Genomic DNA, 71,909 nt, shown 5'->3' on the forward strand with positions numbered 1-71,909 from the left:
GCATCTTGTTGTGGGGAAGAAAGTAACCGATTATAGTGATTCACCCTTCATGTTTTGTTACACAAGATAACTTTGCAACATTGTATTGTTACAATGAGCATTCTGTTATTTAGCAGGCCTGACGCCTTAGTAAATGTGGTCGCGCTTTGTGAAGTTCTTGCGGTAAGCGCCTGAGGGTTAGTTTGAGAGCTGTGTAACTGCAACTTGTTGAACTTTTCCAACACTAGCCAAACTAGCAAAAGTTACTGATGCACAACGTTAGCAAGCTACTTCTCTTGGCCACAATAAACACAAGTCATACGTTTGGAAAATCGTGAAACAAGCCTTCAAGTAAGAAGTAAAGATCACCGTTAAAGCCAGCCATCGCATTGGATAAATGAAAGCATGGACATACCAGTACTTTACGATTGCTGTAACTTGCAAGGGGTTGACTTGGTCGGGGTACAGGCGTCTGCATTCCGCATAAACAGCTTGCAGGCCGGTGGGAAAGAGCGACGCAAGGCCGAGGTGGGGTGCGGCGCCGCTAGCAGGCCGCATATCATCCATCCCCTCACCACAACTCCAAACTTAGTAGGATAGTCCGGGGAAACCCAGAAGATCTAAAATGTCCCTATGTCGAGTCAAAGGAGACTTTCTGCGGTTGTTTTGTTGACGTCTTCAAGTTTTGGGCTATATTTGTAAGGGAACGACCCCTTTGTCCGTTGTAGTGAACCCCCCTCCACAGTTTGTTATCTCCCTTCTACAACAGAAGAGCCCCTACTTTTAGAGTGACAAGTAGTTCAGCCAATAGAGACCGCCAGATGAGCAAAACGTGTTCTTTCTTCAACACGATTGGGCTACCTATCTGTCCATCACAAAAAAGACAGCAACTACTGTATTAAAAAAAAAATCATGGAAGAACAACAGCCAGATAATCTTACAATTTCAACTTTACTATCTTGAAAGGGTGGATAGGCTATATGTTCTCTAAAATTACTACTGGAGGCCCAACATATCTTGACATACTTCTGGTCTATTAAAAAAGAAGAAATAGGGGAGCAAAAATCATATCTCAGTTCTCCTGACTGAACACATGGTAGCCTAAGAATAAAGAGGTGTGAGTTTGACTACAAACTACAACAAACACCCACTCTCCCCCATAAAATGATTAGGCCTACCAGATTAATTCACTTCATTGAGGGAGGCATGTTTATATCATGCATACATTTTATCTTGTGCACTGAACAGTCTGACAACCTGATTAGGCCTCAATATATCAGGCTCTGACATGCCCATGATGCAACACAAGGTGATTGTAAATTACATGTAGATGCAGAAGAATGTGTCCATGTCATGGTCTCGGATTATGGGTATGTGAGATATTTGGTCGCCACCTACTGTATATAAAGTGTAGATGCACTCTGGGACACAATTCTGAAGGCAGATAGGCCTACAGGTATTTTTGAAACAAATATCAATTGTCTGCTATGTACATCTGTCCTCTTGGGAAGCACAAAAACCACCCCTCCTGCACCAATCTGTTTCATAACAGACTGTCAGAATGCCAGTGTTAGTGTTCACCTTTGGGATCGACAGACCTGTCACGAATGTACACACTGATTGTGGATTGTAAAAACCTCATCCCAGTCTTTATGTAGTAGCCATAGATCACTGATAAGGGGAAGAACCCACCCACCTATCTAGCTTGCCCACTCTTGTTTGACACAGCGTACACATCACAGCTGCTTGGATACTGTATTTTGGACTGAGCTGACACACAGACAGAGGCTGTATCAGCAAAGTCCTTCTATCCTATTTATTTTTAATTATTCCTGTTTTGTAAGTCTATGGTGATTTAGTCTCTGGTAGTTTTTCAAAGTGTTGAATGACAGTGTTTTTTCTCTCTCAGGAAGCTTTGACAAACTTTTTTTAGTCTGGAGCTTACACCATGAAACCCTGCACTCGCAACAGGTGAGTTCATCTGATATCCTCATTGAGCAAACTTGAGCAAACTGTACCATAAAACTTTTAATGACATTTACTGTCATTTTAATGACATTGTCAGAATAAGTTCTTCTGAATTTCAAGATTTTGTCGCCGCTTACAACCTTTTATGATTTCAAGCTATAATCTTAGTGCCAGAACTGGCAAAAAGGCACAGACCAGTATTGCCTGGGTGTGGCTGTCAGTTTGTTTGTTCAGTAGTTACCACATTTTGGCAACTCTTTTTTAGGTCATCAGAAAAGGATACCATCCATCACAAAAGACCTGATAAGACAAGTTCTTCTGATAAGAAGAACAGTATCGTCTTAATCATTTTATCCTTTTTTCCCATGTTTATTTTAGATGATGCAACCGGCTGGTGTAGTCACTGTGGAGTGTTCAGAGCGGCTCCACTGCACTCCATTCCATGTGTGTGTGGATGGATACACAGTCAAGGATGTTAAGCAGCCCTCTCATTTTCTCAGTTAGAGTAGTAGACCATGAATTACTTCGTCCCGTATTCATGCAACCCTGTGTTCTCATCAGGGGTTGGTCAGTACACTCACTGGCCTAGTAGTCACGTCCTCCCTGCCATCCAGCCCCCTCCTCCTCCTCCTCCTCCTCGTCCGCCTCTGACGCTCACGGTGCCAGCTGTCGGTGGTTTTCAGGACCCGTCCGGCCTGCCGGAGCTGCACTTCTTCTATGGACCGGCGCCAGTGCCCGTTTCTCCTCCCTGGTATTACCACCACCACCACCACCACCACCCCTCCAGACCCCAGCAGCCCTGTATGAACCACCCACCGCCACCAGCAGGGGGCAGGGGGCAGAGACAAGGCCCCAGGGGGACGACGATGACAGTCAGCCACAGAGCTGGCCCCCGTACCAAGCCACCCGTCGCCCCCGCGACCGTGACCTGGCCCGAGGGCTTCACCCTGAAAGGGGAGCTGCGCTGGGGGGCGCTGGAGAGGGTCTACGGCCCCCGCAGGGAACTTCCTGACTTCGTCAGGGCGGACCTGCGGCGCGTGTACGGCACCTACCCCCGCACCGACGTGAGCGTCAGTTTCCAGGGTGGGGAGTTCGTGGTGCACGGGAACCCACGGGTGGGCGAGCAGGAGTACCGGGTGGAGAAGAAGGTGGTGCGTCAGCTGGAGAGCCCAGAGGCTGACAGCGTGAGCGTGGTGGTGGAGCGAAGAAGAAAGAAGAGGGGGACCAAGAGGTTGAACCAGAGAGAGTAGAGAGAGAGATGTTCCATTGGCCCATTGTTTCCGGGTTCTATTATTGGGGGGGAAATCCCCCTTTAGGCAGACCTAGGCAGACCTGAGGACTGTTCTATTCAATGCTAGGGGCATTATGACACGCCCCTTTAGGCAGACCGGAACCTGGTCATGTTAGGTGCCCATAGAAACCTATTATGCTGGCATATCTCAATATTTAAAGAATCTCTGGTTGAAGTGACGTGATGATGAGATTCAGATGCTGAAACACCAACTTTTCACTATGGAGTGCTGGTCATTACAGTAACCTCTCATCCTCTGTTATAACCTTATCGTCACCAAAATACTCCCTGCATTGTCATAGCAATGTGGTTATGATGTAGTTAAGTGTTTCCAGCAAAGAGTGAATAGAGGCACATCCATGGCCCCATTCTGCAGTAAGAGGCTATGAAGTGCTGCTTCACTCTTTTCTCCTAAGCAGGGACACTTTGGCTCAAGAAAATAAGTTACTTAGAGAGATATGGTCAAACTTAACTCCAGTTGTTGATGTTGCCAAGGATTCTAAAGCCACACTACTTGATAAAGTTGAAAAGCATTTAATAAGACATCAAGTTAAGTTTGACCATATTTCTGTGACGTGATTAGATATGTGGACATTCAGAGGCAGGGGGTGTTCCAAGAACCTGGCTCAGCAGCAGTAAACCAGGTTACGTTAACCAGGAAGTAGTGGTAAATCATTTAATATGGAGTCCTCATTTTTCATAACTAAACGACAACTGTGGGCTATCTATTAGCACCGGGGTCGGGAACCTTTTTCATTCGAGGGTCCACTTCAAATTACTCCGAGGGCCGTTAAAGTCCTCCGAGGGCCGTATTATAAACACAAACCAGGATTTCCCCCGGCACTTAAACTTATGTAAACGGCCCTCGAGACAGAGACATGGGTTCCCCACCCCTGTATTAGCAGGTCTACCACTTCCTGTAGATTAACTTGGCCAGGGTTTATGATCTTAAAGTTCATAAGGGTTGGAGCAGGCGTCACCCAACAGTTTTTCTCTTCCTTTTAAGGGTGCTGACCAAAATATTGTAAAAATGAAAAATGAAAAAAGGTCGCACCATGCATAGGATTCTTTATTACTGTAATAAAGAAACATATGCATGGTGCGACCTTTTTTAATTTTTCAGGTTTATGATCGTGGAATACCTGGAGTCTTGATTTAGGAGTGACTGAATAGATGTGACTGAAGCTCTGTATATACCGTACATGCAGAGGCGATTCTAGGGTAAGTTGGGGCCCCAAGCGAAAATTCAAAAGAATGAAAATTCGTTGAAAAAAAATATGCCACTACTGTAGTTTAAGTCTTAGCTGTTATTCACCATCCATAGGCTTGGGGGCCCAAAGCAGCTGCCTGACCTAGCCTGGTGACAAGATGTGTCTCTGCGTGCATGAACTAAATGATGAAAGGTTGTACATTTCCAGAGAAACAGATTGTCAATACAAATTACGATTTCCATCTTCTTGAGTAATAATACATATGTCATGGTTGACCAAAGTAGAATAAAAAACGATAGACGCTTACACATTATTTTGGATTTATTTGTGTGTGTGCATGTGTGTGTGTGTGTCTGTGTGTGTGTGTGTGTGTGTGTGTGTGTGTGTGTGTGTGTGTGTGTGTGTGTGTGTGTGTGTGTGTGTGTGTTTGTGTGTGTGTGTGTGTGAGAGAGAGAGAGAGAAAGAAAGAGAGACAGACAGACAGATAGACAGAGGGGAGAGTCTGAAAATGGAGTAAAAGCGAAAGAGAAAGAAAGAAAAGAGGAGCCATGCCTTGTGATTAATCAGCAGACTTGGCTTTCTACATAAATATGACACATCTGACCTTAAACCTACAAACGCAAGCGAGACAGACTATTTGTCTCTCCTTACGTTGACGAGGCCTTGGTTAGAACTGGTCTCCGATTCCTCTGGAATTACTCATTTCCCTTGACTATGCCTTATGGAAAATGACTGTACCACAAGGAACAGTATTTACTGTACAGATAGCCCTACCTTTGTACTTACAGAAGAAAACCAGCTCTTACCAGAAGTGTTTCACCATGAGGAAAAAATGTAAGAAAACTGGAAATGCAGAGCGCAGACCTCCGCCAAGGAAGCTGTTTGATAGAACATGTGACTATGTTTCACCTCAAGTCTTTCTGCCTTGATTTTGTGGGGTTAGAAAGTTGAATGTCAAAATTCACCCTCTCCCGCAATGGGGAAGAATCTTTAATAAAAGTTCTAGTTCTGGATAGTGATCCCGATCACCATCCAAATTGAATCACTTGTTCCTTTGGTCATTTCCAACAACTTCACAAAGTTTCAACCAAATTCAAATTCATAACTTTTTGAGTTACCCTGCTGACACACAGACAAACAGAAAAACTAATGTGACTGAAAACATAACCTCCTTGGCAGAGGTCATTATTTATGGGCCTTAGATCAGGGGGCTCCTTACCACACTCCATGGCTGAAGTGCCCTTGACTCGAGCAAGGCACCTAACCCCACACTGATCCAGCGACTGTAACCAGTACAGTGGTGTAGTCTATGTAGAACGCAGGTATACGCAGTATACCCACTTCTAAATTTCTGGGATTTCAGTATACCCACTTCTAAATTTCTGGGATTTCAGTATACCCACTTAAATTTGATTGATCCATTATGTAGAATAGGACAAATATATACAATATACCCACTTCAGAAAATGCTCAAATATACAGTATACCCACTTCAAAATAGTAGACTACACCACTGAACCAGTACCCTGTAAATAACTGTAAGCTGCTTTGGATACAAGCATCAGCTAAGTGTAATGGATTGTATTGATAAATGGCACATACTAGATGTGGCCATTCCTTCTTTTCCTTTCTACATGCATCAGTAAGTCACACATAGTGGTATACTTACTTCGTCTTTTATCAATTTTTATATCTATTTGATGAGATAAGTTGTACTTTTTTACATAAAGGCTACATTTTCACATGTGTTTCACTGTTATGGCTCACACAGGTGACATATCTCATAAGGTCAAGGAGTTGTGTCGTACAGTAGACAGACAGGCTGACTATAGGAGAATGGGAGTTCTATGTACAGTACTGTGAAAGTGGCACATGTCTTATTATTTTTTATATCTATTCGATGAGATGAGTTTGACTTTTTTTTACACAAAGGCTACGTTTTCACATGTGTTTCCATGAGGTCAAGGAGTTGCTTGGAGTACACTGTTTGGCACACACAGTACAGTACACGGGCTGACTAGTATATGAGTATGGGAGTTTCATGTAGGCCTACAGTACTGTAAAACTGGCACATGTCTTATACTTACTTTATTAATTTAATCAATTTAATGAGATAAGTTGTACTTTTTTACATAAAGGCTACATTTTCACATGTGTTTCCATGAGGTCAAGGAGTTGCTTGGAGTAGACTGTGTCGTTCAGTACAGTAGACGGAGAATGGGAGTTTCATGTAGGCCTACAGTACTGTACAATTGGCACATGTCTTATACTTACTTTATTAATTTAATATATTTAATGAGATACACTTAACTTTTTTACATATAGGCTACGTTTTCACATGTGTTTCACTGGTATGGCTCACACAGGTGACACATCTCATAAGGTCAAGGAGTTGTTTGGAGTTGTGAGTCGTACAGTAGACAGACAGGCTGACTAGTATATGGGAGTATGGGAGTTCTATGTACAGTACTGTGAAAGTGGCACGTCTTATATTATGTTTATTATTTTTTATATCTAATCGATGAGATTAGTTTTTTTACACAAAGGTTACATTTTCACATGTGTTTCCATGAGGTCAAGGAGTTGCGTGGAGTACTGTACTGTACTGTATCTAGTAGTAGTACAGTACAGTAGACGGGCTGACTAGTATAGGAGTATGGGAGATTCATGTAGGCCTACAGTACTGTAAAACTGGCACATGTCTTATACTTACTTTATTAATTTATATCTATTTGATGAGATAAGTTGTACTTTTTTACATAAAGGCTACATTTTCACATGTGTTTCACTGTTATGGCTCACACAGGTGACATATCTCATAAGGTCAAGGAGTTGTTTGGAGTTGTGAGTCGTACAGTAGACAGACAGGCTGAGCTGACTATAGGAGAATGGGAGTTCTATGTACAGTACTGTGAAAGTGGCACATGTCTTATTATTTTTTATATCTATTCGATGAGATGAGTTTGACTTTTTTTTACACAAAGGCTACGTTTTCACATGTGTTTCCATGAGGTCAAGGAGTTGCTTGGAGTACTGTACTGTACTGTATCTAGTAGTAGTACAGGGGTGAATTTCTCAAAACCAAAGTTGCTTACTACATCAGTTACTCCGTTGCTTTCAATGCATTTTCCCATTGGCAACTACCGAAGTTGCTAACAGGCTAACAACTTCCCTTTTGAGAAACTCACCCCAGTACAGTAGACGGGCTGACTAGTATATGAGTATGGGAGTTTCATGTAGGCCTACAGTACTGTAAAATTGGCACATGTCTTATACTTACTTTATTAATTTAATCAGATAAGTTTAACTTTTTTACATATAGGCTACGTTTTCACATGTGTTTCACTGGTATGGCTCACACAGGTGACACATCTCATAAGGTCAAGGAGTTGTGAGTCGTACAGTAGACAGACGGGCTGACTATGGGAGTATGGGAGTTTCATGTAGGCCTACAGTACTGTAAAATTGGCACATGTCTTATACTTACTAATTTAATCTATTTAATTAGAAAAGTTTTACTTTTTCACTGGTATGGCTCACACAGGTGACACATCTCATAAGGTCAAGGAGTTGTGAGTCGTACAGTACAGTAGACAGACAGGCTGACTAGTATGGGAGTATGGGAGTTTTGTGTACAGTACAGTAGACAGACAGGCTGACTAGTATGGGAGTATGGGAGTTTTGTGTACAGTACAGTAGACAGACAGGCTGACTAGTATGGGAGTATGGGAGTCGTACAGTAGACAGACAGGCTGACTAGTATGGGAGTTGTGAGTCGTACAGTAGACAGACAGGCTGACTAGTATATGGGAGTATGGGAGTTTCATCATCAGGCCTCGCAGGAATTTGTCCTGACTCACACTGAGCGCGACAGATAAGGCATATTTGTGGTCGGGGTGTGGGTGGGGATATAATGTTTGCCTTCTCCAACAACCCCCACAGTTTCGCAGTAGGTCGGAAAAAGTGTAAGCCCTGTCTGTGCCGGGAAGATAATTTGGAAATCCATTGAGATTATGTATGTATATGTACAGTCTGGCAATGGAGACTTCTAATCCATTGTGTTTGGGGCTATAGTATTGCTAAACACCTGATGTGCTGTATTCTTAAAATCTTGATAAAAGTCAATTATTCTGGGGGCTAGGACTTTACTTCATGTCGACATGACATACTATGACAGATGACCCTGATGAAGGCGTAAGCCGAAACTTTGGTCTTATTAAATGTAACTGCATGAAGTTCTGAGTGTGCGACGACCATTCTTTTTCAAGTTGAGTCTAATTGTCTGCCGTACGCACGTCAAATGGTGTGCGTTTACTGAAACCCAAAGAAAGACTTCGACATGACATGCTATCCCAAAAAAATATTCTACCTACTATCATTGCTTGAACTTTTGAAAAATATGCCTGAGTTGAGTTAATGTATGTTGTGTATATGACCTTGACTGAAATATACTTTGATTTTGGGTGAGCCAAATTAATGTCACATGATTGTTGTAATACATGCTACAACAAATAAACATATAACGACTTAAATCACCAACATAATCTTCACTGGTGATCTGTATTTCCAATGGAAAATTGTCCTGTGCCAGTGTATCCATGAAAGTATAAATAACGCTTTCGCAGTCTGCTGACCCCCAAAACCACAGTGTACGGTGGCTTGATAGTGTACACACTGACTAACCGGAAATACATTCTTTTCATTCAACCATAGGCCTAGTTCATCTGACATTTCTGTCTGTTGACAATTACATTCATGGCAGATTTTATACTTTTTTTCCCCAAAAGAACACGCATAACAACAGATGTAGTGCATAGAGATTTATTGAACGCCACATGAAATGAAACAAGAAGCAAAAACAATCCATTGTATTTAGTTGTGCTAGACGCCATTTTAGAATATAAGAAGACCACACCTGTAACTTCTTCACAATCACCTCACTTTAAACAACAGTGAATCCCTTCATTCAGTCTATTATAGTCTATTATGTGTCTTCACAAATATTCTGCTGACTGATGTTGGGGCTGATTTGGGCCCTTCCCTGCTGTGATAGAGCAGAGTGTCATTTATTGACCCCAAGGGAAATTAAGTCCAGAAGCATACAGACATAAAGCCATTAGGTGTCCAGTAGCATACATACACACATACACACATACACACATACATACATACATACATACATACATACACACATACATACATACATACATACATACATACATACATACATACATACATACATACATACATACATACATACATACATACATACATACATACATACAAACACAGACATTACACACATCATTGCACATATTCGTGAATTAACCATACAGCACACACTTACATACATTTAGCCAAAGTCAGATCTCACTCTCTCACACACACAGGCACAGGCACAGACACAGACACAGACACACGCACGCACGCACGCACGCACGCACGCACGCACGCACGCACGCACGCACGCACGCACGCACGCACGCACGCACGCACACACACACACACACACACACACACACACACACACACACACACACACACACACAGGCGTGGTTTGGCGTAATGCAAAGAATACGATCGTGAAGATTGTGGAGACTGTGAGTGTGTAACCAGAAGAACTGAGCCCATAGACGCATTTACATCTGCTACATCATCTATGGAATTCAGTTCTCACGGCTCAACACACGCAAGAGCAGTGAAAAAACAAACAAACAAACAAACAGGAAATCGGAGTGCTTCTGGGTCTTCACCGTCAGTGTAGGGGCTCTCAAACTTGATCCAGGATGAGAAAATGTTTAGCCAAAATAAAAAGTAAAAAAAATTGGAACCTTGAGTGCCTCAGATTTCCTCTACCTGAACAGTACGAGTAGTAGGCCTATCATATCGGAACCTCCACTTGGGTTTTTGAATGAATGTTTTCACTCATCGGTTACCTACTGCCCACTCCTGTGACGTGTCTTCTCCTACCTTGCGGTTGAAGTGAGTGTGCGTAAGAGAAACAGAGAGAGTCAAGAGCAAGTGTCAACACAATTAGTTGATGTCACACAACTGGGTTGTACCATCAAAGCAGTAAATTAGACAGGAGTTAAATGTAACAATACACAGGGAAACACTTTGAGCAATTTTGGCCATTCATTTTCTAATAGAATGGGTGACAAAAGTTGTCTGCTGCTAATCTAAGTTCTCCTAATACAAACATTATAAGATAAACAGTCTAAACAACATCTTAATAGTATAGGTAGACAGATGCTCAAAAAGTTGCCCTGTGTGTCATCATCTTAACTCTGATCCAATGTAACAGAAGGCAACACTTGTGTCTGAAACAGTCACGGATACAAAAACACACACAAATAAACAATGCAATTACAAACACAATACAATTACAAACACAATACAGCCACATACACAACACACACACACACACCTTATGTCTTCATAACATCAATTCCTTTGGTAATGTAGGCTACATAACTTAACTGTTGAGTTGCGTTAGGCTAGTCCACTGTCAGGGTGGAGGGTCAGATCTTCCGCACCAGAGGAGAGTGTGGTTACTGTAAAGTGTGGGGGTGCTGATTTCAACACATTGCTGGAGACCATCTGACTGGGTGGTGATCGTCTGAGTCACACAGCAGCTGCTATCTCCATCTCCGGGCCACAAGGTCACGACCGAGCGATGTTAATAATTATGACATTTCCCTTTTCTACATTGTATAAATGAATCTATTACTTACTACACGAGGCTTGTAGGAGATGGGAACGGGTTACATGCGAAGTTGTGTGTCACTGTTGCTAAGATGTATGTTACTGCTATGCTTTAGTCTGGCTGGTTTAGCATCTGGCACTGGTTCAGACCGGTCAGGAAGATGTGCTGACCTAACATCTTGGGCTTGAAAATTACTTTTTTTTTTCAATTGGGCAACAGTTCTTGGAAGCTGCACTCCCCTCACACCGAAATGTAGCAACATGGTTGACATATAGCATGAAACTTTACTAATCCTATGAACTGACACCCAAAGGCAGCTGTTTCAACGCACTTTGCGGAACCTTACAGATTGCTAGCCGATATCTCTGTTGTGCAGTTTAGAAGTTACAGAACAGTTGCCCACCGTTCACATGGTATTTCGCATTTAATCTGACAGTTTCTTCTGTCGAGATAAATTGTAGCACACTCGGGATACCAGCTTGATGGCCATGTGATGTGAGGGATATCAGGAAACTACCTTCCTGTTCAGCATGAGGAGCCAGTCCCCACTACGCTTTCTACATGTCCAGCTTTCCTTAACCCTTTCATAAAAAGTTTTTTTTAAACCACACGGGTAATGATCAGGTCTTAATCTGATTCTTACAACTCTGTGTCATGTAATAATGTTGTCATAATGTACTTGCTTGTAGTAATGCTGTTATGATGTAGTTGCTGTTACAATGTAGTTGAGGTTCTTCAGCAAATAAATAGTGATCCCTTCTGCGCCAAGAGCTAAACTTCTATTACACACACCTTCACACATTGACTTATGTTAACAATAATAATGTTTTAATGTTAATTCTCCATAATTCTAAGAAAAGGGAAATATAACGATTTGCAATTCATTTGAACTATACACTACACAGCTACTTTTACTTTGCCTCTCTCTCTCTCTCTCTCTCTCTCTCTCTCTCTCTCTCTCTCTCTCTCTCTCTCTCTCTCACACACACACACACACACACACACACACACACACACACACACACACACACACACACACACACACACACACACACACACACACACACACACACACACCTCCACAGAATAACAATAATTAAAAAAAAACTTCCTGGCTGTGTTTTGGCCAATGAAACACAGATGTTTCTGAGCTATTAAAATTAAAACTACAACAGACAGGCGCCTTCAGATCCAAGACTCACCTTGGGCCCAGTAGATGATTGCTCTGAGTTGCAGCAGATGACCATTCTCCATTCATTCCTGTGGACACAGACTATGTTGCCAATCACACATTCAAAGCTAAGCCATGTGATCCATTTCTGAAGTGCACAAACGGCCAGTCCTTGATACAATGGTTCTACATACTGTACATACACAGCTACGGTACTTTCAGTTGTGTTCTTCTTAAATAGCTATCTCTCACACCATCCCTCTCTCACTCCCTCACACAGTGTGACTCTCTTTCTCTCTCTCTCTCTCTCTCTCTGTATGTGGCTCAGGCTATTTCATACGGTAAGTCAGACAGTCACTTCCCAGTAAGGAGGAAACGGTAGGAGGGAACCTCACGCCCCCTCACTATGAATCAATATGCAAGAGTTTCTGAGGAAAACATCTGACTGGCTAGTCCGGCCCCAGATTCCCATAAAACAACAAAAGAGGAAAAGAAAAAAAAGAAAAACACTTCCCAGGCAGTTGAGGAACTAGGAATTCCCCGTGAGCTAAGCAGTATGTTTGCCAGCCATGCAGGGTGTGTGTGTGTGGTGTGTGTCTGCGTGTCGGTGTGGGGGCAGATGGAGTGTGTGGGGGAGGAGGAGGAGGAGGAGGAGGAGGAGGAGGAGGAGGGGGGGTGGCACTCAGGGACGGGGGAGCATAGCTGCTGTCATCGCCAAAAAATGCAGTGTCATTCTTACCGTTAATAGCAGTAAGTTTCATTATGAAACAGCCGTGGCCATTTTATACACCATCCAATAAAAGATCTCTGCTGAGATAACGCTCGTGCTCCAGACTTTCAGCTCTGACACACCTGAAAACACATCATGTGACAACTATGACCAAAAAAATGTGAAAAGCCTTATCCATGATAAGGAACTTTTTTTTTTAACAAACAAAATGCTACAAAAACAAGAAGAGAGGCCAGTGAACAGCCATTTAAAAGTCACCACAAAAATGAGAGTCCACTTTCAGATAAGTCCTCTCATGCAGGTGGGATAAGTTGCAATTGACATTTTGCGCAGGACTTCAGAAACAGACCTGGCTTTCATGCTGCTGTTTGAACACTGGGGAAATTGGCTGCAAAGGTCAGTGATCCCATTTCCTTTCTCCTCACAGTCCTGGACACAGACATTTACGGCATCTCACTGCTTTCACTAACAGTTCAGTCAGCAGTCAGTCACCACACCTTGAAAAGCACCATAAAACACAGTGTTGTGTATTCTTAACATTTGATCTGTAGCCTACACGAATATCTGGCATGATTCAATTCAGTTGTCTCTCAAAAATAATAACGTTTATACTATAAATTATAGGCTACATTGATGGCATTTTAAAGAGTTGGTCTAGGCCTAATGCACCAGTTTCATGACAGAACTCAAAGATAGAGACTAAATATTGTATAGAATTCATCACAATAACCAAGCAAGGCATCACTGACAGACAGACAAGCAAGGCTACCCTGACAAGCCACCTCGGTTGCCTTCAGATTTCTGAATCAGGAAGAACCACTGAGGACGAACAAGAAGGCAAAAACTCAAATGACCATCATTCCATTCTCGGCGGGCTGTACTTCCGTGTTCAAAATTCTCCTCCCACAAAAAATGGCGGCAGTGTGAACAGTGGGTAGTTTTAAAAACAACGATACGAATTCATATTTACCTGCAAAAAAACTCCACAAAATATACGTGACAAGACCTAATTTACGAGAAGGCCAGATAGTCACTTGTGTTCAAGGAAAACGACGCATTTCCCGAGGGTCAGCAGACTCTGACAGGTAACTTAAAGCTAACATTGATTAGCTTTCTAAAAGTAACAGAAGGCTGATGGAACAAAGTAACAACAAAGTGCAATGATTTCCGCTGTACATAATTGTCGGTTACAGTGTTGCTTTCATTGTTGAAACGTGTGCTGCTGCCTGCCTTTCTTTAAACTGTTTTGACAGTTTGGCGTGTTGTGCTTTCCTACTGTAGGCTACTGTGTTCACAGCATGCCCCCCCTGCCAAACATTATTTCACGTGGCCTATATCTGACCAATAATACCTGTGTTACCGTCCTATGAGCAGCTAGTAGGCCTACTTAAAAATCTAAATATTATAGACTGTCCTCCTTTATTGCTTGCGTTCCTTTTCTGGCTCTCTGGGACTCGCTCTGAGAATCTCCCCAGCTGTTGACCGAATCAAACTAACGTTGTAGAGTTGTAAGCAGCAGTGATATTGTATTTACAATCTGCATGTAAAACTATGACAGTTATTTGTTAATACTAAATTGTAAGTAGGCTACCACTTAGGCCTAACTGATTGGAGTAAGCCAGTAAGTGAGAGTGAAAGTGAAAGCCCAAGTGGGAAACTCCAACTCCCATTGTCATTGTGACACAGCACACAAGTGAACACTGCATTCAACGAAATTGCATTTATGGCTCACCCGTGCAAGGGGGCAGCCCCTAATGGCACCCCAAGGGAGTAGTGCGGCGGGACAGTACCAAGCTCGGGGTACCTCAGTCATGGTGGAGGATGGGGGAGAGCATTGGTTATTTACTCCCCCCACCAACCTGGTGGGTCGGAGTCGAACTGGCAACCTTGGGCTACAAGTCTGATGCCCTAACCGCTTACTCATGACTGCCCCTGACTGAACTGAACAAGTACTTCTCAGACTGTGCATGTTATCAAGCACCTACCTTATTGTCAGCCCCACTGCACTGATTTTACAGCGTTGTGATTTTGAGGCGTGGCCCAAATGTGTGCCTTTGAAGTCTTTGCAGTCTAAATGCACATAGATGGTGTATATGACCACCCATGGGGGCTTTGAACATGGTTTAGTGATAAAAGCAGGCTTAACCTATAGGAAGTGATATACCTGCAGACATGATTTAGTTACGAAAGTGATGACTACAGGCTCATATTAATTTACCATTACCACAAGGTTAACTAAACCTGGTTTACCACTGAACCAGCTTCTTAGTGTAACCCCCCTGGAGTCAAGGATGAGTCACGAGTCATCCTACTCCAGCCTGAGCCTCAAACACATAGCGCAGCCTAGTAGGGCTGCTTGATTATGAGAACAATCAAGATCACGATGATTTCAGTCAATATTGCTATGTTTTTCATATTATATTTCTTTTAAAGATTGTACTGTTCAACAATTCAAAACCTTCCCTCCCTTCAGCAGAGTGGAGGGCCATAAAGAAACACGCAGTGGTGCTCTGCATGAGTGTTGGGTAGCAAGTCTGCTCTGTGCTCGCAATGGCTTAAAGGGACACTGTGCAGGAAATGTTCAAAAAAGGTACTGCAACTATGCTGCTCATTGAAACTTGGCTGCCTATTGCCAAATTTGAACATGAANTGTNACTTAGTAATAAACACATATTTTCTAGTATGGTCCAAGTACAGTCATTTTTGCAGCTAAAAATGGCTATTTTTGGAAATTCAAAATGGTGGACCATGGAGAAGATCCCCCTTTTCATGTATGAAAAGTGCAATTTTTCCAGTCATAATGAATACTTAGAATTTGATGCTGGTGGTAAGTATTCATGAAAAAAGTAACATTAGTGAATGGGTAGCATGAATTCTGGAAATAAACAACTGAAAATCTCACACAGTGTCCCTTTAAGTGGAGTAAAATGTATTGTGCTTAGTGTAACCTATAGTATTAGTGCAGTATAGACAAATGACAAAAATATTGTTTCAACTCGATATTATTAAATTTCATATTGTTTGACAGCACTTTTGATATCACAATATAAATTTGATGTATTGCACAGCCCTGGTGCCTAGGCTGCTAAAGCCTACTGGCTCACTCTCTGTGTAACGAAGTCCTTAAAGAAAACCACAAAACTGCTTTTGCACAATGCTTGCATCAACATTAAGGCAAAAAAAAAGGCCGGTAATCTGATATCGCTGCTAATCTGTTGCTTCAGGAGTCTGTCCTACCTCTTCAACTCCTCTTGTTCTACCTTTGCATTGTTAAGATATACAATACTAATAATAATAATTTTTTAAAAATCACTTTCACACTGTCAATTAGCTGTGAATTAACTTACCTCACCAGATGTATCCATGAGTTCATGGGAAGCTGGTTCAGGAGTGAACCAGGTAAAGTTAAGATGGTAAATCGTCTCTAATTGGAGAGCCTGGAGTCATCATTTTCTTAGTATGGGCCTCAGGTCTATGCCTGAAAAGAGCAAACTTGTGGCACAGGGTCGGCAATGTCATTTTGGCTGTCCCAAATGTAAACATAAATTGAATTGATGAATGCTACACAGCAACTGACCAATAAGCTGTACTTTTACACATTTACTGAAGTAAATAGCACAATGCATCGCAATAATGCGCAATAATACATGAATCGCAATGCATTGGTATAGAATCGCATTGCAGCATGTGTATCGTGAAGCAAATTGAATCATGAAACCCTTTGCCAATACCCACCCCTACCAGCAACTAGGCAGGTCAGATACCGCAGATAGAGTAAACTGTTGGGCAAGAGCAGGAAGTGCGGGGCCAAGCAATCAGAACAGCTTCAAAGACACTTCAAAGTTGTCTAGACCCAGCCAGCTCTGCCTGTGGCTGAGTAACTGCCCTGGGTCACAACCAGAAAGCAGTGACTGGTGAAATTATAAAAATGGTACAATCCATATTTGGAGCAAAGGGATCCTAATGCTGGGTCAAAGACGTCCAAAAAGGAATTGTCATTCAGTGTAACGGATACCTTCTGCTGACTGTAACTGTAAGAAACATGACTCTTTTTATTTTATTTTTTTCCAGTGAATTCATGAAAGCCTCGGCTGTCATCCATTCACTTGAAACAATTTAAAAATCTTGTTTTTTTTACAGTTACAGTCAGCAGAAGGTGTCCGTTACACTGAATGACAGTTTCTTTTTGGACGTCTTTGACCCAGCCGCAAGGTTTTAGGCTGTTTTCATGACTAGAGGAAACCGGATGGTGCATCAGGCAACGTGGGGGAAAGAGTGAGATAGGAAGTCATCATCTTTCTACAGACACTGATCTCAAGATCCAGCAGACTGCAAGTTCAGATTGCTTATGTTGTTGTTGTTGTTGGGTTTTTTTATTTTTTATAAATAAGTACACGTGGGCACAGCACATGGAAATATGATGTATTCATTCATTTTACTTTTGAAAATTGTGGGTTTGCCATATTTACACATAGAAAAAAGTACTGGCTTTTCTGTATATCCTTAAAGCTCTGAGCGGCATGAGCCATTGCAAAAGATAGGTGCAATGCAATAGTGGCAGGTGTGCAAAAAATACACACAGTGCAGCACAATAGAGTAGCTTGTTGGACACATTATGCAAATGATCAACAGCAGAGCAGCGCGTAGTATGACAGTGGTGCATTCGTTGTAAAATGCAAAAGACTGACTTCTTTTGCCTGACACACATAGTATTGTGTCCGTTTTGCTTGCACACAGTCTTTGTGGACCTCGCTGAAGGTTTGGTAAGCTGTCTATCTCATTTGGTGGATCAATCAATGTACGTATCATTGCAGCCGTGCCAACGTGATTTATTGAATTCATTAAATTGTGTAATGTTTTGAAATCTAGGCTGGTGGGGCATGGCATTCTGCCTCCGAACTGCACTCATTCCTCTGTTTTTTTCACAGTATTTTTGCCTTTATTGTTTATAAGATAGTCAAGAGTATGACAGGAAGAGAGTGGGAGGGAGAGTTAGAGATGGGTCAGGGCTGGCAAAGGACCCAGGCCGGACTGACTCGAACCTGGGTCGCCACATGTGGGCAATGCAAGCCCATATTATTGGGGGCGTAGTGCGCTGCGCCACAGTGCCCCCCTCCCCACTCCTTTGTTTTTAAGATGTTTAAGGGCTTTTTGAGTCTTTCATCATATGACGGGAAGAGAGTGGGAGAGAGATGGGCCGGGGCAGGAGATATTACCAGAGAGAGTAGAGAGAAAGAGAGAGGTTCCATTGGCCCATTGTTTCCGGGTTCTATTATTGCAAAGGGGAGGGGGGGAAATCCCCCTTTAGGCAGACCTAGGCAGACCTAAGGACTGTTCTATTCAATGCTAGGAGTATTATGACACGCCCCTTTAGGCAGACCGGAACCTGGTCATGTTAGGTGCCCATAGCAACCTATTACATTGGCATATCTCTATATACTTAAAGAATCTCTGATATTACCTTGACCGGAGTCTAACCCGGGTCGCCATGGGCATGTAAGCCCATATGTGAGGGCCTTAGCCCCCTGCACTCCAGTGGCCCCTGGTCTCACTTCACTGTTGTTGTCAAGTCAAGTCAAGTCCAGTCAGCTTTTATTGTCAGTTTCGTCATATGCACAGGTCATACAAGGAAATTGAAATTATGTTTTCTCTCTATACCAGGAAAGGACATAGACACACATACACAGGACTGATGCCGTGTTGTTGTTGTCACCAAACGGATTTCACTTAAACTTGACTTAAGTCTATGCTAGGTTGTAGTTATTTACTGGAATGTTTTTTTGGCTGGCTTTTCTGATAACTGAATCTGATTGGTTGTTGGTGATACTGGCCCTTCAACCTGAATAATGTTATGCACCGTTGAATGAGGTGTTGAAGTTTTTGCCTTATTGTCAACAGATTTCCGTGGGTAGTTTGCACTTGAGAACTGTAACTGGTAGGCTATATATTTCCTCAACTATTACACAAGTGTTCAATTTAAGATTTAATATTTGTCTGTTTTCCTGAGCCCAGAGTTTTTTTGTTTTACAGCATTACAAATTAAAAAGTGTATTTTATACAGAATTCAAATGTCATCATCATGGCCTTACTGTCTAACTCCCTAACGTCAACTCTAATTCCATGCAGATGGCTGGCACAGATAGCCAGTCTTTGCACACCCACCAGTCTAGAATCACCAGTAGACTCAAACAACACATCATTTCTATGGGTAAGAGGTGTGGGGGAACCACTTGGCTTGGTGGATATTTACCTCTCCCAAGGAGGTTATGTTTTCAGTGGCGTTGGTTTGTCTGTCTGTCTGTCAGCAGGATTAATAAAAAAGTCAAAAAAGTCACAGATTTGGTTGAATTTTTGTGGAGGTGTTGAAAATGAAAAAAGGAGTAAATGATACAATTTTGGTGGTGACCCTGATAACGATACATATCCAGCAATGAAGATTCTACACAATTGTGGGATAGGGCAAATTTTGACATTCCAGTTTCAAACTCCACAAAAACAAAGCTGAAAGACTTTTTAAAAATTATGGTGTAACTTAGTCAAATACCGGTATTCTACTTCTGATGGCTATTCTCTCCGAGAGCATTTCTAGTTTACTGTGGAATTTTACTGCTGTCATGTCAAGGCGGTGTTTCCAACTTTCTTGTAGCCTGCTTTGGGTTCAGCCTGCTTTGCATAAAGCCGTTGCTTTGCTTTCGCCTTCCTCGTTGTCTTTTGTGGTTTGGCTTGCTCTCTAAGGTTTTTTTTTTGGCCTGAAGATAAGATGGCAGTGGGGTCAAAGATTCTCTGTTCTATGCATTAAGAACGTCTCTGGTGGGGTTTAACTCTACTGATTAGAACTATTGACATCGTGGACAACAAGCCCTTGTCTCTTGGTCAAATCTGCCCCCTGAATCGTCTTGTCATTCCATTGGGAGGCATTCATTTTTTGTGTGTATTTATTCTATGTTGTGGACACTTGCAGACATTGCATCTGAAATGTCTAGTCGCATCATTGGGAAGCACTGACCGACAGTAGCTATAACATGATGCTGTACTGGAATTTCTATAATTCATATTTATATACATACATTGCACCTGCACTTTCTTCTTTACATTGCTGAGGCTAATTACACATTACATTACATTTGCCAGACTCTTTATAACAAAAGAGGATCTAATCATAGCCAACATCACTAGCAAATACAAAGTGCACAGGAAATATACAGAACGACGAGTGCAGATTCAAAGAAGAGTTACCGGTAGTTAGTTTTATTTATTTATTTATTTATTTTTTTACACATGGGGGAGGAACTGTTGTAATGTTTTAACTGTTTGTTTGTTCTTTTGTGTCTGTGTTGCTCTCTCATCTCCACCACCAGTGCAGGACATCATCCCTCTAGGTATCCAGAGACAAGGCAGCTCTGATGGGAGGCTGCGGCCTGCCCTCCCCAGTCCTGGGGCTCCATCTTGGGCTCACAGTCACAGAGGCTTCCCTCCTCCTGGTCGTCACCTGACCCCCTCTCCTGCCAGACCCCCGCACCACCACCACCACCAAGCCAACGCTGCTGCTGCTCCCTCACGGCAGACGACGTCCAACAGCAGACCATCCCATTCCCATTCCCTCACCCACAGGAGTAGAGCAGGCCAGCTTGACCCCGACCCCAACATGGTGCTGCTGAGGAGTGAAAATACGAGGCAGACGAGGACCTCCAGGGTCCCCAAGGGACTGTGTCCCTCCACCTCCAGCTCCAGCTCCAGCTCAAAGCTGCCATCCTCTCCAGCCAAAAAGAAGGACACTGTTGTTCAGGTCAGTGTGAGGGTTGACACCTTTGGAATGCACATCCTAATTACGAAACTTTATATATAACACGGAACACGCTCAACTCAACAAAATTAAAGTGTATCTGGAAGCTAATTCCGTTTAAAAAAAATACAAAAGATGGGAAAGGTGGCATTCCTAGTTACTTTAGACTTTGTTGTCCATCAGAAGCTCTGATCTTTAGATGAACTGTGAAACCGCTGATGGGCAATAAAACCTAAAGTGACTAGGAGTGCTACCCTTCTTTTTTAATTATATACTCTTCTTTACTTGAACTTATCCTCAAATCTGTTGTTGGTGAGGTACAGAGCAAACACAGTATATTTATTGTGCAACAAGTCTGTATTACTGTTCTTGTACCGATGCAAAAAAAAGCCTCTCTGAGTATATTTTTGCTACTTTCCTGCAGTTGTCACATAATGCCAGCAATGCAACCGCTAAAAGCTCTGCAGCCTCACCAAGGAAGCGTGATGCAGAGCCGAGTCCCAAGGTGCCCATTGGTACGGGCACTAAAGACAGCGAGGAATCGTCCAGCACAGCACAGGACTCAGTAGTGGTACGGACATTTTTATGGATATCATCATGAATTAACCTGGAATTATTGAAATAAAAGGAAACTATGACATTCATTGTAAATTCATATTGCTAGATTTCACCGTATCTTTCCTCTGTTTTCCCCCCTTGCTGGTTGCTACCATACCCTTAAAATAAGTCGGCATCACACCTCGACAATAGGGCATGACATTAACTTGTTTTGCTCCCCAGCCACTGTGTCTAGTAGTAGTTTTCCTGAGTGACTAACCACAGTTTTGTTATCATTTCTTGTTGTTTTCTTTATGGTGCTGTAGACCTATGTCTAGTAAGAGCAAAACTGAAGTTCTAATAAAGCTACACGAACAGAAATCAGACAAATAAAAACGGAGTGAGACACTGAGGTCTGACTTGAACAGTTGGGATAGTTCATGCAACAGAGGCAAACAACAGAATATACCGTAGGTTACTCTGATGTGGCATATAATAGGCCTACATAAGAAAAGGCTACCTGCCAAAGTGGCTAGTGAAACTGAAATCATTATTAATCATTATTATTATTATTAGTAGTTTAAGTATGTTTTGAGGGCTTTTCAAGCCTATTGACTTTTATGAGGCAGGATAGTGGAGGAGAGACAGGAAGCGAGTTGTGAGAGAGAGACGGGGAAGGGCCTGCAAAGGACCCGGGCCAGGAATCGAACACGGATCAGCAGATGAGTGCCCTACCGTTAGCGCCATGGTAGGGCCTGAAATCATTATTAGCCTCACTCAGCCACGTTTTACCCATTTTTGGCTGGTTGGCAGGTCCAGCCTGATCTCCAAAAACTCCGTGCTCCTGGACACGGATGTTAAGGACACGAAATCCGTGTCCAGGAGCACGGATTTTACCAAAATTCCGTGCTCCTGGACACGGAATTGTTTTCCGTGCTCCTGGACACAGAATTGTTTTCCGTGATGGGCACACGGAAGTGCTTTCTATAGGCTATTACCACAGCACTGTGTAACTCTATCATTAGAAAATACATACCAAATGCTAATCCTAAACAATATAATGCTACAGCAATTTAAGTTGTGCCCTGACCAAAACATTCCCTAACCTTAACCTGTCATTAAAGACATATTTTTGAGAAATACCTTTTCCAGTTGGTTGCTAGGCTATCAAATTCATATAATGAATGAAAGAAAACTAGCTGTGTAGCCCAGACCAAAACAATCCCTAACCCTAACCTGTCAGTAGGAAAAAAAAAATTGAGAAAAAATATTTGAAATTAGAAAAAACCTGAGAAAACACAATACTGTGGAAACATAGAGCTGTGGGAGTAGCCTATAGAGAGAGCACTTCTCTGTGTCCATCACGGAAAACAATTCCGTGTCCAGGAGCACGGAATTTTGGCAAAATCCGTGCTCCTGGACACGGATTTTGTGCCCTTAAAGGAATAGGTCGGTATTTTGCATTTGGGACCTTAATTATGGTTTATCATACACTGAGCTACCACCTGTGTCACTTTTGTTTGATTTGAAGCCTTCCGTGAGATTTTGGGTTTGGGCGATATCCACAAACCACCATACAACGGGAGTCAGCGGGGCACAGACTTTAAATCCGTCGTACACGCATAAACAGTATTTTCTTATTTTATTTAGGGTCATTGGGATGATACAATTACGTTTCCGCCTCATTTCAATATTTAAATCTCCCGGGTTCAGTGAACGAATTAAAAATCTGTATTGACTGAGGTGTGCCACGTCATCTTTCTGCGACGCTCATTCTGACAGCCAGGAGCCAGCCAGCTCTGCTACGGCAGTCGGCAACATGATAAAGTAACAAGAAGCAAACGTTGAAGCTCTCTGTTTTTAACAGTTCTTCGGCTAGAACTTTGCTATGGGTTGAATGTGCGCATATACTGGATGCTGAAACTAAACGACAAGCTTTATGAAACCGTGGCATTTTGCGTTGAGATGGAAAAGGAACGCGCCACACTCTCCTGGATACGAGGCTACGTGTGTGCGGCTTTTGCGCCAAAGGTCTTTCTACCAGCAAAACAAAATAGCAGGACAGAAGTGACAGCGTCAGAAACAAAACATTGCTGTTCCGATTGCTGATGGAGACAACAGAGGTAAGGACATATTATGTATCTTGAGTTTTTGAATGGCTAATCTTGGTGTCGCCTCAAACTAGCTCTCTTCTCGGTGCCTTCATATGGCTGTTCATGCTACCAGCTACAGATAGTCAAATGAATCAAAGCTACGTTTGGTCTCAAAAAAAAATTGTACACGGAAAATAGCAGTCCTTCAGTAGGCAAGACAATCACAATCATATGATAAGCCTGTCAAAGCCCTGCACCAAATCATGGAGTAGGTCGACTGTGGTTTTCACTTTTACTGCTAGTAAAACTGACGGCACGTAATTCGACTGTCTAGCCAATAACTGGTAGGCCTACATTGCTTGATCTTCAGGTCATACTAGTTGTAGGTTTTACAGTGATACTGGTGTATTGACACACTTCTTTATTTATTATTTAGAAAGACAGGAGAAGGTCAAGACTCAAGAGCTGGACTTTCCATGACGTCCTCACTCGACCCCTGTGAATAGCAGCCCACCGTTGACCAGCCATCAGTATCTACTGTGCAGTCATTTCCTGACCCCGGTTTCTCACTAGCCCTTCGCAGACGAACACTACCACCTGAAGACGGTCGTCTGGATAATACTTCGGTTGGCACCGGCATGGTCTACCACAAAGGTAAACACATTAGGCCTACCAAGACCCCACTGCATTTGTTTTTAGAAGTCTAAACCACACACCAGGGTGTATTCCATAGGCGAGTTATCACGAACACATTTTATGTGTAAAAACTGAAATGTGTTGCAACACATGGGATATGTGTGGCTCAGCAGAAAAAAACAGTTATGAGCCACGTTTGTAGTATTTCCCATACAGTACACCATTCATACTAATTATAATATTAGTTACTAATACTAATATAATATTAATTATAATTACTTTTGTGTCGATATTTTTCAAAGGGTTTTTCCATTCAGTATTACTCTGGCAAAATGCCCATTGCTTTCCTGTCTAATATTATTTAAAAAAAAAGTCCAGTGGCCTTCAACTAACACCTTTTGACTTATCACGGTGTATCTGGAGAGCAGACAATCTTCTTTATGAGTTTCACATTCTGTTACATTACTGCCATCACCTACTGTGCACTCATGTGATTGGCCTTTACCATTCCTGTTCAATGGCCATACATAATACGTTACAATTGTCATTTCTATTTTCCAGATAGACGCCAGACCTTCTGAAAGGACCTAATGGACTGAGTGCTGGAAAGGAGACAACCCCTCTATAGAATAACCTGAGTGTAACAAACACTCCACCAAGAACAGACATGTATGTTTCAGTGTCATGACGGAGCAATCATTTCGGAAGGTCCTAAACCCTATTTATCTAAAATACTTTCTGATGTTTGATAGTGACATCTTGGTTATCCAATAAGACATTTCTTACATTATTACAAGATTCTTCACTTCTTCCTACATTGTTAATGACTGAATGATTACAATTATGATGTACACATTGTTATTGGTCACACCTGCTGACATTAAAGTCCCAGTAAAATCTTCTCTCTTTTCCTTTATGTAAAGAAGGTAAAGTAATGACACTTGAGGCAGTAATGACAAATGGATAAATGTGTAAAATTTATTTTCAATGGCCATCAAATTATATTGATGACCCAAGTCCTTGTGCACAAGCCCTCAGCAATGCAGGTGCTGATGTGAGGCAGGAGAAGGTGAACAATGAACAAAATTCAAAAGACATTTCACACTGCTTATTGTTCTTTTTCTTCCTTCATTTTTCTGAGCTAAAAACGCATTTTGCCCTGTGTGTCAAAATAAAGTAAGAAAAGGAATGGTAAGCAGTGTGCGGTGTCTTTTGAATTATGTAGATAATCTCTTCCTGTGAGTCCAAGATATTGTGCAGGTGGAAGTTGAGAAAGTGTCCCTATGATTGTTACAATGGAATGATGCATGAAATTAATTTACAAATGTTATCAAAAGACATGGAATATTACATTTTCATTTCATTGCATTTTTTTTTTTAAAAATGCATTGCACTTAGCTGACGCTTTATTTACCAAAAGTGGTATTGGTTACAGTCCCTAGAGCAATGTGGGGTTAGGTGCCTTGCTCAAGGGCACTTCAGCCATGGATGGAGATGTAGGGAGAGGTCAGGAGGGATTCGAACCAGCTACATTTGGTCCAATAAGGGGTCCCCACAATGCACCTAAGATGTGTAATGTCAAATTATGTGTAGTATTACCAACTAGATTTATAACTTCATTGTAATTACTGAATATAACACAAGATGATAAGTCAATGTAGAGACTCTGACTCCATCCAGCATATGGTATGGTGGGAGATGGATGAGGGTCATGATGCACCTTGGATGACCCTTCTGTACTGTAACCTGGCCGCAGACGTTCAGCTCCCAGGGCGCTGGGCGCTGTGTACAGCATTTCCTACAAGACAGATGATCACAATACAGCAAGTAAGAGGTAGGGGCACTTCAGTCAATGACGGGTTTTGTTTTGTTTTTGATTTTTTTTTTTTGGGGGGGGGGGCTGGTACAACCACAGCTTATGTTCATAAATAATTGATTAGTATACTGCAATGAAAATGCTTCTTGGATAATCCACTGACATGAAACAACAGAACAAATAATAATCTATACAATCGTGGCACTAGCTGTGAAACTACTACTAACGTCACTGACTGACCCCAATATCGACAAAGCTGTCTGGGCATAGTAAATCAAACAGAATTTACAAATTCCTCGGCGACTTACTCAATTGAAAGCTGTGTGTTCCTGTGAGTTTTGGCTATAATCTCCGAAGAATGTTGATACCAGCTCGATTCGTCATGGCGAGAATATCCTCCAGAGTTACTTGGCACCTTCCTAAATAAATAAAGAAGTGTGTCACTACATCAGATCAGTATCACACTGTAAAACCTCCAAGTGATATGACATGAGAATCAATGTAGCCTAGAACGACCATTTCTCAGTAGGCTAGGCAGCTGAATGTTTTTACTAGTAGTAAAAGTAAAAGTCAACTGTACTTATAAGTATACCCCATGATTTGGTGCAGGGCTTATCATATGATTGTGTTGCCTACTGAAGGAATACTATTCGTATTTTCCGTGTACAATTTTGTTTGAGACCAAACGTAGCTTTGATTCATTTGACTATCTGTAGCTGGTAGCATGAACAGCCATACGAAGGCACCGAGAAGAGAGCTAGTTTGAGGCGACACCAAGATTAGCCATTCAAAAACTCTAGATACATAATATGTCCTTACCTCTGTTGTCTCCATCAGCAATCGGAACAGCATTGTTTTCTTTCTGACGCTGTCACTTCTGCCCTACTATTTTGTTTTGTTGGTAGAAAGACCTTTGGCGCAAAAGCCGCACACACGTAGCCTCGTATCCAGGAGAGTGTGGCGCGTTCCTTTTCCATCTCAACGCAAAATGCCACGGTTTCATAAAGCTTGTCGTTTAGTTTCAGCATCCAGTATATGCGCAACATTCAATCCATAGCAAAGTTCTAGCCGAAGAACTGTTAAAAACGAGGGCTTCAACGTTTGCTTCTTGTTACTTTATTCATGTTGCCGACTGCCGGAGCAGAGCTGGCTGGCTGTCAGAATGAGCGTCGCAGAAAGATGACGTGGCACACCTCAGTCAATACAGATTTTTAATTCGTTCACTGAACCCGGGAGATTTAAATATTGAAATGAGGCGGAAACGTAATTGTATCATCCCAATGACCCTAAATAAAATAAGAAAATACTGTTTATGCGTGTACGACGGATTTAAAGTCTGTGCCCCGCTGACTCCCGTTGTATGGTGGTTTGTGGATATCGCCCAAACCCAAAATCTCACGGAAGGCTTCAAATCAAACAAAAGTGACACAGGTGGGTAGCTCAGTGTATGATACACCATAATTAAGGTCCCAAATGCAAAATACCGACCTATTCCTTTAACATCCGTGTCCAGGAATTTTTGGAGATCATGTTGGCAGGTCACAATGTCAAGCTATATGAAGAACACCATCACCTGAGTGGTGGCTGCTGTACTCACACATCTCATCCATACACTTCCTCTTTCATAATGAGTGCCTTCAAACCCTGTCTTTGTCCAGACAAGCCTAACAGATTGCTCTATTGCCGTAAATAATTCCATGAGCAACTGATGAGCAATACAAAGGGTTTTTTTTTCACAGGACAGGAGAATAGTTTTTAGTGTGTGTGGTTGTGTATGTTAAACTGATAATGAGTAACTCATGTAAAACTATCACATGGTATATTACCGGATGTTTAACTGATTTTTTGTTGATCTCTTGGTGCATCTGTTTACCCCTGGCAGAAGGAGACACTACGGATAAAGACAATGCTTCAAGGTGAATTTCATTTCTTCTTACTCCTGAGTGCCTATTTATTTATATATTACACTGGTGGGTGCTCGGCATATTTGCACAAACTGTTGTTGAAACTGCAGTTTCTTAAAGGTGTACTGTGAAGGATGGTGGCCAGAGTAGGTATTACAACTATGCTGCTCAGTAAAACGGTGCTGTCTACTGCCAAATTTGATCTTTTCATGAATATTTACTAAGTAATAAACTATATTATTAGTATGACCAAGTACATAAAGGTTTGCAGTTACAAATGTCGATTTCTGGAGATTCAAAATGGCGGACATGGAGATCCTTTTTTCATGTATGAAAAGGGAAATTTTCCCGAGTCATAATGAATATTTAGAATTTGATGGTGGTGGTAAGTATTCATGAAAATATAACATTTTGAATGGGCAACACGAATTCTGGGAATAAACTACTGTAAATATTACATAGTGCACTTTTTAATATAGACTCTGATAATCCGACTCATGTGGGTTGGTGCACAACAATGTCTGTGGAGGCCCCTGAGCACCCACCCACAGAACAGGAGCCCATATTACATCCTTGGAAATAAAGGTTTTGACCATCAAACCATCTACGGATTCTGGTCCTCTGAACACTCCTCCCGCTTACCATTCTCAGCATTGCAAAGGCATATTTTAAACACAATATTTCTATTCAATATTAGTACAAATTATATTTCATCTTTTAGACAAGTAGTACAGTTTACAGTGGATGCTGACATGAAGGCAAGTGAAAAACAGCTTTCCTACACTTTCATTGCCAAACATTACAAGGATCGCATTGCCAAACATTACAACATCGCAGCGATTGTATATTATATTATATTATATTATATTATATTATATTATATTATATTATATTTATTTACAGTAGCTGACCTATTGGTTTTGTTGCTTCCACTTGAACACAGCTATTCTGATGGTACAGTGAGAGGCGTAAATAGGTAGCCCAATACTGCCCTCTATAGGTGGCTGCAAGAACGGCTTGACTAGTATCCACCAGTCCAGTGTCTTGAAATTGTTCGAGGTAGCGGTAAGTTCTGTAAACACAGCGTTTAGTTTAATTATTTGTAAAGTGTATGTCTGAGCTGGCGTTCTAAATCAACACTGACTGATGGGTTACGTTTGTTTTTATGTAGATGCACTGTCAGTGAATTTGAATTGTTTGACTTAAATGACGATGAGCTTGTTTTGTGGAAGTTTTGAGATCACGCGTTGACTGCTAGTGCTAACATTCCATTCATTGCGAAATAGACAACAGATTATAAAAACTTAAAGTCGCGACATACAACGTGACGATAGAGTTCCAAATTTGAAGTGTAGGGTGATAAAAGTTATTTGTGAAAATAAAACTTCATGCAGGCTAGCTATGACAGACAGGCATGACGTGATTTCCCGCCCAGGGGAGCTGAAAGCTGGGAAGTATCCAAAGAGTAAACCATCGTTAACCGGGAGGTAGGCCTAGTAAAAATATTAGGAGATGGAATGTTTTTCTTACAAAAATGACACCTGTTTTAGCATGTTGATCACTTTGTGTAGGTTAACTTAGCCAGGTTTATGGCTTCACCATTTTCTTGGAATAGCCTCCTCGTTGCAACGTTTGGTTCACATTCGTGGGGTTGTAAAGAACTGTCAGTCGACTGAAAAGCTGTCGATCAGCAAGCCATGGTAATTTTGACAACTAACGATGGTGATCAGGAGATGTTAAGTTTTTGATTAGATCTAACAACCATCAGGTATTCGATGGCGTGCGTTAAACTTTGGTGGCAGACTAGGCTATGCTGTGGTTGTTATTTCAAAACTCACTGTGGTCATGCCCCCCTGGCTGCGCATCCTTTACCGTCCAATAGCGTTGTTGCGCCGAAAAGCGAGTCCCTGGCAGAACACGAGTGCCCTCATTGAAACCAATGACATTTTTGGAGAGAAAACTACTAATTTTTGCAGAATGAATTACATGATTTATGAACTAAAAATATGCTTATGAAACATTACTCGTCCTCCACTTAATATGAGCTATTTGAATGAAACCGTAACATTTGTTATGACAATTCTTCGATTCTTTTATGGAAATAATACTGAAATTGTAACCAGCTCTTTGTAATACTTCCAGAAGGACTGTAGATGCTTTATTGGTAGGCTTTCCATCTTAAATTGTGTCGGATTTGTATGCAAAAATGGCAAAAAAAAAAAAAATCTGAAAAATTGGTCATTGGTTTCCATTGGTTTCAATGAAGGCACTCGTGTTCTGGCAGGGACTCGCTTTTCGGCACGACAGTGCGTGCGTGTGTAGCTGCAGTACAACGCAGAATTTTTCACAAGGTTTAAATTTTGATGTCGGTACAGTATTATGGTTTTTGCTTGTCCTTGGCAAATGCTCTCCCCAGACAGATGTGGAGTTGGGGGTTGGTGATTTGCATTAAATATCAAACGCCCCACACAGTGGACTTGCAATACAGGCATTTATAAATCGCGTTAAAGTATAATTAAGTGTAATAAAGTTGTTACTACTAGTCTTTCAGTTGTTAAAATCACTTTGTCTGTGTTTTTTGTTTTTGTTTTTGTAGATGGCAAAATCCCACAGCCCCGTGTTACTCTGAAGCGACTCCCAGAGTGTGAGCTTGAGAGATTCAGAGCTAAGCGGCCATGCCTGAGTGACAGCCCACGGAGGGAAGAGGAAATCCCAAGATCCAGAAGTCGTGCGCCGAAAGATAGCCCCAGTCCTGCACCCAAATCGAAAGAGACCCCCTCTTCTGCACCTAAACTGAAAGATACTCCCCCTCCTGCCCCTCGATTGAAAGATACCCCCTCGTCTGCACCTAAACAGAAAGATACCCTCTCGTCTGCACCTAAACAGAAAGATACCCCCTCGTCCGCACCTAAACAGAAAGATACCCTCTCGTCCGCACAGAAAAGTACTCAATCGTCAGCACCTAAAGCGAAAGCTACCCCCTCTCCTGCACCTAAACAGAAAGATACTCCCCCTCCTGCCCCGAATCAGAAAGATACCCCCTCGTCTGCACAGAAAAGTATTCAATCACCTGCACCTAAAGCGAAAGCTTCTCCATCTCCTGCCCCTCGATCGAACAATACCCCCTCGTCTGCACCTAAACAGAAAGATACCCCCTCGTCTGCACCTAAACAGAAAGATACCCCCTCGTCTGCACAGAAAAGTACTCAATCGTCAGCACCTAAAGCGAAAGCTACCCCCTCTCCTGCACCTAAATCAAAAGATACCCCCTCTCCTGCCCCTCGATCAAAAGATACCCCCTCTCCTGCAACTAAACAGAAAGATACCCCCTCGTCTGCTCAGAAAAGTAATCAATCGTCAGCACCTAAAGCGAAAGGTACCCCCTCTCCTGCACAGAAAGGAACCCCCTCACCTGCTCCGAAAGACACACCATCTTCTTTACCTGAATCGAAAAATACGCCCTCGATTCCACCTGCACCAAAACATACCCCCTCCCCTGCACCGAAACAATCCCTCTCCGCTGCACCTGTGTCTGAGCCTGCCAGCGTATCCCTGAGCGCCACCCCTCCTCCACCACCACCACCACCACCTGCGGCAGAAGGGAAGGCGTGTGTGACGCCGGCTAGCCTCACACAGCCTCTGACGAAACAGCCCTGTGAAAACACAGCATCCACACAGCCTCTGTCGACTCAGCCCTCTGAGAACACACAGCCTGTGCCGACCCCATCTTCCGACAGCACATATACACAGTCTGTAACGACCCAGTCCTCTGAGAACACATCCGCACAGCCTGTTTCGACCCAGGCCTCTGAGAACACAGCATCTACACAGTCTGTGCCGACCCCATCTTCCGACAGCACAGCATCTACACCGCCTGTGCCCAACCAGCCCTCTGAAGACACAGCATCCACACAGCCTGACTGTGCACCGACAGACGTGTGTACACGCCCTCCTCAGTCAGAGGCAGAACGGCCAGGCTCTTCCCTTCCTGTAAACTCCACACAGCCCGTGCCCACACAAACACAACATCCCATAAAAAGTACAGCAGTGTCGTCCCCCCAGCCTGAAAGCTTGACGACAAACACGTGTCCGCAGCCGCCACTCACTCAACCCGAAGCTGATCAGCCATCACACACGCCCATAATAACCACCACAAGCTCCACGCAGCCCACACACTCGAGTGCGCACCCAACGCAGAAGCCCGAGGCGTCGGAGTCAGAGCCAGTGTCCACGACATGCACATCTGCTCCAGCTCCCACAGAGACAACATCCACTGAGTGCACCCCGTCGACCCAGACGCATCCCTCCACAACAAGTCCAAGCCAAACCACACCTCAAGCTGTGTCTACCACCACAGCAACAAGTACAATGCCATCGAGACCGATCCCTTCTCACCCCCGCCCGGTCTTCACTCCTTCTGGCCCAGGTCAGTATATCCCAGAATCCAACTGTAAGATAACGGCACTTTACCATTGTATTATATGAGTTTTGTTTTTGTCTTGTCCTATGTCATGCTTTGTTTATGTCATTGGGGGGGGTGTCTTTTTGTGTTTTTTTTCTGTTTCTGTTTTCTGTTTCTGTATCAGATGCACGGTCAATGGCACAGAACACAAGTTTCTGTTAAGACGAATAAATGATCTATCTATCTATCTATCTATCTATCTATCTATCTATCTATCTATCTATCTATCTATCTATCTATCTATCTATCTATCTATCTATCTATCTATCTATCTATCTATCTATCTATCTATCTATCTATCTATCTATCTAGGTCACCAGGTGGTACCCAGGCCTTCAGTGTTCGGCGGGGGACATGGACTCCCCTCCCCCCAGCCTCCCCCTCCCCCGAGGGTGATCTCAGCATCAGCAGCTGCAACCCAGTCCCCTCTGGCGGCGTACAGGGGGATCATCATCACCACGCAAAGCGGCAGCGCGGCTCCCCGCCAGACGCAGCCGGTGCTGGTGTCCCCGCAGGTGTACCAGGTGCTCATGCCTCGGCCTCAAGCCTCCGCCCCTCTCGCCACGGCAGCACCTGCAGCTGTTCGTCCTTCTCCTGCACCACCCAGGCTCCCTAGCTTTCCTGGTGGCAGTGGCGTTGGGCCCGTGTTCACGCCGCAGCGCCCGGCCGCCTCTCAGCAGCCCCGCGTCCTCCAACAGCTCACCCTGACTCCCTTCAGTCGGCCTGCTCCACAGCCTTACCATCCCCCTGCCTCCTCCCCCTCCTCGGCGGCGAACCCGGCGCTCGTTGGGCCACGTCAGGTCATCTTCGTGGTCAGGGCACCACGCGCTCTGCTGGCCAACAGTCCGTCGTCTGTGACTCCACAGATGCCAACGCCACGGCACACACCTGCGCATAATGCACCACAAACGACACTTGTCAATTCTGCGCCGATCAACAGCCCGAGGACACCGGTGGTACCGAGACCAGTGCAGCCACAGATGCCAGCGCCACGGCAGACGACACCAGTGAACTCTGGACGACCACGCCACGCGCCGCCGCCACCGAATTCTGCACCCACCAACCGCATGTTGACGTTCACGCCGGTACCAAGGCCAGCACAGCCTCAGATGTCTACACCTCCACGACCGGCACTTGTGAATTCTGCACGGGCCATCACCCCGAGTCGGGCTCTGACACCGGCTGCGGTACCCAGACCAGTGCAGCCACAGATGTCGGCACCACGGCAGGTGCTACTGAGCTCTGCACCAAGACCCGTACACAATCACACACCTGCCACTGCGACGCCAAGGCCTCTGCTCACTGCCTCCGCACAGCCAGGGCTTGCGCTTGCCAGTCCCACATCGACAGCCAACAGAAGAACCACAGCGAGCAGCACTACCTCTTCTTCGTCAACGCCCGCAGGACCACACACGGCGACTGTGAGTTCCACACCGACACCTAACAGAACCGCAGCGGATACCCGCAGTACCACTTCATCTGGACCCACTGGTCCACAGACAGGTGCCGTAAGTCCCGTACCGACGGCACCCAACAGAACCGCAGCATGTCCTCCACCGAGCACCATATCTAAAACTGCAGATCCCCTCACGGTGTCGAACTCGACCCTGACCACGTCCACCACCACCACTTCTCTGTCTACTACGCCCAACAAAAGCACACCTGCAAACGCAAACACTGCCACTGCTGGACCTGCGCGACCCATCCACCCGTTCTTCCAGCGCGCTGCGGCCAAAGCGGTGCCCCTGAAACACCAGGCGAGCAGCCCTCCCCTCGGGATGCCCAGTGCCAAGCAGCCACGCATCTCCTCCTCCTCCTCCTCATCCTCCACCACCACCTCCTCCTCTTCCTCCTCCTCCACCACCACCACCACCTCTTCCACCTCCTCTTCCACCAACACCTCCTCCTCTTCCTCCTCCTCCACCACCACCACCACCTCTTCCATCCCCTCTTCCACCTCCTCTTCCACCACCACCACCTCCTCCTCTTCCTCCTCCTCCTCTTCCTCTGCAATTGCTGCTGCTAGTGGTGATGCTGGTGTGGTCGGCTCGGTCATTTCCTCTTCTGGTGGTGGTGATGGTGATGCTGGTTTGATCAGCCCAGTGAAATGTGTCCAGTCTGCCTTCACAAAGACCAGCGGAGGACCAGGTGGGGATGTGTTGACACCCGAGGCGAAGCATTCACCAATTGTGCCTTTGTCATCATCATCATCATTATCCTCATCATCGTTGTCGTCATCTAAGCCAGCACTCTCCTCCACTGCCCCTCTCTCCTCTTCCTCACCAGCTGTGCCAGTGATGAGTGCTGCTGTTGCCGCCAGGGGCCTCTCTCCTCAGGCGGATGGCAAAGATGGCTGTGGGCAGGATATGGAGATCAGCAGCAGCAGCAGCAGCAGTGATGTGACCCCAGCTGCATGCCCGCTGCCGCGGCCCTCTTCTCCTGCCCCCTGTGGGGGTTCTACCTCCCCGGGCTCTCAGACCGACCCCGCCCCCATGCCCCGCCCCCCCTCTCCTTGTCGCCTGGGTTCTCAGCCCGACCCCGCCCCCTGTTCCTTTTCTTCTCCCCCTGGCTCCCAGCCTGTCCACGTCCCCGTCCCCATGCCCTGCCCCCCCTCTCCTTGTCGCCTGGGTTCTCAGCCCGACCCCGTCCCCCGCTCCCCTTCTCCACCGGGGTCTCAGCCTGACCGCGCCCCCTGTTCCTTTTCTTCTCCCCCTGGCTCCCAGCCTGTCCACGTCCCCATGCCCTGCCCCCCCTCTCCTTGTCGCCTGGGTTCTCAGCCCGACCCTGTCTCCCGCTCCCCTTCACCTCCTGTCTCTCAGCCCGACCCCATGCCCCGCCCCCCCTCTCCTTGTCGCCTGGGGTCTCAGCCTGACGGCGTCTCCCGCTCCCCTTCTCCTCCTGTCTCTCAGCCTGACCCTGTCTCCCGCTCCCCTTCTCCCCCCCTGGACAGCCTGGATGATTTCCTCACCCCTGACTGCTCGCAGCTAACGGTAGACATGGACGTTGACGACGTCGACGATGTGTCCTGCCTTCCTCCCGCCACATCCGGCCCGGACTCTCCTCCTCTTACTTCTCGCTCTGCCGCATCCCCCATTGGCCAATCACCAGCTGAGGACGCGACTGACAAGGACGCCATGGAGATAGGCGATGCCGACGTGTCCACAGAAGAGGCGGCGGACACCTTCCTCTCGCTGACATTAGACCCTGACTCCTCTCCAGAGCAGCAGCAGCAGCAGCAGCAGCAGCCGTATCCGAGGCCTGGTCAGGACCAGCCGGCAGGTGCCCCTGCTGAGCTCTCCTCACCCCACAGGTATGGCTCTTATGTTAACATACTGTATGTGCAATGATGTGTGTACTGTCTTGTTTATTCCGTTTTTTAATTCTTGTAATTCAATTTTCAATTCACCTCTTTTTTTTGTAACAGACACAAGTGCGTGGTCCTTATCAACATAGAAAAGCAAAGTACTAGCCAGCTGCTTGGCTCAGTGGCAAAGGTGCTGGATTAGGGATATGGAGGTTGTGAGAAAAGCAAAGTACAATTTGTAATTGTAATGTAATTAATTGTAATGTAAAGTAATTGTACTGTATTGTGTACTCTGTTTTTCCAATATATTTATGCTACTGCACAGCACACCTTAATTTCCCCTCGAGATCAATAACTAATACTCTACTCTACTCTCGTTCCCCTTCTCGCCCTCGTAGCCCCGGGGAGCGGGTGAAGTGGGTGGACCCGCTGGAGGACGACTTGGGCCTGGGCGACGGGCTGGACTGCTCCATGAGCTCCACCAGCAGCAGCAGTGAGGAGGAGAAGCTGCTGTCCCTACAGGAGATCCTGGAGCGCAGCGCGCGGCCGCCCGCTACGCCGGAGAAGGGCGCCTTCCCCGAGCCCGGCACACCTATGGCCAGAACCAGAGGAGTCAGAGTCACGGTGAGTGTGGTGGCATTAGTGGTTGGTTGTATAGTTTAAAGAAAATGAGGTATCGGACACAATCAAGAACATTAAGTGAAGACATTTTTCTTTCTATATCGGACACACATCAAAAAAAGGTTTTTTTTGAGGTGCTGGCAATCAAATTTCAAAGAAATAAAGAAAATGTTGCACACTCTGCTCCATTTTTTTTTTTTGAAGTGACGTTTCAGCCGTTTCTCTCGACGGCCAGACGGCTGAATCATTACTTCAAAATATAACATGCAGCAGAGTGTGAGGCTTTTTCTTCATTTTCTTTGAACAAGGCAATGCAAGTTTATTTGTTTTTGTTTTTTTGTTTTGTTTTTTTTTATAGCGCATTTCATACACAGATACAACTCGATGTGCTTTACAAAAAAATGAATGAAGAAGAAAATGAAAGAAAGAAATAGGAGTAAAAGAAAATTAAAACATTAAGATGAAACACATGGTTAATAATAAAGACAATCATGAAAATATATAATTTAAAGCTGCTAGGGGAGTACATCTGAGAACAGCTTCTACAGAGTCTAGATTTAAAGCTATCAATGGTGGATGCATTTTTTGCAACATGTGGGATAGTTTGTCATCGTTTTCCTATCAGCCCCACTTTCAGCCCCTTTCCCATCTCTTGTGGTTATTTGGCTTCCCCTTTTTTATTCCTTTTGTTTTCTTTTTCCCGCTCGCACTGAAGTTCCTGTTTTTGCTTTCCTTTCTCTTTCCTGGACTGTTGCTTCCTTTTTCTTGCATGCATCCTCTTCTCTTACTGTAAGGCAGGCATGGAGAAGATCCACCTCGTCATGAATGAAAAGTGCAACTGTCTCAGTCATGATGAATTTTTATAATTTGATTGTGGATTTAAGTATTCGTGCAAAAGGTAACATTTGTGAACTGGCAGCATGAATTCTGGAAATAGACTAGTACAAATATTACACAGTGCACCTTTATTTATTTTTTTACTTTCCTTTCTCTTTCCTGGATTATTGCTTCCTTTTTTCTTGCATGCATCCTCTTCTCTTACTGTAAGCCCTGTTCGCTCTGCTTCTAAAGATGCCCAGTCTTGTATCTGTCTTCAATTTATTTGGCCCTTTTCACATGCATATGTGCATTAAGATAACCCTTGATACAATCAAGCTTTTAAAAAACAAAAAATATGTGTGAGGAATTTAATATATCGCAATCTATTTCTGCGCTTTATTGGTGTGGCCAATGTAGGTATTTTTAGGCAGTATCGGCCGATCACAATCAGGTGTCTCTAGTTTTAAGTTTTATTTGCTTTTCTCACACACATACGGTATGCACATTAAGATGCCCTTGGCACAAGCTTTTTTTTTTTTAAGATGCAGCCAATTTTTGCCCTCAGTAACCGTGTGGTATTTTTTGTTTAAATGTTAGGTGGAGCCTGTCAAAGCCAAACCGGTCTGCTACAAGAACACCCTTGACCAGATGCTGCTCGAGAGGGAACAGAATCAGAGGTGAGCAGAGTGGCACCTTGCACACTGGGAAACTCCAACTCCTATTGTCATTTTGACACAGCACACTGCACACAACGAAATTGCATTTATGCTTCACCCGTGCAAGGGGGCAGCCCGAAAGGGAGCAGTGCGACGGGACGGTACCATGCTAAGGTCATGGAGGAGGATGGAGAAGAGCACTGGTTAATTGGTTAATAATTAACTGTGGCACCTTGCACACTGGTATCGCGTGCATACTACAGTGGTATGGAAACCCAATGTAATTTCGAATGAAAAAGGTTTTTCAGCCCTGATTAACCCATTTTAGCCTAAGCCCATTTTGGGAAAGGATGCCCTCTGCCTATTAAAACCTATATCTCAGCCTCCGAAGACCATCAAAACATGAAATAAGTTGCATTTAAACGCTAGGGCATTCGTTTTGCATTAGAATGTGTTCATTCAGCTCTAACATAGCCACTTTTTAAATAAATACTTCTCAAATGTCAAGAGCCTGAATGCAGCGTATATGTCGCTCCAGGACACAATGGGTTAAAACCTAAATGTCTCAGACTCAGATGCTTATTTTGCATTAGAATGTGTGTGCATATGCAGCAGTGTGTCGCTCCAGGCGAAAATGGGTTAACCCTTACCTATCGTCCTGTGCTCAGGTCCAAGGCCCGCGAGGAGGAGCTGTTGCAGGGCTGCCAGGAGGACCTACTGCAGCTGAACGCTGAGGAAGAGGAGGAGGAGGATGAAGAGGAGAAGAAGGGGGAGCAGGAGGAGGACATCTCTCAGGAACAGCAGTATGTGCACATGTCTCTCTCGTTACTGCCTCAGTGACAACAACCTGCTATTTATTGCCTTCGTCAGTGTGTCTTCAAGGTTTAGGCAAGGTTAGGTTCCTTTCTTAAAGGTACGCTGTGATCGTTTTTGTAGCAGCTTCTTTCCCGAATTCATGCAGCCCATTCACAAATGTTACCTTTTACCTTACCAAATTCCCCCTTGACCTCATCACAAGCCTTCCAACGCCCCCTTGACCTTGTCATAAACCTTCAAATGCCCCCCTTGTATTTAAAAGCAATATAGACCCTTGCCCCCCCCCATCTGCAATTGAGAGCCCCCCTCACAGCTCCCCAATGCCCCGCTGGGCTGCAATACCCCCGTTGAGAACCTCTATGCTACAGTCAATAGGAAGATTCCACAACTTGGCCACCCCACTGCATGTCAGTATGGAGAAGCTGTTCCTGCCCCAACTCCCCACTCCCCACAGTTCCCTTCTTTGTACAGTAGCGTCAATTGTCATTGCATTGCTTATGTTTTATATTTAAGCTGCTGGATAAGACGTGTATTCAATGAGTTTTCTTTGGTTTTAGTGGATCTGTTATCGAAGAAGCATATTCCCTGCTGTACATTGATTACCAATTACGGGTACTAATTAAGTTCTTGCCATTTGCTGTGGTAGTACCACCTGAAATCTGCAACTATAAAAAAAACACCAATGACCTGTGTACATTTGCAGAGTTGTATAATAAAGTAGAAGTTGTCTATTGTATGATATTACATGGTTTCCATGTAAGTTTGTGCATTAATTCCCCAATGTGTCTCCTATGTGCCCGTGCAGTAAGTTTGTTAATTCCCCAATGTGTCTCCACTGTGCCCGTGCAGTAAGTTTGTGCATTAATTCCCCAATGTGTTGTCTCTCTGCCCGTGCAGTAAGTTTGTGCATTAATTCCCCAATGTGTCTCCTTTGTACCCATGCAGTAAGTTTGTGCATTTCTTCATTGTCTCCACTGTGCCTGTGCAGTAAGTTTGTGCATTAATTTCCCAATGTGTTTCCTCTGTGCCCGTGCAGTAAGTTTGTTAATTCCCCAATATGTCTTCTCTGTGCCCGTGCAGTAAGTTTGTGCATTAATTCCCCAATGTGTTTCCTCTGTGCCCGTGCAGTAAGTTTGTGCATTAATTCCTCAATGTGTCTCCTCTGTGCCCGTGCAGTAAGTTTGTGCATTAATTCCCCAATGTGTCGTCTCTGTACCCGTGCAGTAAGTTTGTGCATTAATTCCCCAATGTGTCGTCTGTGCCCGTGTAGTAAGTTTGTGCATTTCTCCAATGTCTCCACTGTGCCCGTGCAGTAAGTTTGTGCATTAATTCCTCAATGTGTCTCCTCTGTGCCCGTGCAGTAAGTTTGTGCATTAATTCCCCAATGTGTCGTCTCTGTACCCGTGCAGTAAGTTTGTGCATTAATTCCCCAATGTCTCCTATGTGCCCGTGCAGTAAGTTTGTTAATTCCCCAATGTGTCTCCACTGTGCCCGTGCAGTAAGTTTGTGCATTAATTCCCCAATGTGTCTCCTTTGTACCCATGCAGTAAGTTTGTGCAGCGCTACACGCTGTTGGCCACCACCATCCGGGACGTGCACCCCGGCGAGGAGCTCTTCTCCCCGGCCACCTTCGGACGCCTCTTCACCCAGCACAGCCTGGCGCTGCCCACGGAGGGCATCTCGCCACAGAACCGGGCCCAGCGCACACTTCTCAGGTACACAGCTGTGTGTTAGTCATTAGTATACTAATGCATAGTATACACTACTGTATGGTGCTGTTTCCACGTAGCTGGATATTTTTGTAAATGTAGCTGTTTTGGCCTTATGTTTCAACGTATACGGAGGTTTGAAATCTGCAGATGAAAAATCTGGTTTTAAAAATATATTTAGGGGACTAAAAGGCACCTCTTACAATAGTTTATCCAAATGTTGCATTTACACCTTAACAGGATAAAAAAAATATCCACATTAAAAAATATCCAGCTACAAGGATACGACACCTACATTACCAAAAGTATTCGCTAACCTGCCTTGACTCACATACAAACTTAACTGCCGACCCTGTATTAGTCATTATTGTCCACATGCACATGCACTTTATTATTCTATTCATTTCAATTTCTTAGGGACCATGTATCTACAATTGAAACATAAATACTGCCATTCCATGCATTGTCCATGAGTTAGCCTCAGGCTAATTTATATCGGCAGTATTATATTATTATACTCATTATATTTGCTAACTTGCCTTGACTCACATGTGAACTCAACTGCCATCCCCTGCCATGGTATCGGTCCACCTTTTGCAGCACCTTTGCAGCTTTACCCGGACGTGGCGCACGTAGCTGCAGCGACTCCTTACTCTCCCAACTCGCAGTGTTTATTTTGTGTTATAATGTGTCATTCGAAATGTCTATCGTCGGAAACTATGTCGGAACGCATGTACAGTCGGCAACAGCTGTTGCAGATAAGAATGGACAACTCAAGCGATGTATTGGATATACCAATAGAGACACTGGAAGAACTTGGGATACTACGGCGGCATACATCGGACCCGTCTGCTTCGCCTACATGGAGACGGCGAAAGAGGTGCTCTAGAATTAGGAAGAGAGGCAAACGAGGTGGCGTCGAAACACGGCTTGCAGCCAACCCAACTCGTCCAGCAATACCATCAATTCTCTTGGCAAACGTAAGATCTATGGACAATAAGATGGATGACATACGGCTACTAAGATCAGCGAACAAAACTGTGAGGAACTGCTGTGTGACCGTGTTTACAGAATCATGGCTGAACGACGGCATACCCGACTCGGCTTTACAACTGGAGCAACTTACGTGCCACCGAGCGGACAGAGCCCTTGCAGAGAAAAAACGAGGGGGAGGAATATGTGTTTACACACATGATGCTTGGTGCAAAAATGCTACGGTGGTACAGAGACACTGCTCTCCACTAGTGGAGTTCATGATCATCAAGTGCCGACCCTTCTATCTACCAAGAGAAATATCCGCCATTCTACTGGTCGCAGTTTACCTCGCTCCTAGCAATACCACCAGCGCCAGAAGCGAGGCACTGAACGAGCTGCATCGGGGAATCAGTGAACAACAAGATGCACACCCAGATGCCTTCACAGTGGTCATGGGAGATTTCAACCACGGAAATCTCAAAACAGTTCTTCCAAAATTTCACCAACATGTTAACTTTCCAACAAGAGGACAAAACACCCTGGACTTTGTTTATACCCCAAAACAAGGAGCATACAAGGCAAAGCCCATCCCCCACATCGGCCTATCAGACCACCTAACGATTCTGCTACTGCCAGCCTACAGACAAAAGGTAAAACTCACCAAACCAGCTCTGAAGGAGGTGAGAAAATGGCCAGAAGGAGCCGTGTCACGACTACAAGACTGCTTTGAAACCACAGATTGGGACATGTTCAAAACAGCTGCCACAGCAACCACATTGACATTGAGGAGTACACAGACACCGTGACCTCCTACATCACAAAATGCATTGATGATGTTACAGAAATAAAACGCATCACCACCAGGGCCAACCAGAAGCCATGGTTCACAGGAGACGTTCACAGACTGCTGAGGGCCAGAGACAAAGCCTTCAGAGCAGGAGACGTAGCTGGCCTAAAAGCAGCAAGAGCAAACCTGTCCCAGGGCATCAGGAAAGCAAAAAAGGAATACTCGGACAAAATAACAACACACTTCAAAGACAGCAGAGATGCACAGAGCCTGTGGCAGGGCATACAGGCCATCACGGACTATAAGCCCGCACCACGAAGCTGTGACAACAACACCTCTCTGCTAAACGACCTGAACAGTTTCTTTGCCCGTTTTGAAGCACAAAATGACACTCATCCACAGAAAACTCCCCCTCCCCCCCATGATCAACCCCTGTACCTGTCCTCTGCCAGTGTGAAGAGGACACTGGCCACCATCAACCCACGCAAAGCAGCTGGCCCAGACAACATACCTGGCCGAGTGTTGAAGGATTGTGCAGAAGAGCTGAAGGATGTCTTCACAGACATCTTTAACATCTCTCTGGAGCAAGCAGTCATCCCATCACTTTTCAAAGCTGCTACCATCATACCCGTGCCGAAGAAATCATCACCATCATGCTTCAATGACTACCGTCCTGTAGCACTGACGCCCATAATCATGAAGTGCTTCGAACGGCTAGTCCTGTCACACATCAAAGCCACCCTACCCCCCACCCTGGACCCCTACCAGTTCGCATACCGAGCCAAGCGATCCACGGAGGATGCAATCTGCTCTGCCCTCCATCCAGCCCTCACCCACTTGGACAATAAAGACTCATATGTGAGAATGCTGTTCATTGACTTCAGCTCAGCATTCAATACCATAATACCACAACAACTCATCAGAAAACTGGACAAACTAGGTTTCAGCACCTCCCTCTGCAACTGGCTGCTGGACTTCCTGATGCAGAGACCACAAGCAGTACGGGTAGGGAATAACACCTCAAGCACCCTGACCCTGAGCACGGGGGCTCCGCAAGGTTGTGTTCTCAGCCCCCTGCTGTTCACGCTGCTGACACATGACTGCACAACGACCCACAGCACTAACCATCTAGTGAAGTTTGCGGATGATACAACACTGGTGGGCCTCATCACTAAGGGCGATGAGACCCACTACAGAGAAGAAGTAGACCTGCTGGCCAGATGGTGCAAAGACAACAACCTCCTGCTGAATGTCAACAAGACCAAGGAGATTGTTGTCAACTTTCAGAGGGTCCTAAAACAACTGCCACCACTGACCATCGACGGTGATGCTGTGGAGAGACTGAGCAGCACCAAGTTCCTTGGAGTGCACATCAGCGACGACCTCTCTTGGACCACCAACACTACATCACTGGCGAAGAAGGCCCATCAGCGTCTCTACTTCTTGCGCAAACTAAAGAAGGCAAGTGCTACACCCTCCATCATGACAACATTCTACAGAGGAACCATAGAGAGCGTCGTGTCCAGCTGCATCACAGTGTGGGGAGGAAGCTGCACGGAGAAAAACAGGAAGACACTCCAGCGTGTTGTGAACACAGCGAAGAAGATCATTGGAGTACCACTCCCCTCCCTGCAGGACATTTACACCGCACGCCTCACCCGAAAAGCACTGATGATCATCAAAGACACAAGCCACCCTGCACACAAACTGTTCAGCCTCCTGCCCTCTGGAAAGAGGTACAGGCGCCTCCGTTCCCGTACCACCAGGCTTACAAGCAGCACGATGCATCAAGCAATCAAGATACTGAACACTCAACCCACTCTCCCTTCACTGTCAGCCTCTAGCCAGCCAGGCCACTGACAACGCTCCCCCCCCTCATCCCCACCACCATATCTGCGACTGAACACTCCACCTGCACTACTACATCTGTGACTGAACTTTCAACCTGCACTAACTCAAAACATACACATGCACACACACACACACACACACACACACACACACACACACACACACACACACACACACACACAGACACACACACACACACACACACACACACACACAAGCACACTGCACTTTCTGCACTAAACCCAAACATACACACACTGACACACAACTCATACTCACACACATACACACACACACACACACACACACACACACACATACACAGGTACACACACACAGACGCACACCGCACTTTCTACCTGCACTAAACACACACACACACACACACACACACACACACACACACACACACACACACACACACACACACACGCACACAAAACACATACAAACACACACACACACATACTGCTGCTGGTGTATTTAAATAAAAACCTTTTTTTTAATTATTTATTTCTTCAAATGCTACTATTACTATGTCAGAACGCTATAAAGGACTTTTAGGAAAAAGAACAACAAAATACCTCCTCTTAATGTATGTTCTCTACAAGTCTTCTGTTGTCCAGTCTTGCACTTTAAATGTCTGTATGAGCAATGTCTACGTCCATACTGTCTATGTCCATGTATGAGTACTGTCTATGTCTATACTGTCTATGTCCTTACCTAGATTAGTCTATGTCTGCATGGGAGAGCAAGAAACGCAATTTCAAATTCTTTGTATGACCAGTGCATGTAAAGAAATTGACAATAAACTTGACTTGACTTGACTTGACTTTACTCATCTGCGCCCCCTAGGGGATTTAAGTGGTGTCTGCAGAGGTTACCATGATCCTCTGTGGGTGCTGTTGTCTGGCTGGCAGGCTTATTTTCTCTCACTGTGCGTGTGTGTGTGTGTGTGTGTGTGTGAGTGTGTGTGTGTATGTGTTTGATTTTATGTGTGTGTGCGGGTGCATGTGTGTGTCCGTGCATTGCATGTATGTGTGTGTGTGTGTGTGTGTGTGTGTGCGTGTGTGTATGTGGTTGTGTGTGAATGTGTGTGTGTGTTTCCCAGGGCCAGCCCCAGTCAAGCCCTCCTGCTGGTCCAGGCAGGGCTGCTGAAGACGGCCTTCGCCACCAGCCCCTGCCCCCCTGCTGTGGCACGCTGGCTCTTCCAGGTAACCTTATCTAACACCACACTGCTTTCATTACTTACTTGGTAAAGGGGTGCCACACCTCCATTTTAATGTTCTTTTTAAACGGTCTTTCTTTTTTACTCTCTCTCTCTCTCTCTCTCTCTCTCTCTCTCTCTCTCTCTCTCTCTCTCTCTCTCTCTCTCTCTGTCTGTGTGTGTCTCTCTCTCTCTCTCTCTCTCTCTCTCTCTCTCTGTCTGTGTCTCTCTCGCTCCCTCTCTTTCTCTCTGTCTCTGTCTTATTCACTATCAATATGTCCATCTCTCTCTCTGTCTCTCTGTCCCTCTCTCTCTCTCTCATGCCTATAATGATCCAATATGTGTTTTTAAATTCTTTATCTGAAAGAAGAAAAATCCGCACTCACAAACTAAGTCTCATTATTTATATATATAGATTACCACCATGTCCAAAAGCAAACGTGTAACGGCTATCAAGCCTTCATCAGTGTGTGGTTTAAATTCTTTATCCCCTCTAGATGATGTCAGTGCATTCAGACCTGCGCATATCAGCCCAGATCCTGCAGAATCTGAAGGAAATAGCTTTGACGGCTGGCCTGAGGATAGGTAAGCATATGAGTCTGGAACCTGTATATTATTTTACCTGTGCAATGGCGTCGTTTACATGAGACATTTAATTCATAATTAACTCAATTTAATTCTGAATAAAGCTTAATTCGGCTTTGAAAATGTCATGTGAACACCTCACAGTTCGGAATTAAATGAAAGTTCAATGTAAACCAATGTGAACTATTAAATTCTGAATTATTAGTTTGGAATTAAAAGCGTCATGTAAACGTGGCCATTATGTTAATACAATGTTCAGTCAAGCACTGGGAATATACCAGGCACCAGAGTGTTCGTCCCATAATGTAATTATGACAGTTCTATCAGGGCCAGTCAGTTGTTAAAACACTTAAAGAGTCAACATTTTAGAGTGGGGACCAGGTGTTTGTGTTTTGTGTATGTGTGTTGAGTGGAGACATGCGTCTGCAGGTGTGTAATGTGTGTAATGACTGTGTGTGTGTGTTCAGTAGCTAACAGGGACCTGCGTTTTCGGGTGTGTAATGTTTGTCTGGGTGTGTGTGTGTTGTGTGTGCAGTAAAGAGCGGGGACCTGCGTTTCTAGGTGTGTGTGTCTTTGTCTGTGTCTGTGTGTGTGTGTAACTAATATGTGTGTGTGTGTGTTTTCTGTTCAGTAAAGAGCGGGGACCTGCGTTTCTAGGTGTGTAACTAAAGTGTGTGTGTGTGTGTGTGTGTGTGTGTGTGTGTGTGTGTGTGTGTGTGTGTGTGTGTGTGTGTGTGTGTGTGTGTGTGTGTGTGTGTGTGTGTGTGTGTGTGTGTGTGTGTTTAGTAGAGAGTGGGGACCTGCGTTTCCAAGTGTGGGTGCCGAGCGTGCGGGACGTGGCGCTGGTGCTGCTCAACATGGGCGTGCCCTTCATCCGCATGTTCCCCCTGGACATGCTGCAGCCGCCCTTCACAGAGGCAGACCTGCTGTAAGGAACCACACCAGCACAACTAGACTTCATCACATTATATTACATTACACTACTTTACATTACATTACACTACTTTACATTACATTACATTACATTACACTACTTTACATTACATTACATTACATTACGTTAGAGACCTGCTGTAAGGAACCACACCAGCACAACTAGACTACATTACATTACATTACATTACAGCTGTAAGGAACCACACCATCACAACTAGACTACATTACATTACATTACTTTACATTACATTACATTACATTACATTACTTTACATTACAGACCTGCTGTAAGGAACCACACTATCACAATTAGATTACATTACATTACATTACAATCAGGGCTTGAAAACGAAATTATTTTTCAAACGTTCCGTTCCGAACGGTTCAGGCAAGTTTCAGTTTAACGTTTTCGTTCCTGCAATCGTTCCCCCACAAAAATATCGTTCCTGAACCGGTTCGGAACGAAAAATAACGTTCGTTCTTAACGTTCCTGCAGTGTTTAACGGCCATATTAAGTCTATTTTCGTGGACTTTATCTTAGAATAGACGTACTCATTATTTCCCCTTGATTTACACAGCTATTCTCAAAAATAATAACACACCCAAAAACACTCAGATGGGCTCCATCCTGGCAGATTTAACCGGATGCCTATAATTCTTATCAAAAGTAGCCTATGCCAGCCCAGTAGCGGTGGGTGGATGTTGATTAGGGAGGCACAATACAGAATAGCCAGAGAGTTTAAAAAAATAGCCAGAGAGAGTTCCTAAAAAAAATCTCTGGAATAGCGCAGGTAAACGTCAGCATAATAAGAGGTGTCGATAGGCATGGATTTCAGTTCTTGCCTAGCTCTATTTAATAGGCCATGATTAGGTTTGCAGCAAGTGAAACGTGTAAGTAAAGGGGACACAGTTTGCTCCACAAAAAAATCCCAAACTGTTTTGAGATGTGCACGATGCAAGGGGTCACTAGTTCTAGAGAAGGGACAGGTTGCATAGTCTGAAACCTCGGATATGCTCTCAGATATCGGCTACCAACCATTACAGTGCAAGTCCATCACCACAAAACCGGAGACCTTTTGTAGCCCAACAGAAGCGTCACAAAAGTTTCCACGTAGTCCAACCCATCAGCCCAGCCCTTTGCACGACAGTCTTTCTCTATCCCTGCTCGTTGTCACACGCGACCTACTGTTATTCGTGATGACAGCCAGGAAATATTGCGTAATACTGAGGAAACCATCGAAACATGCGGGCCAGCTAACGTCAGCTAGCATCTGTCCATCTACCACGAATGACTTTATCCCGCATTGACCACCACAACAGATAAATAAGACGTCCTTGATTACAGCACATAAAACACCAGCTCTCACCTCTCTTCTCTACAACCGACAGTGGGATACGCTGCGCACAACAAAAGCACTTCAGTAACTTTACGACAACATAATTTGCCATAACCGCATTGAACATCGAGGCACTCGGCGGTGCCATTACAAGTAGTAAGCTAAACATGACTTACCCACCAGTTGCCTCTCGAGAGCACTCTGCGAATTAGGTTCATCAAATCGCCTATCCAATTCCTTTGCAAATCATAGACTGTATGGTCCAAATACTCTGTCCCTGTAGGAATCCCAACGCCGATCTCAAGACATGTTCTCTTTTGCTCTCCATGGTGTCAATATAAAACTCTGTAGGCCTACTGTCCGTGAATGAGACTGAAGAACAGCGCGGGTAAAGTGTCATTTCTCTTACAAAAACTTATTTGATATTGGTGGTCAACAACTTTAGGGCGGGTTTATTAGAGCCAACTTCCAATCACTACGAGAAAGCCAGGAGAACAGAGACAGTTTAGTTCTAGTTTCCTATCAAAATCTCTGAGGAGAAGCACATCCTAAAATTTACCCAGGAAGTTTCTCCATACAATGCAGTGCACTCTGATTGGCCAATGCTCCTCAATATTTTATCAATCGGCGGCAAGAGCTCAGGTGAAGCAAAATGCTGTTGCTGCATGTTTCCCCTCATACACGTCAGTAGCCGAACTAAAAGACTGCTCGTCGCCATGGTTACTCCTCAAACAAAATCGTGCACTTGTATGAAATATAGAGAACGAAATAAAAACCGTTATTAACCGGTTTGTAGATTTCAGAATAACGTTTTTGTTCCGGAACACTTGAAGACCATTTCGTTTTCGTTTCCGTTTCCGTTCCTTGAAAAATTCCATAAAATTTCGTTCGTTTTCGGTTTTCGTTTTCGTTCCTTGAACCGGTTCGGAGCCCTGATTACAATAGATGACAATAGATTACATTACAGCTGTAAGGAACCACACCATCTCAACTAGATTACATCACATTACATTATATATGTATTGCATAACATTACAGACCTGCTGTAAGGAATCACACCATCTCAACTAGACTACATCACATCACATTACACTATACATGTATTACATTACATTACATTACAGACCTGCTGTAAGGAATCACACCATCACACGTAGACTTCTTGGTAGCCCCTTACCAGTCACCATCCTGCCACTGGAACGTTGTAATAGTCACTGCAGGGTTCCCACTGGTGCTTGAATTCCTTGAAAATGCTTGAATTTTAATTACGTGTTTTCAAGGTTGTGAAAATGCTTGAATTTTTGGTGAAGTGCTTGAAAATGCTTGGAATTTGTCCAAAGTCAAACTCAGTAAACCAAATAATAGAAATACAGGTAGGCCTACATCAAAAATCTGAGGGAGTGAGATGTCAGATGGGATTTGCCATTCAACATCTTAAAATTAATGAAAATGCAGGAAATTGCATTTTAAAAACACAACATTTTCTGGGGGAGGACCCCCACACCCCCTTCCCGCAACCTATTAAAGGTGCTGGAAAACTGAAAATTTGGTGCTTGAAGGTCCTTGAAAAGGGCTTGAATTTGTTCATGAAAAAGGCGTGGGAACCCTGTCTCTGAAAAAACTTAACTACCATAATACTGAACCACTATGACAGTGCACAGGGCCTTAAGTAATACATTAATGAGATACGTGTTGACATGGGAGGAACTTCTCCTTAAAGCTCCTCATTAACTTTCATATTTTCAATTAGCTGAAGATCTTGAAGTAAAGTACAACCATGACACACGGTGAATACTTCTTGAAGCTTGACTATGGTTGTCGTAACATTAATGAGTCTTACCCCACACAAACTCGGACTTTATTCTGAATTGATTCAGCCTGAACCAGTATTAAAAGATGGCAGGATGAACAGTTCATATTTGTATGTTCATATTTATTAAAATGCAAACTCAAGGCAAGTTGGTGGGAAAAATGGTGCTGAATTATCTATTATGTTGGTTGAAAAAAAATATTGGAGAGACATTTTTAGTTAGAAAAGGTGTGTACTGTAAAGAGAAGACCTCACCTTCACTAAATGTTTGTCTTTTATCGTTGAAGGAAGCAAAAATGATGAATGATGACTAATAGGTTTCTTTCTTTTCCTTGTGGTTACTGGTAGTTGTAGTCACTCAGCGAGGGTGTGTGCGCGTGAGTGCGCGTGCGTGTGCGCGTGGGGTATGTAGTGAGTGAGGTTTGTCTGAAGGTTACAGCTGTGTTGAGGATGATCGTCTCATGTGCAGGGTGTCTGAGTCAACAGTATAATTGCTGTTTTGGCTAGCCTTCCCCGTAGCCTTGTGAGACTCTTCTCTAACATGTGGAATCACTCACTGGTGAACATGCCTGTATGTGAGACAATGAATGAGAGTTATGGGGGTTTTTTTTGTCTGTAGTTTTTAATTGTTGTTGTGGTTTTTACTGTGCCGTGATTTTTTTTTATGTGATCTGGATCCCCCTGGGTCTGAAATAAAGAAAGAATTGAATTGTTTGTCAATGCCTGAGCAAACCTGATAACACACAGAGGCGAAGCGCATTCGCTCTGAATAAACAAACAAAACGTTTTTTAAAAGTGTGCGGTAAACTTCTTTCTTTTGATGAATTGTTTCTCCGTCTGTTTTGCCAGTGGGAACACTGCCATTGACCCCGGGGGCTCAGCGTGCGGGAGTACAGACCACGCCTCTTTTCCAGAGCACAACTTTAACAACATTACCGAGGTAAGGCCCTCATCGTGGCCGCCGCCCGCCCACGCGACTATTGTGACGCATTACTAGCGGATTTCTCCGGAATGAGACCTGGCTCTGTTATCATTATTAATGCGAATCTTTCCATAAAAGAGTGGTTTAGGTATTTTCCTAACTTCTCTTAACTTCCTTGTCTTGTGCCAGAGAAATGTAGGATCTTGGGCAAGTGCTGACACTTCCTCTCTCCTTCAACCCTGGAATAGCCATTTCACAAGAGTAACATGATTATGGAGAAAGAGGACAGGCCCACAGGGGTGCTGTTTTTGGTCTGTCTGTCTATCTATTCGTCTTGTCTTTCTTTCTTTCTTTCTTTCTTTCTTTCTTTCTTTCTTTCTTTCTTTCTTTCTTTCTTTGTCTCTCTTTATGTCTTTATGTCTTTATGTCTTTCTTTCTTTGTCTCTCTTTATGTCTGTCTGCTAGTTGGCAACATGACACAAAACTAATGGTAATATATTTATTGCATTTTCAGAGAAGATGGGAAATGTCGAACACACTGTCAGACACACTAATGTCTGTCTCTGGGGGCTACACTAAGAAGCTGGTGCAGGAGTAAACCAGGTGAATTTAAGAGGTAAATCGTCTTATAGAAGAGCCTTTAAAAAATGAGTACTCCAGGCTCTTCTATTAGATGATTTACCTCTTAACTTAACCTGGTTTACTCCTCAACCAGCTTCTTAGTCATACCCCTTTGTTCTGGTGTTGACAAACACAACCACCAACGTCTCTTCCACCTCTCACAGACCTCTATAGTGTATATTCCCCCTCTGCCTAGATGGGGCCTACACTGAGCTTCATGGGTCTTCCACGTAGTAAGCTGCAGTGTCTTCCACGTAGTAAGCAGCAGTGGTGTCATTTTCCCTTGACTCAAAGCATGACGCCTATCTGTCTCATCTATAATCAAGCAGTCAATTCATTAGTGCTGTAAAAAGTCAACCTGTCCCTCCGTCAGCTAGTCAGGGGCAACTCACTTCTTCCGATGCAGATGCCGACGGTCTCCACCTCCTAAACTCCCACTCTTTTGGTTTCTCCGCTTTGTGTTTTTTGCCCACATTTACGTGTGTGTGTGTGTTTGTGTCTCTGTATCTGTGTCTGTCTCTGTCTCTGTATGTGGATAACACATCCTCTGCATGTGTTATGTTTCCCTGATTTCGGTGTGCTTCAAATGACGTTTTCTCAGCTTTCTGGTGCCAAGTCAACATTTTGGCGCGACCCACGGGCAATCTGGGTTACTCGGCTTTGAATTTTTATCTTACTTTACTGTACAGCATATTGAACTGCATTCATGTATGAAATGCGCTATACAAATAAAATTGCCTTGAAAATGACTGGCAACCGATGAGTTAAGCTCCGTGTGTGTGTGTCTGTGTGTGTGTGTGTGTGTGTGTGTGTGTGTGTGTGTGTGTGTGTGTGCGTGCGTGTGTGTGTGTGTGCGCGCGCGTGTGCGCGCGTGCGTGTGTTTACGCGTGTGTGTGTTTCCCTGCAGTACATGGGCGTGTGTGCGGCGGTGTGTCCGCGTGCGTACTCTGATGAGGAGCTGGTTCTGCTGCTGGCTCTGTTCTGCCGCCTCAGTCTGGACACACACCTGCAGCTGGCCTGCACCGCCCCCCTGGCCAGACTCACACACCACCTCGTCAGCAACCTCCTGGACTGGAACGCGCAGGTAGGCACGCACACACACACACACGCACACATGCACACGCAGGTAGGCACGCGCACACACACACACACACACACACACACACACACACACACACACACACACACACACACACACACACGCACACACACACACACACACACACACACACACACACACACACACACACACACACACACACACACCTCCCTACAGAGCCACTCTCTGACACACATGCTCACATGCACAAGCACAAGCACACATTCACTCATGTACATATTCATTCATGTACAAAGCGGATTCCAAAAAAGTTGGGACACTTTGTATTTTGTGAATACAATCAAAATGCTGGCATTTTCAAAACATTCAATGTGTTAATAAGGTAGAGCATTATGTACAGACAACATATCAGTTGTTCAAGTCGAGCAGAAATATTGTTTTGAGGTAATTATGTCATCATTTAAAATTTCACCCTTGCAACAAATCCCAAAAAAGTTGGGACAGGGCCAATAAAATGCTTTTTATATTGGATAAGACTAAACAAAACACAAGGGATGAGACTGAACAGTTAAATACTTTGACTGATAGCATCATTTTATTCAATAATTAGGTATTTTGATGTGTGAGACATGATTTCAGCAGCTCAACTGATAGGTGTGTTCTTCAACTTGTTGACATTCTTGTTATGCTTAATATGTGGCATATCCTGTCTGCAAGAAAGTTATTTTGTGACCTGTTTACTCTTATGATGGAACCACACTGTTGGAACATAGTAGAGATTGAAATTTGCCACCATTATGGGGCAATATCTAAAGGAGGTGCTCCAAAACGTAATGCCTTGGTAGCTATGTATGCTGTTTAAAGTCTGTATATATTATTCAGCATTTATTTTAATGCTCTACATGAGTAAGAAGACCATAACCAAGGCACCTCTGCACCCCCTTACCATCATATGCTGTATTTCAGACTGACCACTAAATCAAGCTGAAGTATTCATTTTCTATATAACCTGGAGGGTGCATGACTCCATGATTTTGAAAAAGGATGCAATATTTTCCATCATATAATCAGAGGACAGTTTCACATGTCTCTTAGGTCCATGTAGAATGAGCTTTGTCGCATGCAACACTGTTTGATGTCTGCATCATGTTTATTTATCAAGTGTTGTGTTTATGGTAATTTTTTCGAGAGCTGTCATTGTTGAAGTGTCATAGTTTGCTTGTTGTCAACGAATATGTCATGATCTTATAACTCATGCAATGATTACACAGAGCTCTATATTACGGAAATTGGCCTTATATGCCTGCAATTTTGATAATTCAATCTTTCTGTGTAAAAGATAAGTAATTAGTCCCTCAAAATCTTCGCTACTGAGTGCCACAGCCTCTCTGTGATGGTATTTTATTTGTGCATTCATGCTGGCAGTCAATATAGTTTCAGTTTTAAAATATTCTTCCCTGTGTTATTTTTAGAATTATCCCACTATTACAACATGTTTTGGCCCTGTCCCAACTTTTTTGAGATTTGTTGCATGGGTCAAATTTTAAATGATGACATAATTACCTCAAAACAATAATTCTGCTTGACGTTAACAACTGATATGTTGTCTGCACATAATGCTCTACCCATTGAGTTACTCTCAATGGCTCTGCCTTATTAACATATTAAATGTTTTGAAATTGCCAGCATTTCGATTTTATTCACAAAATACAAAGTGTCCCAACTTTTTTGGAATCCGCTTGTACACATGCAGGCGTGCATACACGCACGCACGCACACACGCACGCACGCACGCACGCACACACGCACACTCACACACACACTAACACCAAAAGAAAAATGCTGGAACACACACCTCTTTCACAAGTAGAAACACACTAGCAGAAACGCCACTAGGGGTCAGTGTTGAGCTGTCCATTGCTCTTTACAGTAGCCAGGTGAGAATGTCATTATCTTGCTTTAAAATAACATTTCTGTCCATTTAAAATATATAATTGAACTTTTCTGTCTAATGTGTTTATTTGTTACATGTTTCCCCCCCTTCCTTTCCCCAGTTATGTTGTGCTTGCTGTTGGTGTTAATTTAATATTGTGGTTAGTTGCTGTATGTTTGTCTCCTGTACCCAGTCCCAGTTCATTTAACATTGTGTGTATTTGCTATCTATCTGTCCCCCGTTCCCCAGTTCATTTAATATTGTTTTTATTTTCTACTATGTGTTTGTCCCGTGTATCCAGTTAATTTAATACTGTGTCTATTTGCTGTGTGTCTGTCCCCGTTCTCTAGTTGCCGGTGCTGTGCCAGGCGTTGGCCCACCAGTCGGAGGACCACCACAACCTGAGGCACCTGGTACACCTGCTGCCAATCAGCAGCCGCGGCAGGTCAGCACAGCACACACACACACACACACACACACACACACACACACGCACACAAACACACGTGCATGCATCACACACAGCATGTCATCAAAACATTTGAAGATTTAAAAAAATATCTTAAAAAAAATTAAATTAAATTAAAGTCATTTTGCAGGCCAGATATATTGGATGGGTGGCCGGTTTTGACCCCAGGGCTGCTAATTTGCCTACTCCTGATGCTCTCAGTTATGTAACTGTAGCCATGATGTGCTGCTCATCTGCTTGTATGTTTGTGTCCTCAGGGAACTTCGCAAGCACCTCAGCTTGTCCATCATTTCAAAGCTGCTCAACCAGAGATACACGTACAAGCCTGCCAGCACACACTTCCAGGTAACACAGCTGCACCGTACCGTCGTTTATACCAGTGGTTCTCAAACTTTTTTGAACAAACCTCTCTTCGCCTCATCATAAGCATCCCAACGCCCCATTGGGGGGTTGTAGTGCCCCTGTTGAGAAACACTAGTTTATACTGTGGAAGATTTAGCGGTAGATTTCTCTCTCTACATTTCTCATTTCCTGTTTTTTTGTGGTCGGAGCTTTTGCGCCATCTACCAGATATTGGCCACCCCTGACGTGGGATGCTGAAGGTTTCTCAGTTGGCGGTTTTGTGCCGCTGTGCAAGCAATTATGTAGTCATTATGTATTAGTCTTGTATCTTAATCCGTACAGGCCTTGTCACTGAAGAGTGAATAGATATGAATGGTTTTCTCTAGTCATGACCTCTAGAGGCACTGAAACAGTGTTTGTGTTAAAGGGAGCCGTACACTGCATAAAACAAGTCTTCAGCCAATCACCAACAATGAGTGACACAAAGGAGTTTTCATGATCATTCATATTCCCTTAAGAAAATCACTAGCAAAGCATACATTCTGCCAGAGGCTATGTGGGTGTTTGTGTATTTGCGAGTCCAGTGCTCAGGGATGTCGTACAGGAGGGTAAAGTGTGACTGAGTCCCCACGCAGTGTCTGATTTATGTAGAGGTGCACCGAAATGAAAATTTGTGGCCGAAACCGAAACCGAATAACAATTAATCACTTGGCCGAATACCGAAACCGAATATTACAATTCGGTCAAAAGTTATCAAAACTTAGGTTTTTCACTATTTTTAAATATTGCTTAAATCTACGGTTTACAATTAATGTTTTGACATGTTTTTGAAAGAAAATAAATGTGTATTTGAAGTCTTCAAATGTTAGAATAGAGCTGAAATTAGTTTAATTAATGCCCATTTTCAATTCATTTTCTATTCGGCCTCTGATTCTGCCACTCAATTGGCTTTCGGACGAAAACCGAATGTGGTCTTTTTTTGCGCTTTCGGACGAATATTTTCTGCGGCCGAATTTTCGGTGCTCCTCTAATGTTAGATATATGGCTGGGGGGTCCATTGGAGCTGAATAGGGCCCACAATTAGCTGCTACACCCCTGCCAGTGCTTCTGGCTTCATGTGTTATTCTTGATTTCCTGTCCTCAGCTGTCGGATCTGACTCGCTACGTGCCCCGCATGAGCCCCTCCTTCCTGAAGAAGCAGTACGTCTCCCGCAGAGCTGACCTGGAGCAGGACGAGTACGTGCAGGACGAGCAGGTGAGACTCACTCACAGCTAACAAATCCCAGAGGTTTCTGGGGAAATGTTTTGGTTGCAGGAAGTGTACTCGTTTGGAAGAAATCAGTTCTTGCATGTTGTTCATGTGCCCCAGCTCCATAAACGCCCTACTGGGGCTAATAACAAGCCACATTTGACATTATGCATACACGGTTAAAAAAAAAAAAAAATGCAGTGTTAATTCAACACTTATAGAGTTCTCTGGGACCAAATGCACTCTAGAACAGGGATCACCAACCCTTCGAGCGAGATCGACCGGAGGCTTTCCTAGTTGATCTTGGGGCAGGAGGAAAGAAATTGGATGATAGGCTACAGAAATATTGAAATACAGGACGAGTACGTGCAGGGTGAGCAGGTGAGACTCACGGCTAATAAATCCCAGGGGTTTCTGGGGAAATGTTTTGGTTGCACCCACGCATCATCCCAGATCAGGAAGTATACTTGTTTGGAAAAAAGATAAGTTCTTGCATGTTTTTGTACCCCAACGCCATGCCTAACGACAAAGCCACACTTGGCCTTGTGCATACACAGTACAAAATACAGTGTTAATTCAATACTTAACTGCACGTATTCTGCAGCAAGTGTATTGAGGGCCTAAAATCACCATTTAGCTTTCTGGATAATGTGAATTTATGGAGGTCATTCATTGTTGCCTTTAAGCATTTATCTGTCTAAAAATGTTTAAAATCGTTATAATCCGAGATCTTCTGAATAACCTGAGTAATGCTGTCATAGTGCGTACATAGTGCATGTTGTGTGATTGTGTTGGTTTTCACGTTTCCACCAGGCATACTACCTCTGCTTCAGCCTCCTGGACTTGATCAATGAAGCTTCCAACTACGAGTTTCTGCGTCCAGACGAGAAGGTAGACATTCATTAAAAATTATATTCTGCTGCCTTTTTTTGCCTCCTTGGCGGAAGTCTGCACTCTCTGAGTGCATTTCTAGTTGTTTATGCATCTTCCCTTTAAAAAACAAACAACCAAAGAAAAAAACATTTTGTGTCTTAACCCATTGTGTCCTGGAGACACATATACAGGTTTTTCAGGATTTTGAGATTTTAGCTGTTTTATTAACTATGTGGGTATGTTAGAGCTGAATGAACACATTGCAATGCAAGGGGAGGGTCTTGGCTTTTAAATGTAACTCATGTCATGTTTTTATGTGCTTCAGAGGCTGAGATATTTAGGATTTAATAGGTAGAGGGCATCCTTTACCAAAAAGGGCTTAGGACAAAATGGGTTAATAATCTAACAGTCTCAATAGGTCATCTGCTTTTCAAATCGTTGGTTTGTGAGCCTTTCTCCCTGAAGTCTATCGTTGTCATTATGAGCCCCTAGTACAATTCAGCCATTGGCCTTTTATTGCTGACGCTGTTCTATCTTGTCCCTGGGTGCACTGTTGTGGTCAGTCATAAGTCTGTCAAGGCCATGCTTGCTGAAAAGGAAGCCCTGCTCTCTGGGCTAAAGGGAAGCCTTGTTGTGGTGAACTAGAACAAAGAAGTGGACTAAACTGCATCCCTCTTGGCTTGGAAAGAGAGATTTATTCATTCATTTGTGTGTGTGTGTGTGTGTGTGTGTGTGTGTGTGTGTGTGTGTGTGTGTGTGTGTGTGTGTGTCTGTGTGTGTGTGTGTGTGTGAGAGAGAGAGTGTGAGAGTGTGTGAGAGTGTGTGTGAGAGAGTGTGTGAGAGAGAGAGTGGAGTGAGAGATGGAGTGTGTGTGTGTGTGAGTGTGTGTGTGTGTGTGTGTGTGTGTGTGTGTGTGTGTGTGTGTGTGTGTGTGTGTGTGTGTGTGTGTGTGTGTGTGTGTGTGTGTGTGTGTGTGTGTGTGTGTGTGTGTGTTGGATGATCTTCATGGACTTAACCCATGCTTCCCTTGCAACCCTGTATGTACTGTATGTCCGTATGAGAAAGTAAGAAAAGTTATTTCAAATTCTCTGTATGATGATCAGTGCATGTAAAGAAAATTGAAAACTGACTTAACTCATGCCTCCCCTCTCCCATGATCCTCTAGGTTCAGCTGAAAGTGCTGTCTGCGCAGCTGGAGAAGCATGTGAAGAACGACATCCGCGAAACGGAGAAACGTCTCTACAGGAGCAAGGTCAGCTGCTTAGCATGTCCTTAGCAGTTACCGCCCTACAAAGACAAAGTGCAATAACTACACACTTTGTCAAAATTGAGTTTAGGCTAAAATGGGCCTTTTAACACCTCCTTCATCTTGCGCTAAAGCCTTATGGTCCAAATGTGTCTCGTTTTAGAGATATTGCCCTGTCAAGTCTGCACTAAGTAGGCTTTTTTTCTTTGTTTCAATGTTGATGCAATTACTGCACTTGGCCTCTGTAGGGCAGAGCAGCAGGTTGAGAACAAAGTGAACAGTGCTCGATTACAGCCAACCGGCCAACTGTTGGTGAAATTTCAGTTTTGCTGGTAGAAAAGACCAACTTACTATAGCCTGCATTTACCCCCTATTTATTATTACACAGATGTGCATGCAGACACGTTTGTGTAATAACAAAAAGACTGTAACTGCATGGTGCGACCTTTTCTTAATTTTCAGTATTCTGGCGATGGTAAAATGTCTGATTTCTGAGCCGTGTGTTTCAGGTGAAGGATTACCTGGCGAGGATCTACACCAGGTGGCAGGTGCTGCTGCAGAGGACCAGGCCTGTGCAGGTACTGAGATCAGTGTTGCCAGATAGGGCGGTTTCCCGCCCAATTGGGCTGCTTAGAAAGACCGTCTGTGGGTAAAAATGGGCATTTGGGCGGGTTTGGCCGTAGGAATCAATAGAATTTAGTTCAAATTGGGCAGAATTTAGTGCTTACAGGCAGGTTTTGAGCATTTTTGGGCTTGGAAATCATCAGTCTCATCTGGCAACTCTGATTGAGATGAATAAATCAAAAAGTTAAAAATGACCTGTACAGCTTCTACAATGGGACAGCTGAACTGTGAGTGTGATGTAATAATAATTATGATCACGCGTTGTAATGATCAGTGCTATTATTGACACCCATTTGGTCTTCTTGATATTCGAGTTGCAAAAGTCATTCAAGTCATTTGTCATGTTGACCCCGCCATTGCACCCATAAGATGAATAAGATATTTGAGTGTAAAACACTACAAAGCAATGTTTTCGCTCCAAGTTTGTTTTCGCTCCATGTGTCTAGAGTCGTGTGGACGCACCAAAAAGTTCAGGCGTAGGATTTTAAAAAAACAACGTCTTTAATCCCTGTAATAGACGCGTGTGCATACATATGGTCATGCATGTGTCTTGTGTCTCTCCTCCTGCAGGGCAAGCTATATGACTTCTGGGAGCCTCTGCCCGAGGATAGACTGGGCAGCAGTCAGGAGGAGGTGCTGCAGGAGCAGAGGAGGCCTCAGCAGGAGGAGGAGGAGCAGGCAGGGGAGACAGCCAATGGCATTGATGAGGCAGAGGAGACAGCCAATGAGATGGAGGAGCAAGGTGAGATGGACAGTGAAGAAGACGAGATGGAGGAGGTGCCAGAGAAGAAGGAGGAGCAGGAGGAGATAATCGTTGAGATGGAGGTGGACGCTGCACAGGAGGCCGCCAGCAAGATGGAGGTGATGGAGGAGGAGGAGGATAGGGCCAAAGAGGCGGAACCAGAAGGACGATCCAATGAGGCGCAGGAGCCGAGCGAGAGAGCCAATGACATGGAGATATCACAGGACATAGCCAGTGATGTTGTGGAGGACCCAGACAGGAGGAGGGCTGATGAAGTGAAGGAGCCAGGGGAGAGGACCCCTGGGATGGAGAGGCAAGTGCAGAAGGCCCCTGACATGGAGACGCAAGTGGATGGGGACCCTAAGATGGAGAAGCAAGAGGACGGAGATCCTAAGATGGAGAAGCAAGAGGACGGAGATCCTAAGATGGAGAGACAAGAGGAGAGGCCCAGTGGCATGGAGGCACCCAAGGCCAGATCCAACACGGAGAAGCCAGAGGAGAGAGATGAGAAGGATGATGAGGAAACGGACAAGACGGCCAGTGAGGCCAAAGAGAGCAACCAGGGAGCCGATGAGGAGACAAACGAGACAGCGAAAGGAGACGCTAGTGAAGCTGAGGAGCGAGAGGAGGCCGTGAAAGGAGACGCTAGTGAAGCAGAGGAGCGAGAGGAAAAGGTGAAAGAGGTTCAGGAGCCAGGCGAGAGGGCGAAAGGCGTGGAGGAACAAAAAATAACGTGAAGGAGGACAACTTGAAGGAAACAATGTTGACAAAATGCTCTAGGGTTCAGTTCAGTTCAGGTACTTTTTTTGTATAAAAGATGTTCAATTGTATATTTTTTTTCTTTGTATATCAATTTGTATAAAGATGAATGTCAAGTTTTCTTTTTTGTTATGCTCTGAATTTGTAATTACAAATAAAGTGTTAGTTTGCTGTATACGTTGCTCAATGTTGTGCAATTACTTGAAAAGGTCTTCCGTGTAAGATTTCTTCCAACTTTCTAGAGTGACAATACATACAATACTTACTGTCAGGGTTGGACTGGCCATCTGGCATAGTGGACATTTCCCGGTGGGCCCTGCACCTTCCTTTTACATTTCTGAAAATACGGTGAATCAGTTCTGTGCCGCTAATTATGAGGGGCCCCTTAAAGCCAGTTCCTTGAGCCCTTTTTCTCCACCAGTTCAGCCCTGCCTACTGTTGTGAGTGTCATGCTCATGTCATAGCAAGTGGCATGAATATGTTGGGCCTGTGTTGTGTTCTGTGTTACCTAATCCCTGATTAGGCAAGGTGGAGGATGGTTTAACACAAATAAGAGCAGCACTGAAAAGAACAGGGTTTTTGGTTAGTGAACACATGATCAGTTTTCACACTGGACCTTCAAAGAAATTGAAATGCCTAAGGAAAGTCAGAGGGTGGCGCTGGCGGCACATTGTTTGCCCTAACCAAAACATACAGCACTTGTCCCACATTAGTTGTGACCGACCGTAAGTTAACTGACAATAGATGCGTGCATATTTTTTACAGCAATTAATTATTTGTCACCTCATTGGTTTCAAATTCTGCTTGATTTATGTTCTGTATTTCGGGGTTTCACATGCAACTCAAGACATGATTTTGCTATGGCCAGTGTGTCTACACTACAGCCTAGTGCATTTAGAACTACCGTAGCCTAACTTAATTTCTCTGAAGGCACTGAACTTGGTCAGACAGTGGTGCTATCATTCTTTGGGGCAGCTCACTCACACTACTTATTTGTGCTTCGCAATCATAGGCTACACGGAGAGTAGATGAACTGGCTTAAATCAGTGCGTTATAACGGGTCTGTTCATGAAGGTAAAACAAGAAGTTGTCAGTGTTACTGACAAAATCTCGTGAATATCGTGATGGACCACGCTGATTTGATTGCGGGTTTCGGGCCCGGTCTAGTGACAACAGCACACGATGATGCATGTGATGGGCGTGTTTAAAAATCCCAACCTCTTCGCCAGAGTAGCCTATCTGTCAGATGGTGCGCATGGATAACGAAGACGGTTCTTGCGTGGACTGTCCCGTAGTTCTACTGTAGTTGCACCCTTCTAGTAGCTGGATATTTCATGTAGCCTAATTGGAAAGGAACACAACTCGTCTTATTCGGAACTGTTGGATGGATTGTAAATCAGCTATGCGTGACTCGTGCGCCTACTTGAACTCAACGTTGTAATCACTGGATGGAAAAGACGCCTGACTGAGAATGCCACCACTGGTAAATATTCCATTTAGATACTTTGACAAGCGGTAGGTGATTGAACTTTGAGGTAAATTTGGGGTATTTATTACAGCCGAGGAATGCAAGTGTAAAAATCATGACAATTTGGGTTTTTGTTTTGAAACGCTGCATGCAATAAGTTAGATCAGCTTTGGAAATGGGACACTTGAGTTGCTTGTTAATAATTCGCACGAGCAAGCTGTTAATCATTCATTTGGTCCATATACCGTTTGATGAACGCAATATCTTAAAGTGACAAGCTTTGTGTGTATGTCATAATAAATGGGGGAAAAGAGGCTATGATTTATGAAGAGACGTCTTCAGCCTACCACAGTCCCCCCACGTGTCATAACTAATGCAGGTGGATATAAAAAGGTACCCCGAGGTAGCTGATTGTCTTGATAACATGTCTCATCACATGCGCGGTTTCTAATCATGGGCCAATGTTTTGGTGGAGTATAAAGACCCTGTTATAAAAACTGATTTCGTTTGAGAGCAGAGAACACGTCTCAGCAGGTTGTCTTTGGCAGTTTCTTGTTTTGGCTACTCTTAAAATTTGTCCAGTCAGGGGATACTCTCTGCGTTCGTCAAACTCCTCCAGCTCCTGAGTCAACCTGCTTTCAAGCAGCTGTGATGAAGTTGTCCGTTTCTTGCTGCTCGAGGCGCTCATTAAAATGTCAAAACAAACCGCGCACATTTCGAATGCGTTTAAGTAGCCCAACTATTTGCCAAACAAATTACGCACAGCTCACCAAACTAGCAGTGGCGATTGCCGCAGCTGCATGAGCAACGCTGGGTAGCCTATTCGGTGTTTTGTTTTAGTTTAGATGCCCCAGTGTGACATTGCGTTGTGGTTATATTCTTCGTTGCATGATGTAACATCTGAAGAGTTCAGATGCAAAACCCCCTAAGTGCCTTTTCCGAAAATAATCTTAATTCATTTTTATTTAATATAAAGCTATCAAATTTGCATATTATTTATTTTATTTATGTAATATAACTATTTATATGTATTATCAAGGACATGAATGTAAACAAACCAACAACGGGCTTCTCTAAAAAATATAGAATTGCAGGTCTTCAGAAATGGAGTTAGGGGTTTTTGCATCTGAACTCTTCATCTGTGTCCCATGTTCAGTGTGTAGGCTACCAATGCAACACTTGGTTAAAATATATTCAGCTCCAGTAGGACTTTGTGCGTCATGCACATCACAGCTTGAGTAGCCCTCGATGTAAATCTACAAGGTCCTACAGCAGAACACAAGAACCTTGGTACAGCCATGGCACGGACATAACATCTATTCCCCCCACCCAAAAGCCAAAAGCTATGTTTTCTTGACAGTATGAACCAAAAGCTTTGAACAAAGCATCTCTTTATATAGAGATACATTCAGTTTCTCAATTGATGGTTCGGTTGTCCCAAATGTCCTCCTAGTTCTTTGGCCTCTTCAGTTGGAAAGTCATTCCCCCGGCTTCTTTTATATGTCTCGATCTGAGACTGACACAGTCCCTCATTGTTTGGCAGTCTTAAGGTCATTCACAGACATAGGATAGCCTACCAACAGGATCAGCTACTACTCTTAAGCAAGCGCAAAGTTTTGTGACAGCAAGGGAGAGTGTTCCAAACGTTTTTTGTTTGTGTATTTGCTTGTTGGTTTGCCATAAAGAAGTGTGTGTGTGTGTGTGTGTGTGTGTGTGTGTGTGTGTGTGTGTGTGTGTGTGTGTGTGTGTGTGTGTGTGTGTGTGTGTGTGTGTGTGTGTGTGTGTGTGAGTGTGTATGTACAGTACTAAACTGTGTGTGCTGGCGTGCGTGCTTGTATGTGTGCGCGCCCTGTGTGAATGGAGAAACTGAACACACAAGATAAGAGGAAGGAAACAAATAGGGGTATTGATAAATAGCCTTGTGTTGGAGACATCACTGAAAGAGAAGGCCCATCCTCATAATGTGCAATGTTCCTCCAGTGTACTGCTATAGGAGCTGTGGAAAATACTTACTACCATAGTACTTCATTGCTGCATTACACAGAGGCTTGGTAATGTGCTATGAGTTGGTCACTGCCATTCTCGTAACAGCAATGTTGATTATCACAGGGACATGTCTTAACTGATTAAACTCTCCTGTGAGGGGGACCGTGGAAGCACATCCTCATTGCTTCACCAGTAGGGCTGTAATGATACACTCAACTCACGATTCGGTTTGTATCACGATTCATGACCTACGGTTCGATACACCCCATGATTTCACATTTGCCAACATTATAAACTTAATGAATAAAAACTATGATAGATTATAGGTAGAATAGGTTACAAGAGGCTACTAATACTTTTAGAAAAGTTTCTATATAATAATGATTATGCTTGGGAAGCACTATGTTTTCTGGGCTGATGGGTATCAAAACGTTAAAGGGGTGTATCACGATACTGCCTTTTTATACAGTACATACAGATACAGTATCGTGACTCTGTATCACGATTTCTCGGTTCGGTACAAAATCGTTACAGCCCTATTCACCTATGCACAATCCTAATCGGGGAAGCCGACGGAGAGGGGTGTAGCAAAAGAGTCCATTGTCCCGGACCCAGGGAGTAGGGATGTAAATAAAATCGAAATGTATCGATGTATCGGAAGTATCGGCCGGCGATTTAATCGAATCGCATCGTATCGCGGAGCATTCTTAAGAATCGAAAAGAATCGAATCGCTGGCCCCTGTGCAATGCCCTAGCTCCATAACACAATAGTAGTGGAAAAGTAATTGGAAAAAATCGAATCGATCCAAATCGCATTGTATCGTGGGGAATTCGGAAAAAAATGTAATCCCTGATTTAAGAAATCGATACCATATCGTATCGTCATGAAGGCTGTGATTTACACCCCTACCAGGGAGATACATTAAAGATATATGTATTGGATGGGAGGCGGGTGTCTTCCATATGACTTTGGCCTGGGCCCAGCAAAGGCTGTCAGCCACTCTGATCCTAATGTCTGTAGGCAGTGCACCCCTGGCATGCAAGCACAGTGGCAACGTTAGGTGTCAATATGGCAGCAGGGCTGAGAGAGTATGGTCTAGTACAGTGGTTCTCAAGGTTTTTTTTAACAAACCTCATCCTTAGCTCATCCTGGACCTCATCCTTAGCCTCCCAACACCCCTTTGACCTCATCATAAGCCTACCAACGTCCCCCTTAGTATTGAAAAAATTGAATGAACTAAAGCCCCCAATGACAACTGAACACCGCCCCCTCTCAACTGTTTCTCAACGCCCCCCTAGGGCTCCCCAATGCCCCCTGGGGGGTCTGTACTGCCCCCGTTGAGAAACACTAGTCTAGTATTATTGCTAAGAATCCTCATGGTCTGTGGTTTTGAGACATGCAGTAGATAAAATTAGATTTTTATCAGGAGGGCTTGTTTTGTATGCAAGCCAGGGAAATATTGATGCACATTTATAAATGTGGACTTGAAGGTTTGTTTTTGTTTTTGTTTTGTTTTTGATGTCTTCATCAGCAGCTGTGGAGCAGGTGGCATTAATATGAGAGAGAAACAGACAGTGAATGACATTATAACGTTATAAAAAGTGTAAGAAATCCTTTGATGTCAAACCTTTGGATTGACATCACACACAATGATCTGTTTTATTTTCATCCACACTTGAGCTTCACACCCAGCCCTGACAGCACATTCAAAGCACTCTCTCTTTCTCTTTCTCTTTCTCTCTCTCTCTCTCTCTCTATCTCTCTGTCTCTGTCTCTGTCTCTCTCTCTCTCTCTCTCTCTCTCTCTCTCTCTCTCTCTCTCTCTCTCTCTCTCTCTCTCTCTCTCTCTGTGACAGTGATCCCACTGAAAAGGAGTTTTTAGATAACTGGAGGGTGAAAGAATTTGAATTAGAAATCCATGCATGCTGCTGGTGTGGGTGTGAGTTTGAGTTAGAGGCAACCTTTACGTTTTGAAAGGGATTGGATTGAGGGATTGATCTCTTCTGCCTTTTTTCCCCTGAAGGACACCTGCCTGCTTTGACCTTTCATATTGAAGATGAAAGTGGTATGTGAGAGTTGGATAGTTAACCTTCTCATCTCTGAGGAGAGGTGCATTACGATCCTCATTAGGGATCGGTGGCGTGCACCTGTAGGCATTTTGGGGGGCAGGTGTTCGAGGTGGGGGCGGGGGGCATGTGGAACTTCCAGCTGCCTTACCGTACTAGGCTAAAGAGGCTACATAGTGTTATATCAGGGAATTGTCACATGCTTTTGATCGTCAGCATTTGCACTGTAGATGACCATATCAACATGGACCACAGTACATTCTGAAAAAAATAATAATCGAAAAACGAACTTTCAAAAAGGGCCTTTTTTGTCCAATAGGGCAAAGGGGCAGGTGCTTTATCACCTTTCTGTGCACACAGGTGTTAGGGATAGACACCGCTCGTTGGATAAGGCGAACTATTCTCTTTAACCTACTATGTGTTAACATGATTTGGAGTAAATTGCTTTTCTCTTCTTATGACATAAGGGGCATGTAGTCTTCAGTTTTTACTTTTGTTTCAGACGTGTTTAAAGTTTTATCCTTTACCTGACTGACCCTCTGATGAAGACAGAAGTTATACTACACTGTCGAAACATGTCAGGTAAAAGGATACAAATTTTACATGTCTGAAACAAGACAAAAACCTAAGACTTGATTTAACAGTTAGATATAATGGATGTAATACATTTTGATTTACATTCATTTAGTCATTTAGTTTGACATTTAATCCGCTGTTCTTCGAACCGCCAGACAAATCAAGGCTTAAGAATCTTCAAATGAGACTGTCATCAGGATTCTGGAAGCAGAAGAGAAATGAAGATGAGGCGGAGGGATCACTCTGGCAACAATATCAAGGCGCTTTTTTTTCTTTTCTTTTTTGGCACAGGGCTTTTTTGCCTCATGGAACTTGACATTTATCTTCTCTTTTTCTTTTTTTTAGAAGTCAGATGCTTGTTGCCCATTCCCCTGGGTTATTATATGGTTGTGACGTCATCTGTCGAATGCTCCATTCATTTCAACGGGGCTCCCCAACGTTCGGACGTCTGTTATTTTTCGATAACGGACGGGTTGGTCTATAACAGACCGCTGTCAATGGCAACAAGACTTTTCACTGCTAAAGCGACTTTTCATCAAGACTCTAATCAGCTGCTGTGATAGACAGCACCCGTTGTCCTGGCTACCGCTGTCAATGGCAACAAGACGTTCACTGCTAAAGCCACTGGCTTGTAGGCAGGGGCGCCTCCAGGTGGTGGCTAGTGGTGGCCAAAGAAACTCAACAGAAGAACAATCTCTCGGGGGGAAATGCATTGGCCACGGTGTAGTACGAGGGCGTTGCCTGAGGACACGAGTGGATGGAAAATTAACTCCCTTGCGCATGGTCATTGGTCAGTGGGTGCGATGGATACAATTTTCGTACTCCCTTGCACATGGTCAGTGGGGGCGACACCATGATGGATAATTTGTGGCCAATTAACGGCAACTGTTGGTCAGCAGTATTTGCTGGGGGTAATTAAGGACAGCTGACAGACATTCACGCTGTCCTATGACCTGTTCCACAGTGAATAACATTTCCGTACTCCCCTCGCCATCATTTCGTACTACGCTGTTATGACGTGAGTAAGCCCTCTTGTCTCAAGCCTCTTTGGTGGTGGCTACCGCCACCACGTGATCACTCTCAGCCACCACGTTAGCCACCACAACAAAATCTGTTAAACTTGCTAGCTGGCTTGCATGGCTTGTAGCATTAGCTAAACTACAACTCCCAGCATGCACGATAATAAGCTACGCTAAGTAGACCCGCCCCTCCCTCGAGTCGAGAGACGTGACGTGAGCTCTTCATTTCTCTTCAGTTGCGTCGACCGGGCAGGCTGCGTACAGCAGTGACATGGACAACAACAAAGTCTGTAAATAAATGATTTACAACGTTCTCTATGCTCCGTTTTTGAAAGGTTATGGCCCATATTTCATTACAAACGGTGTCTTAAGGACTTCAAACTGGTTGTTACTAGAAATGGCATTTTAGCCTCCTGCAGCTAACTGAAATGCTACTTCAAAAAACGAACTGCTGGTTTAACATTTCATACTTATAAACTGTCCCCTAATACTTCGTTTTGAATGCTAACTTGCTAAGCCCTTTAGGTTACAAAGAAGGTCGAACAACTTCAAGATGTATTGATGGTTGCTGAATCAATATTGGATCTCTGCTGTTTTGTTGACCAAACGTCTGAGGTCCTCCCCTTTGCTAGGTCACATTAGTAGCAGTAACTTCTAGAAAGCTATACCTTGCACATTCTCTATGAATGTCAGCAGAGCTATAATTAATGAAAGCATAAGCAAAATATTAGCTTCATTTGTTTGAAAAGTGTGATATTTGCAGACCAGATTCATGAAGATATACTTGTTAGTGTGAAAACCACAATATCTCAGCTGATATGTCTTTTTAATTTCAGGTGCCAATTGAGCAAGGAAGGCACCCACTGGGAAAATGTAGATCCTGTGTCAATATGAGAGACACTTTTTCTCCACGTGTGTGTGTGTGTGTGTCTGTCAACTTGTGACATTTTATGTTATTACAATTTTTAATTGATTGACAGCACTATATAAATAGTAAAGTATAGGCTATCATATCATACACAATGTGCTTGAGATTGAGAAAATATTGAAATTAAGACTGTAGGTCTACATAACTAATCCTACTAATAAACAAAATCTAGCCTATCCCCAGTAGGCCTACCGGTAGCCTATATCAATACATTTGTGGGGGTTTTCATCGGGTATGCCACCTCAAGATTTTGCCTAGCTCCAACTAGCCACCCAGAGGATTTATTTCTGCTGGCGCCACTGCTTGTAGGCTATACAAGTCAGTGGCTAAAGCGAATGTTTCATAGCCTATCACTCCGCAGGGGTTCCGGTCTTTTGTCACTCTAATCAGCTGCTGTGATAGACAACACCTGTTGTCCTGGCTAGCCTACCTAGCTGTTGCCTAGCGGTGTTCCACAACGGCACTGTTTTGTTTTGCGCAGCAACAATCTTAACATTAAATAGGTCTAAAGAAATGACCCCGCATGTGTGAATCATTTAAGTATATCCATATAATAAGCGGGTTAACTTTCGGCGAGTCGGTCGCTTTGTGGAATAGCAGCACTTCAGAGAGAACAAGATTCTCTCTGTCGTGCTGCTATTCCACGGTAGCGACCTTCTCGCCGAACGTTAACCCTTACTTATTTGTCACAGAGACATTTTGTAGCCTTAATGCAATTTAGAGAACCACTTGCCCAGTGCAATCACTCAGCCTTTTACTGGTAGTTCCATAATAGAGAGAGAGGGAGGGAGAGAGAGAGAGAGATGAATACAGAAGGTGTGAGAGAGAGAGAGAGAGAGAGAGAGAGAGAGACGGATGAGATGAGTGGGAAGGTTGATATGAAGAGAAGAGAAGAGAAGAGAGGGGGAGGCTGAAAGCGAAACCGGGGACAGCTCTTCTCTCTCCTCTCCAGTGTGTGTAGTCTAGACCAAAGAAACTCAAGAGAAAGAACAATCTCTTGGCGCGGAATGCATTGGCCACGGTGTAGTACGGGGGCGTTGCCTGAGGACACGAGTGGATGGAAAATTAACTCCCTTGCGCATGGTCATTGGTCAGTGGGTGCGATGGATGCCATTTTCGTACTCCCTTGCACATGGTCAGTGGGGGCGACACCATGATGGATAATTTGTGGCCAAGTAACGGCAGCTGTTGGTCAGCAGTAATTGCTGGGGGTAATTAAGGACAGCTGACAGACATTCACGCTGTCCTATGACCTGTTCCACAGTGAATAACATTTCCGTACTCCCCTCGCCATCATTTCCTACTACGCTGTTATGACGTGAGTAAGCCCTCTTGTCTCAAGTCTCTTTGGTCTAGATATCCCCAGGCCACCCAGGGAACCCAACCTTACCCACGATGCATTTGGGCTTTTCTCTCTTGATCCCCCGTGTCTGTACAGCTGTGGCGCTCAAGCTGCCGTCATGCTGTCAGTGGAGGCCGCTCCAGGGCCGCTGACAGCTTTGGCCGGGCCCGGGACTAAATCAACTATAAGCCCTACCGGTAACGCTTTACTTTACGGTACAGTGTTGTGTACTTTCTACGTACCAACTGAGTAAGAGAGAGAGATTGTTACTGAATTAATGGTATTTACTTTGTAATTACTCCCTTTTTACCTGTTGACTTCCTTAGTGGTGGTGTGACTGGTGCCCAATGGCTGCAATGCAACAGTTGTCCACTGTATTTATCCTATTTATTCAGTTTGAGTGGTCGCTATTTATTCTGATGCAACAGTTTGAGTTATAAATGAGAACGTGAGTGAGTGTTGGGGTACATGTATTTGTGTGTGTGTGTGTGTGTGTGTGTGTGTGTGTGTGTGTGTGTGTGTGTGTGTGTGTGTGTGTGTGTGTGTGTGTGTGTGTGTGTGTGTGTGTGTGTGTGTGTGTGATAGAATCAGCCCTGTATTTATGCAGGTGTGTGTCTCTGTATGTGTCTACTGCATCTGAGTGGAGGCGACAGAAAATGCATGCAGAGAGAGGGGGGGGGGGGGGGACGGGGACGACACTGTGTTCCCTGTAGTGCACACGTTTGTTTAACTGAGAAGAGGGGACGAGTGCGCGTGTGTTTATGTCGGAGAGGCAGGCCTGAAAATCAGACTGTTTACAGAAGACGGGAGTGAATGTACAGAAGATGAGTGCAGACTCAGAGCAAGGTAAGAAGAGAGGAGGAGTGCGTGTGCGTGTGCGTGTGTGCGTGTGTGTGTGTGTGTGTGTGAATGAGAGATACAGAGAGAGCTGGGTTTAAAGTACATCTAGAAGAAAAATGGGAGAGGGTGATATGACTGGGCACAGTGTTTTGAACAGGACCTGCCTGGCTGCCTTCGCCACTCTCTCCCCTCTAATACCTTGAAGCTCCTGGGAGTACATGAGAGAGGGAGAGAGAAAGAGAGAGGGGAAGATAGAGAGAGAGAGAGGAAGATAGAGAGAGAGAGGGGGGGGGGCGATAGAGAGGAAGATAGAGAGAGAGAGGAACATAGAGATAGATAGAAAGAGAGAGACAGAGAGGAAGATGGAGAGAGAGAAGGGAAGATAGAGAGAGAGACAGGGGGGCGATAGAGAGGAAGAGAGAGAGAGGGGGGAAGATAGAGAGAGAGAGAGAGAGGGGAAGCTGGAGAGAGAGAAGGTGCGAGCGGCTAATGCACAGCGTGGCGGAGACCAAAAAGTCAATAAAGTGCCAGTGGTGGAAAGTATGCCAGTGAAACTGCCCTGCCCTCTGTTGGACCAAAGTGATACCTCAACAATATTTTTTTTGCATACAGTAGATATGTTTTTTTAATGTTCTTTTCATCACATCTCCAATGCAGCTGTGTTGATGTTTTGATCCCTGTTTTTACTGCAGTGATGATGGATGGATGGTACTCTCTGGGTGCGTTGGACGGTTGCCACGGCACCCACCCATGATGCAGCTGTGTGTTGATATCTCGTCTACTATCTGCCATCAGATGCTCTGGCAGCAGTAGCGGCACTGCTGTTATTATTGCTTTTGGTGTGGTGTGGTGAGGTGTTGAAGGACAGGATTGCGCACATCCCAGGAAAAGGCGCAGGACGAAGGCCCAACTGTAGTTTTCAAAGTGAGAAGTCCGCACACGTAAAATCCTTTTTGTTGTATTTCATTATTTCATGGCAGGATTGCGTTTCGACCTCAACAGTCTTCATCAGATCCGAATCTGATGAAGACTGTTGAGGTCGAAACGTAATCCTGCCATGCAATAGTTAAATACAACAAAAATGATTTTAAGTGTGTGGTTAGGTTAGGTGTCCCAAAGCTTCCTTGGCTACAGTTCTCATTGT

The 71,909-nt window shown here is 44.1% G+C and overlaps 3 protein-coding genes and 1 long non-coding RNA gene across 9 annotated transcripts in view; 2 read left to right on the top strand and 2 right to left on the bottom strand.

Annotated features, from left to right (window-relative positions):
* Positions 1–722, bottom strand: part of sufu (suppressor of fused homolog (Drosophila)) — a 46,521-nt gene extending 45,799 nt beyond the window's left edge. For all 6 annotated transcript variants that reach the window (XM_063192288.1, XM_063192284.1, XM_063192289.1 and 3 more), the window contains exon 1: positions 395–722. In XM_063192288.1, coding sequence (XP_063048358.1) covers positions 395–546 — 152 coding nt within the window. In that variant the 5' untranslated portion in view covers positions 547–722. The remainder of the gene's footprint in view (positions 1–394) is intronic.
* A 24,800-nt stretch (positions 723–25,522) lies between these two features.
* Positions 25,523–26,938, bottom strand: LOC134441420 (uncharacterized). The gene is made up of 3 exons (XR_010033160.1): positions 26,741–26,938; positions 26,230–26,340; positions 25,523–25,903 (listed from the first exon to the last, which is right to left on the bottom strand). It is a non-coding gene; the product is annotated as an uncharacterized LOC134441420 (long non-coding RNA).
* Positions 26,939–27,808: 870 nt separating this feature from the next.
* slf2 (SMC5-SMC6 complex localization factor 2) lies at positions 27,809–60,715 on the top strand. The gene is made up of 19 exons (XM_063191287.1): positions 27,809–27,837; positions 30,422–32,251; positions 32,600–35,597; positions 35,990–36,215; positions 37,629–37,708; positions 38,356–38,490; positions 40,051–40,218; positions 44,937–45,039; positions 45,530–45,617; positions 46,404–46,545; positions 50,550–50,640; positions 52,151–52,327; positions 54,587–54,681; positions 54,963–55,050; positions 56,192–56,302; positions 57,110–57,187; positions 58,335–58,421; positions 58,925–58,993; positions 59,610–60,715. Exons 1-19 carry the CDS (start codon positions 27,828–27,830, stop codon positions 60,516–60,518), a joined length of 7,485 nt encoding a protein of 2,494 aa, XP_063047357.1. The 5' UTR covers positions 27,809–27,827; the 3' UTR covers positions 60,519–60,715.
* A 1,083-nt stretch (positions 60,716–61,798) lies between these two features.
* sema4ga (sema domain, immunoglobulin domain (Ig), transmembrane domain (TM) and short cytoplasmic domain, (semaphorin) 4Ga) overlaps positions 61,799–71,909 on the top strand; it is an 89,489-nt gene continuing 79,378 nt past the window's right edge. Inside the window, exon 1 of the mRNA XM_063190928.1 lies at positions 61,799–62,023. The gene's annotated coding sequence lies outside the window, so the exon portion shown is untranslated. The remainder of the gene's footprint in view (positions 62,024–71,909) is intronic.

This window comes from Engraulis encrasicolus, chromosome 24 (assembly GCF_034702125.1).
Source record: "Engraulis encrasicolus isolate BLACKSEA-1 chromosome 24, IST_EnEncr_1.0, whole genome shotgun sequence".
Taxonomy (NCBI): Eukaryota; Metazoa; Chordata; class Actinopteri; order Clupeiformes; family Engraulidae; genus Engraulis; species Engraulis encrasicolus.

What these genes read in the sequence shown, in the direction of transcription:
- slf2 (XM_063191287.1), top strand. An exon ending in ACTTTAACAACATTACCGAG is followed by an intron (nt 50,641 to 52,150) that starts GTAAGGCCCTCA and finishes GTTTCCCTGCAG; the next exon opens with TACATGGGCGTGTGTGCGGC. An exon ending in CTGCCAGCACACACTTCCAG is followed by an intron (nt 55,051 to 56,191) that starts GTAACACAGCTG and finishes TCCTGTCCTCAG; the next exon opens with CTGTCGGATCTGACTCGCTA.